Genomic DNA, 72089 nt, shown 5'->3' with positions numbered 1-72089 from the left:
AGGAATGACAACTCCTCTCGCTTTGTAAGTTGAATATTTTCTTTTCTATCAAATATCACTTGGGCATTACTTGGTTACACAATAATAACACTGTTGTGTTCTTCTGAAAAGGGTAAATTCATCAGAATCCACTTCCTCCCAACTGGCAAACTGTCCAGTGCTGATATTGAAACATGTAAGTATAAGATTCACATACAAAATTAAACAAGTGACATTATTAGTAGGCTAGATATTTATTATGACCAAACCTCATAGATCTGCTGGAGAAGTCCAGAGTGAGCTTCCAGCTTCCAGATGAGAGAGGCTACCACATCTTCTACCAGATGATGACCAACCACAAGCCTGAGCTGATTGGTGAGCTGAATAACTGATTAACCGATAACTGATATAACTCATCTTAATTGTCAACAACAATGGTCCATAATCATTTGACGGAAGCAGATTCAGTCTAACTTATTTGATGTGTTTCCACACCAGAAATGACTCTCATCACCAGCAACCCCTATGACTTCCCCATGTGCAGTCAGGGTCATATCACTGTGGCCAGCATTGATGACAAAGCGGAGTTGGATGCCACTGATGTGAGTGATGTGTAGTAATCTACCTACAGATGTTCCAACTTATTATATTATTTTGTATGTTTAAATGTTAATTTAAGAATAATTACATTAGGCTACATTATGCACTTTCTCAAATTGCCATAAGATGGTAAATGACTTAGAATTAACCTGACCCGTCAGATGGTTTGTTACACAGAAGAACCATCTGGGAAGTAAAGTTAGCATGAATTTTCTAGATGAAAAGCAAGTCAATACATTGCATTAAAGCAAAACAGCAATGATCGCTTATCCACTTATCCAAAACATTTTAATTAAAAAACCTAGTTGGCCTGAAGGAAGCACTATGGAGCTCAAATTTAGAAGGCCTTCAATTCAACACCAAAATTCTAATTACAGAGAAACGTAGCTGACATATCCAGCTTTCCTTGCTCTACAAGTGTGCCTTTAACCCACTAGTCCACAATAAAGCTCTTGGTCACTTGTCTGCATGTGGCTGACATTCTTATATATTTTTTCTTTTACTTATTTCAACTTATTTTCATACAGGATGCTATTAATGTTCTGGGCTTCACTGGTGAAGAGAAAAATTATATCTGGAAGCTGACTGGTGCTGTGCTTCACCATGGCAACTTGAAGTTCAAGCAGAAGCAGCGTGAGGAGCAGGCTGAGCCTGATGGCACAGAGGGTGAGTATTAAAACATAGGTTCACTATTTTTCAAACCAGCCCTTATGTTGCTTCCCATCATTTATAATCATGCATCGCAAAATCTCACTGATAGATTTAGTGTTGAGAAACATATCCCTCCACTGCAGCTTCTCTGTGGACTTAATTCAGTCTCAGTCTAATAGGGAGGTGTAGTGGTTACGTCATTTTCGTTTTTTCCTGTTAATGTATTTCCCCATTGCCCATTTCTAAAACGGTTCGTTTAAAACAAATAAAGCATGGACATTGGCATGGTGTACCTTTCTGTGCGTATTCATCCACAATCTATAGCTCAACATGAAAATATTCGCAATTAATCGTAAAGGTAGCAAAATAACAACGTTTATGTTTTCGTTCGCTGGGAAACTACACTGCTATTTGGCGCTGCTGACTGATGTCACCACAGCGTAGACGCCTGGCTTTAGTCGCAGACCTAGGATCAGATTTCCCGTACATTCCATAAGCTTAACAATTCGTACAATGGGAAAATAACTGACCCTGAATCTGTGGCTAGTATCTCTCTGGTGATCATAACCATTTATCAGATGAAGCCAACCACCATTTCTAAAAGTAACAACCACGTTATCATTATTTGTATTCACTGCATATTAAATCACTGTAAATACTAATGTAAATCATTGTTTCGTTGTACATATTGTGTATAGTCTATAACGTTATTGTTTTTACGGCGGGCTCTACATGCCCCAATTTAAAATGGTTATCCACTCTTTGTATACTTTTGTCCTCACAAACAAAGTATTCTGCCAGGGAACTTATAGACACGACAGTAGTAGGCCTAGTTATAAGGTTTTTGAGCTTGTAACGTTCACGCTAGTTAGCTATCGTGGTATCAGACGGCCGTGACGTGTAGCTAGCTAGCTTGCTAGCCGGCATGATGTGTGCAGTCAGTGCACAGGTCTGAGAAGAGGACCTGCACATTTTACTCTGTCCCGAAATGCCTCTACATGCCCCGATTTAAAATGGTTAACGACAGTAGACATTGCTAACGTCTAGTACGTTTAGCGAGGTAACGTTAACGTTAGCTAGCTAGCTAGCTTGGTATCAGCTGGCCGTGACGTGGATTAGGCGACAGCACTGAACAGGCTGCCTAGTGAACAACAGGCTGCCTACTGGTAAATGTAGTTCTTTTTTTATGACAAATTAAAAACCTTATAACTACCTTTATTTTAACCAAAAATGCTTAAACAATAATGTTATGTATACTGCCCTTTTCAGCCGTTGAGCACCTGCCCCTCTAAAGTCCTGTGCACGTCCCTGATGCTATCTATTTGCTATGCTAGTGTACCTCTATGGCAGTACACTGTCTCTTTACTATGCTAGTGAAACTCTATGGCATTATGCTGTCTCTTTGCTATGTTAGTGTAACTCTATGACATTATTTTGTCTCTTTGCTATGCTAGTGTGACTCTATGTCTATGGCATTATGCTGTCTCTTTGCTATGCTAGTGTAACTATATGGCATTATGCTGTCTCTTTGCTATGCTAGTGTGACACTATGGCATGAATCGTGAATCCAATATTCCTGGATATTTCTCCTGAATGCGTTTTATACACATTTTCAGAGGCTGACAAAATCGCCTACCTTTTGGGCCTGAACTCTGCTGACATGCTGAAGGGTCTGTGCTACCCCAAAGTGAAGGTCGGAAACGAGTATGTCACCAAGGGACAGACTGTGCCTCAGGTGAGCAAGATACATTACATCCTTCCCCTTCTATGTATTTCACACACAGGTCACAGCAATTATGTTGCTTCACATTTTCCTGTATACACTATTTCCAAAGTACAATTTTGGAGAGTGTGTGCAAGTGGCAGACTGACAGCATTGGAGTGCTAATGTATGTAGATACATGCATTTTAATTCAATCAAATACATTTTTTCAGGTCTATAACTCTGTTATGGCCCTGGCCAAGTCCATCTATGAGAGGATGTTCTTGTGGATGGTCATCCGTATCAACCAGCAGCTGGACACCAAGATGCCAAGATCGTCTTACATTGGTGTGCTGGACATTGCTGGGTTTGAGATCTTTGATGTAAGTATGCAATTATAGCAATCTATAGACTGCCTAATTTCATGGAACGACATTTCCTCAAGTAATGTAGGAGATTAGGCTAATATATATTTCCCCCAACTGACAGTACAACAGCATGGAGCAGCTTTGCATCAACTTCACCAATGAGAAACTGCAACAGTTCTTCAACCACACCATGTTTGTCCTGGAGCAAGAGGAGTACAAGAAGGAGGGCATTGTCTGGGAGTTCATTGACTTCGGCATGGACTTGGCTGCCTGCATTGAGCTCATTGAGAAGGTACACCATAACGTTGTGACTTATTGAAATATTCCTTAGAATGCCACAAGGTGTGTCTAAATGATCTGTATATCTCTTTTCCACTTTTATAAAGCCCATGGGCATCTTCTCCATCCTTGAAGAGGAGTGCATGTTCCCCAAGGCTTCTGACTCTAGCTTCAAGAACAAGCTGTTTGACCAACATCTTGGCAAGAACATAGCATTTGAGAAACCAAAACCAAAAAAGGGCAAGCCTGAGGCCCACTTCTCCATGGTCCACTATGCTGGAACTGTGGATTACAACGTCACTGGATGGCTGGAAAAGAACAAGGATCCACTGAACGATTCGGTGATGCAGCTTTACCAGAAGTCTTCCGTTAAACTGCTGCCTGTACTGTATCCTGCTGCAGTGGAAGGTATGTCATTATGAGAAATATACTTTTAAGTGTGATTATTAAGATTTGTACTTTGGTCTAAGAGACAATTATCTCAACTTCTAAGTATCCTCTGTGTCATACTAATTGTATTTTCAATGCTATCAATTAAATTACATTGTCCAACAAAAATGTCCAGCATAATTCCATTTAGATAATAATGTTGAATCTATAAACTGATGATGTATTATCAAATTATTAGAGACTGGTGGTGCAAAGAAGGGAGGCAAGAAGAAGGGTGGCTCCATGCAGACCGTGTCCTCCCAGTTCAGGGTAAGATCTAACAACAACACTTGTTGACTTTTTGGAATTAAATACAAATAATTGCTTTTCATGAATAATATTTGGTTTTGATATGTATCTACAGGAGAACTTGGGCAAGCTGATGACCAACTTGAGGGCCACCCATCCTCACTTTGTGCGTTGCCTGATTCCCAATGAGTCAAAGACTCCAGGTACACTAACAGTTAACATGATGTCTTATTATGATGTGCTTTAGTGATTTAGTGTAGTGGAGTGGTAATGAGTCATTACATTGTCGTAATAATCATGAAAAAAATCTTCTCTGTAGGTCTGATGCAGAACTTCCTGGTTATCCACCAGCTGAGGTGTAATGGTGTACTGGAGGGTATCAGAATCTGCAGAAAGGGATTCCCTAGCAGAATTATCTATGCTGACTTCAAGCAGAGGTATCCATTAACTCTCAACTAATTTTGAAACTTACAACTACCTAAGTGCTGAACATGACCATGAACTCTTTCACAAAAGGTACAAAATACTGAATGCCAGTGCCTGCCCTGAAGGTCAGTTCATGGACAACAAGAAGGCCTCTGAGAAGCTGCTTGGTTCAATTGATGTGGAACATGAAGATTACAAGTTTGGGCACACCAAGGTAAAGAAAATACTAAATGTTGATTGACTTAATTGAATATGATGGTCTGAGAGAAGTCTCAATACTGACTGTATGGAGGGTGTCCAGTATAACCTAATAACCAGATAATTACATATAATTTATTTTCTTAACATACCAAACAAGTCGTTGTATTTACCTGCTGAATCCATTTAGACTAAGACATTTCTGAGTCGGGTACTGCCCTAGTAAATGGACTGCAATTATACTGGAGAATTTACCCCCTTGATTCATTTGGGTTGGTGTGAACACTGGAATCGAACTTGGGTGCAAACAACCACATCCTGGTGCACCTGTTTGAGATGGTCTCAGTCTGCTTCCAAGGAAACCCTGGAGTGGTTTGTTTGATGTGTGAAAGCAATCTGAAAAATATACCTGAAAACTGAACATTTAATAAGCTGATTGGACAGTTTTCCATTTATTTCCAAATATACTGTACACTTTTTCATCATCTAATCACAATGCTATTATTTCCACTGTGAGGTCAAAATAGCCACATAATGTTGTGATACTAAACAAACCTTGCATGCATCATTCATATCACAGTATGTATAAGTAATCACCAAACAAAAAAAATTGTCATAGGAAAGAAACAGTTGTGATTGACAAAATGGCAAAATGGCTGTATTTATATAGCGCTTTTATCAAAAGCGCTTTACAATTTGTTCCTCACATTTTACCCATTCACTCACACATTCACACAACATGCACGGTGCCAACCTGCTCATCGGGAGCAATTATAGGGTTAAGCGTCTATAGCTCAAGGACACTTCGACACCCTGGCCTGGGAGGAGTGGGAATTGAACCGGGAACCTCCAAAAGACTGCTCTACCTCCTGAACCACTGTCGCCCCCACGACAATGTATGAGGTGCCGATTGGGAAACAAGTCTGTCAAATACAAGACACCACCTATCCAGTTATCCTGCGCGACCCAGTTGGTCCACGCGCGCCGCCTAGTTGGTGCGCCGATTGGGACAAAAGCCTGTCGATTACAAGACACCACCTATCCAGTTGGACCGTGCGCAATACCCAGTTTTGGTCTGCCAGAGAGGACCAAATGGCCCGCGAGAGAGGCCCAGATGGGTCCGCGCAAGGCCAGATTAAGAATTCAGAGGCCTCTGGGCCAGACTCTTGTGGAGGCCCCCCCACACACACACACGTGCACGCACACACAGTGGCGTTTTTATAAAACATTGGTGGGGAGGGCGGCTACGTGGTGCAGTGGGCAAGGCGCTGGGTTCGCCTGTTCGAGCCCAGCGCTCCACATTGCTTTCAGTTTAGCTGGTCGTCCGTACTAATACACATTGGCAGTATTAGGGGGTGGGAAACTGATGGGTGGGGATCGGGCATTGTGGACAGCGACTCCTACAGGTCAGTTGGTGCGCCTGCGCAGTAGAATCAGGAAGAAATGGGGGCGATGCCCCTCCAAAGCGCAGACCCCTGACGCTGAAAGATCGCGCCGCGCAGGTGAAAAAGATGCGACTGCTGTTACCTCGAGTATCGGAGGGGACTCGTGCTATGTATGACTTAGTCCACATTGCAGCCGGCTTGTGGGAGGCAAGAAACAGCGTTCGAGACAGGGGAGGGTTGAATTGGATGATACGAAATTGGGATGGGAGAAAAATTGAAAATGGGAGAAAAAGTGGATCAAAAAAAATTTAAAACATTGGTGGGGCAGCCACTAACCAAGGCTACATACCAGGCAAACTACAGTAATCAAAATGACAGTAATCGTTGTTCACAAATTTCGCACCACATATCAGGCATAGGCTACAGGTAAGCCTGCATTGTTAGTCGTGAAAGCAAATTAATCTGTCCACGCTGAATTAAACCCTCTATTTTCCTCAGACTTTCCTTTTTTTGGATTTATCCATGGTTAGCTTACTGGGGGGGTCGGAAACTCAAGATTAGTCACTTGCAGACGGCCGGGAGAGGCACGGGGTGTGACGTACTGTATATTATAGTTGATGAAATATTTTTGTTGACTAAATATTTTAGTTGATGAAATATTTTTTCATTTCAGTGTCACAGTATGACATCGATCTTCAAAATAATAATAATAATAATAATAATAAAAAAAAAAAGATTTAAACAAAAAACAAACAAAAAATGTGGAGGCCCCTCGTCACTAGAGGCCCACGGGCCGCGGCCCAAACGGCCCGATCGTTAATCCGGCCCTGGGTCCGCGGGCCACCCAGCGGACCAAAACTGGGCCAAAACGTATTTAAAAGAATAAAGTGGTGTACTCCTGAATTTCCCCAAGGGGGCCAATAAAGGAATATCTTATCTTATCTTATCTTATCTTATCCTTCACTTCCACAATCAGATCAGTCAGCATTTGCGCATGTTATATGATTCTTTCCCACCTTCCCACACAGACAGAATGTCGGGAATGGCTAGAAGAATAGAAGTTGATAGAATTCTTAACAACGGACAAAAGGCACTAGAGAACACTTAAATTCACACCCTTTAATTAATGAAGCAAACTATAATAATTTATAATAATAATAATAATAATAATAATAATAATAATAATAATAATAATAATAATAATAATAATAATAATAATAATAATACACTGTGTTTGTATAGCACCTTTCATACAAGAATTGCAGCTCAAAGTGCTTCACAGCAGTACAAAAAGACAGGCATAAAATGAGCACAACATTGGCAGATCAAGAGCAATGCATAAAGTGCAGACATAAAGCATAAAATAGATAGCAGTAAAATAGACAAAGTCAAGGTAAGACATAGAACATTAAATCACATCGTTTTTCATATTAGGATCTAAGATCTAGGGTTAATTCGCCGAACGTTGAGCGCCAGGACCCCCGAAAACCAGAGTATAGTCGGGTTTTCATCGTTGTTTCTTTTATTCGATATTTCCATTCATAAAGACATGCCGGCAGCCTGTGTTATCACTGGGGATGGGTCTGGGATCTCAAAAGTCCAATACCGCCGCCTAACACCTTGCGGCCGCTATTGCACTCCATTTGAAACGATGTGGCTTGGTGTCTGTCATTTTGGAAATTACACCAGACCACCCTGAAACTACACTCATATTCACGACGGTATAAAGCGGAAATGTATGGATGGACAAATTATCTGTTTTTTGCATCTTGACCGGAAGAAACTCAATGACAATCGACTATATTATTAGATCCATAGCTATAATATATAATATAGCTTTAGGCCTGCAAACACAGCCACGTTATCCCCATGTTAAAAGGCGCTGGCCTTTCAACAGTAACAGTAAACAGCGCCATCTGGCGCTGAAAGTGTTAATATGCGTCTTTGTTTACGGTTTGATTATCACTGATACAAAGTAAAATAGTGCAGTGCAATAAAATAGTTAGTAAAATAGAATAAAATAATGCAATAGTGCATTGCAATAAAATAGTTATCATCGTATTTTTTCGGGAGGCCGGTAAGGAGTGCATTACAGTAGTCGAGTCGGCTTGAGATAAAGGCATGGATCTGGTTTTCAGCGTCCTTTTGATTTATAAATGGCCGTACTTTAGCTATGTTTCTAAGGTGGAAGAATTATGTTTTTGTCAACTTGTTGATTGTGATTTAAAGCTTAGGTCTGAGTCTACACCAAGACTTAACTCACTCAAATACAGTTAGCAGCTGGATAGACTACAGATGGAAATTAGCTTCTGCTAAATCTGGTGCAAACATATTTTCATGTAACAATGATTAATTGTAAAAAAAAATTTAAAAATGTATTTTTATTTTTATTTTTTTAATATATTCTGGGCTTTTCAGAAAACATTTGGGGCTTTAGCCCAAGTTGCCACCCCCTAGCCCCGCCCTGAAGTGGCTGGGTGGCGTAGCGGAGATTGCGCTCATCACCAATGCAAGAGACTCCGGTCTCGAATCCCGATGTCAGCATTGCCTGCGGCTTGGTCCAGTCGTCATACTATCTCAATTGACAGAGTTAGAGGGTGGAAGTCGATGGGTGGGGATTTGGACGTTGTGGACAGCGACTCCTACAGGTCGGTTGGGTGACGCCTGTACAGCAGAGACAGGAAGTAGCGGGGGCAGCGTGAGCCTCCCACGCGTTACTCCTCGCCACTGAGAGTCCTCGCTGTTCAGGTGAAAAGATGCGACAGCTGCCTCCTTGTGTACCGGAGGGGACACGTGATGCAATACTTCTATCCTCACTACAGCCGACCAGTGGGAGGCATAGTCTAGCAACGTTCAAGACAGGGGAGGGGAGAATTGGTCATACGAAATTCGGATGGGAGAAAAATAGAAAAATAAAGAGAAAAAGTGGATAAAAAAAAAAGAAAAGAGGGTGAAGAAGGCTGGGAAAGATCAATTGGAAAACAAAGTAGCTCAGAACTGTGCATGATCTGTGCAAACCAAATTAAGTCATTAGCACTCAAAATGATGTCCAATGTTTGTTTTTTAATTGGCAATATGAATATGAAACAAAAGCAAAATAATACAAGCTGCCAAAAGAATAAAAATGTCACTTTTAATTCGGACAATTTCAAACAAACATATGTGTGATTCAAAATGATTTTGACATTGTTGGAGATTAATATGAAGTGAATGGTATCTAGTAGGTAGGGAAATTAATCACATGATAACTGTTTCAGTGATAATGTCATCTATGATAAATCCATGCCTGAGTTTTATTTAAAAAAAGTGCTGGCATTATCCCATAAAATAAAAACCAACAAAGTCATATAAGAATATGTCATTCATCTTATTCAGGTGTTCTTCAAAGCTGGTCTGCTGGGTGTCCTTGAGGAGATGAGAGATGAGAAGCTGGCTAGTCTGGTCAAAATGACTCAGTCTCTTTGCCGTGGTTTCCTCATGAGGAGGGAGTTTGTGAAGATGATGGCGAGAAGGCATGTTGAAAACAGCCACATTCTAAATACATTGTTATGTTAAAAAACATGCTCAAATGAATTTTGAATTGAACAACAACTCTTTTTTCACAGGGAAGCTATTTATTCCATCCAATACAACATCCGCTCATTCATGAATGTCAAAACCTGGCCATGGATGAAGGTTTACTACAAGATCAAGCCTCTTCTACAGACTGCTGAGACTGAGAAGGAGCTGGCTAACATGAAGGAGAACTATGAGAAGATGAAGATAGACCTGGCCGCTGCTCTGGCTAAGAAGAAGGAGCTGGAGATGAAGATGGTGTCTATTCTCCAAGAGAAGAATGATCTGTCGCTGCTAGCGGCATCTGTAAGTAGACTTCATCTGTCTAGAAACTGTTGATATATGTAAATGATAAACTGTCTCTCTGTTTTTGTCATATAGAGAATAATATTATCATTATTATTGTGCCCTAGGAATCAGATAATCTGTCAGATGCTGAGGAGAGATGTGAGGGACTTATCAAGAGTAAGATCCAGCTTGAGGCCAAACTCAAAGAGACAACTGAGAGACTGGAAGATGAGGAGGAAATGAATGGTGAGCTGACTGCCAAGAAGAGGAAACTGGAGGATGAATGCTCTGAGCTCAAGAAGGACATTGATGACCTGGAGCTCACCTTGGCCAAAGTGGAGAAGGAGAAACATGCCACTGAGAACAAGGTTCATAAGTATTTTCTCTGGCTAAATTATCAAACGATAACAAGATGATCATTCATTTATGATAACATGATTTGTATTCCTTATTCAGGTGAAGAACCTGTCTGAGGAGATGGCCGCTCAGGATGAGAGCGTTGCTAAGCTGACAAAGGAGAAGAAAGCCCTCCAAGAGGCACATCAGCAGACTCTTGATGACCTGCAGGCAGAGGAAGACAAAGTCAACACTCTGACCAAGGCCAAGACCAAGCTTGAGCAGCAAGTGGATGATGTGAGTTATGAGTTCTATAAAAATGTTGAAGAAAACAAACAGGCAATTTTAGATGAGCTGTGACCAATTTGTCATCAGGAAATTTTACATTTACAGTTTATTGCTGCCTGGGAATGCTTTAACCTGAACACGAGATCCATTATCTTTATGCAATTATGTAATTGGCAGACCAGTGTTGTAGACTAATGATACATGTAGCTGGATATATGTACAAAGTCCCATGTCGAATGGACTCTGCAGTGTACAATTTATTGCTTTTCAACATTGAACATTAGCGCCACCATCTGGGTTATTGGTGTGATATTTAGAGTGAGAAATTGCCACATCAAAATCTTTGTGGCAAATTTAATGTCTCTATTATATGATTTTTGTGAATATCACCATCATGTGACTGATTCACACAAACCTTTGGACATCTCTTTACTATCATGGAGCAAGCATGTGTGTCAAGTGTGGTGTCACTTCCTGTTTACAGTGCCTTTTTCCAAATTCGATTAGGAGTAGCCATCATACAGAAAGACCTAGAAACTTTCAGGAATACACATTTCAAGAAGCTGTGCTCTTGATGCCACACAGCAAGCGTTGTGAGAATCAGGTGAATAGTCAGGCTTGGAGGAGTGGTGGAAAGATTCTAAATGGCAGAAAATGCAATATGGCAGACATGGGTCATCCTACTGGTGAAGTTGTAGAAAAGGGATAGCTTGGATGAGCACAAAGTCTAGTGTCAATCAGATTTACGGTGTTTATCTTTGAATGTTTGGCAACGATCTGATCAACTGGCATGAAATGTGATGTGTTGTGTTGACACACCAATATCTATCATTATGTTTTGGCAAACTATTTATTAACATTTTGGGATGGTTCAACCGACAAACGTATACTGGTATACTAATCCTATTGTTGACCAATTCCTAAACTTAAATTCACAGCTTGAAGGTTCTTTGGAGCAAGAGAAGAAGCTCCGCATGGACCTTGAGAGAACCAAGAGGAAGCTTGAAGGTGACCTGAAACTGGCTCAAGAATCCGTCATGGATCTGGAGAATGACAAGCAGCAGTCTGACGAGAAGATCAAGAAGTAATATAGATTGGGTTTCACTTATATACTGTACTGTATATTTTCTCATGCATGACATAATATACTGTGTGAAGATGAGGTAACTATACTGTTTTTTCTTATGAATCTTATAGGAAGGACTTTGAAACTTCCCAGCTGCTTAGCAAGATTGAGGATGAGCAGTCCCTGGGTGCTCAGCTTCAGAAGAAGATCAAGGAGCTGCAGGTGAGAACGATTATACTTTACCTCTTTCGTACAACATATTCGCCAAACATTCGCCAAACATTAGATTCTGATTGGCTGAGAGTATGGCATTTATTCATTGAATCCACCAAAGTAGTGCCAATAAGTAGTTTCGGTTCTAAATCAATTCCGAAAAATTTACAACACAACTGATTACTATTGATTTTCAATTGTAATTTACGTTACCCTTGCAATGACACTCAGTAGCGAGAGAGAGCCACAATCTGAGGCTATAGCCAAGATACAAGATTTATTATTGCCAGTGTTAGTACTAATCATTTTGTTATGATGTGGCAGCTATGTCCCAGCCCAAAACCACCAAGGCAAATGTGTAGTTGTTTGCTGGAACATTAACAGTAAATAATGATTCCATTGCATAGTAATCTAATGTTTGTGAATAATTGTGTTCCATGCATTAGTTAGATCTTCAGGTATTGCCAGGAAAACAGAGATATCACTAGCTAAATGATTTTATTTTCAAAAGTTAAAAAGTCCATATTTTCCACGTTTTGTGGACATTTTATTATTTGATCGTAAGCGGTTGTATGAAAGATTTACTTGGGCCCAGGAGTTACAATTTAAATGCCCTTTGTGCAGAGTGTAATGTGTGACACCTCTGTGTTGTGACATTAAAGAGTGCTACACCTGGCTGCTCCTTCATTTTCCTTCAATGAACCTATTGTCAAACTTATGAATTGCAATCACTCATCATATGAATTTTAAATCATTTAAAGGCCCGTATAGAAGAGCTGGAGGAGGAGATTGAGGCTGAACGTGCTGCTCGTGCCAAGGTTGAGAAGCAGAGAGCTGACCTCTCCAGGGAACTGGAGGAGATCAGTGAGAGGCTTGAGGAGGCTGGTGGAGCCACTGCTTCTCAGATTGAGATGAACAAGAAGCGCGAGGCTGAGTTCCAGAAGCTGCGTCGTGACCTTGAGGAGTCCACCCTGCAGCATGAAGCCACCGCATCTGCTCTCCGCAAGAAGCAGGCTGACAGTGTTGCAGAGCTGGGAGAGCAGATCGACAACCTCCAGCGTGTCAAGCAGAAGCTGGAGAAGGAGAAGAGTGAATACAAGATGGAGATCGATGACCTCTCCAGCAACATGGAAGCTGTTGCTAAGGCCAAGGTATACTAATCTACACAGTACATATACATTCATGTGTAGAACACATGTCTGAAAAAATTACACAACCCATTCAATGTGATTAACAGGGAAACCTTGAGAAGATGAGTCGCACCCTTGAGGACCAACTTAGTGAACTGAAGGCCAAAAGTGACGAGAATGTGCGCCAGATAAATGATATCGGCGGTCAGAGAGCAAGACTCCTGACTGAGAATGGTGAGTTTTTTTTTTTTTTTTTACTCTAGCATTTTCTTTTTTTACTCTAACGTATCTAAAATAAATCAAATTTCAAAAACAGGTGAGTTTGGTCGTCAGCTTGAGGAGAAAGAAGCCCTTGTCTCCCAGCTGACCAGAGGCAAGCAAGCCTTCACTCAGCAGATTGATGAGCTGAAGAGGCAGGTTGAGGAGGAGGTTAAGGTGAGCAGAATCTTCTCAAAAAGGTATGACAGATCTTTTTCTTTGAATTATTATTGTCTCTAATTAAATTGTACTTATTTCAATAACCTTTTTAGGCTAAGAATGCCCTTGCCCATGGTGTTCAATCAGCCCGCCATGACTGTGACCTTCTGAGGGAGCAGTTTGAGGAGGAGCAGGAGGCCAAGGCTGAGCTGCAGCGTGGCATGTCCAAGGCCAACAGTGAGGTGGCCCAGTGGAGGGCCAAGTATGAAACTGATGCTGTCCAGCGCACAGAGGAACTTGAGGACGCAAAGTAAGTCAATGTTGTTATTTTTTACTGTACATCTCAACAAACATATAGTTAATTACATTTCATAACATTGTTACATTTAATAATTGTTCACCAGGAAAAAGCTGGCCCAGCGCCTTCAAGAGGCTGAGGAGCAGATTGAGGCTGTGAACTCCAAGTGTGCCTCTCTGGAGAAGACCAAACAGAGACTCCAGGGTGAGGTGGAGGACCTCATGATCGATGTGGAGAGGGCCAATGCTCTGGCTGCCAACCTTGACAAGAAGCAGAGGAACTTTGACAAGGTACATTGATATTCATGACTTTAACTAAGGACATGTAGTGAGAATTTTTGCCTCCAAATACTAGGTTACATTTTTCTAAATGACTTTGCAGGTCCTGGCTGAGTGGAAGCAGAAGTTCGAGGAGGGCCAGGCAGAGCTGGAGGGAGCTCAGAAAGAGGCTCGTTCTCTCAGCACTGAGGTGTTCAAGATCAAGAACTCCTATGAGGAGGCCCTGGATCAGCTGGAGACACTGAAGCGCGAGAACAAGAACCTGCAGCGTGAGTCCGTTAAGAAAAAGAACTGTTACTTAATACCATGATAGATGTAGATGAACACACTAGCTAGGAAAGCTGCAATGTAGTGTTTCTAATCCCTGTTTTGTGGCATCTACAGAGGAGATATCAGACCTGACTGAACAGATTGGTGAGACTGGAAAGAACATCCATGAGCTGGAGAAGGCCAAGAAGACAGTGGAAACTGAGAAATCAGAGATGCAGACAGCCCTTGAGGAAGCTGAGGTAAATATTATCTTAGCTATCTCTACATTATAATGTTATTTTGTTTGTACATTTTGTTTTTACAGTTAATCAAATAATGTATATATATATATATATTTCCATTAGATTCGAAAGTGAACCAGGACTATATATTGGATGTATATTTTTAGGGAACTCTGGAACATGAAGAGTCCAAGATTCTGCGTGTCCAGCTGGAGCTCAACCAGATTAAGGGTGAGGTTGACAGGAAGCTGGCAGAGAAGGATGAGGAGATGGAGCAGATCAAGAGGAACAGCCAGAGGGTGATTGACTCCATGCAGGGCACTCTGGACTCTGAGGTCAGGAGCAGGAATGATGCCCTGAGAATCAAGAAGAAGATGGAGGGAGACCTGAATGAGATGGAGATCCAGCTGAGTCATGCCAACCGCCAGGCTGCTGAGGCCCAGAAGTCACTGAGGAATGTTCAGGGACAACTCAAGGTACTGGATGAGGAACCTTTGTATTACGCTGTCACAGTATAGTCCTCTATATGCTAATTAATCAGTGATCCAAAATATGAAAGGTTTATATGTATGTCATTATATTCTTAACTCATTGACTGCGGCTGCCACACTGTTTTTCCATCTTTACTCCCTGGCGCTTTGTTATTGACCATTTTCACAATGTTTGCGGACCCATCGTATATTCTATATTATAGCTATGGAGACAATAGTATGGATCATTTGACAGACACTATTTATACTCCAACAGGGACAAAACTTTTTATTTCTACATACCTTCGTTTGTGCACTATACCACGCAAAAAATCACCCCGTTTCACAATAATCCAGGCTGGTTTTCTAGATTGTGAGATATAGTGTTTTGTGCGGCGTATGTGCAAATCTCGCGGCTGCTCGCCTGAAACCTATATTATTGCCACATCAAAGGTAAACACAACCATGTTTCTTCACAAAGCCATCGGGGGTGTGGGGGGGGGGGGGGGGGGTGTCCGACGCTGCGATCATTACAAAAGCATGTTTTATGATGGGTTCGGTAAAATAGACGTTACCTTTGTCAGTCTCCACTCTTACTCCAAGTGTCTTGAATCACAACAGGATCGATACATATAACGTTAGGTGGTCCTCATCCGTTGTCTTCTTCTAGTCTGCTTGGGCCAGACTATACCACTGAGCCAAATAGGTTTCCTCTATAGTTTGACTATAGTATTTTTATGATTTACCAGAAGTGCTGAGTCCAACATAGTCTGGTGGAAATGCACCTTATCACCCATAATCATCATCCATATAATCTGTTTTGTTTTAGAAAAAAAAAGAAAAGGAACTAAAAACGAGATATCTCATTTTTGGTGCTCAACCGCTGGCTCTCAGAAACAAGATATCTCGTGATTGGCACTCAATGAGTTAATTGCTGTTTACATTTATTTTTGTATTACTGTTGATGTCCCCCACTTGCATGAGATATTGTAAATTAAGCTCCAATTCCACGTCTGTCTGAAGCTGAAAGCATGTATGGCATACCCTTAATTGTAGCCACATTCTGACCTTTTGTGATAATTTCAGTCACCTATGTCTTTTAACATTAGGATGCCCAACTGCACCTTGATGATGCGCTCAGAGCACAGGAAGACCTGAAGGAGCAGGCTTCCATGATTGACCGTAGAAATGGACTCATGGTGGCTGAGATCGAGGAGCTGAGAGCTGGTCTGGAGCAGACAGAAAGAGGCCGCAAAGTGGCTGAGCAGGAACTGGTGGACGCCAGTGAGCGTGTTGGACTGCTGCACTCTCAGGTAAACAAACAACATTATCTGATCATTTGTTTTTAGGCATGTGTTTCTTTGGGTTATGTGTGAGCCATCCTTGAAACTCTTATCTGTATAATGTTTTCCTTTTAGAACACCAGCCTTCTGAACACCAAGAAGAAGATTGAGACTGACCTGGTCCAAGTCCAGGGTGAAGTAGATGACAGTGTTCAGGAAGCCAGGAATGCAGAGGAGAAGGCCAAGAAGGCCATCACTGATGTGGGTTTACATTTCATATGAGTTTCTTTATGGCCAAGAAGGCCATCACTGATTTGATTTGAAATCTTTATTTCGAACATCTAAATAAATACAAACAATATAAAATCAAAACAAATAATTGATCTAAAAAAATTAAATAAAAACATAAACAAAAGCAAAACATAACTCAATTTACATGTTCGAAAACATGAAACATGAAACTGATGTGGGTTTACATTTCATATGATAGTTTCTTTATGGCCAAGAAGGTAATCACTGATGATTTGGTTTCTTCATGTCATTTCAGTCAACAATGTAACATTTTCTCATGACATTTCTAGTGAATACAAATTATTTATCTTAGGCTGCCATGATGGCTGAGGAGCTGAAGAAGGAGCAGGACACCAGCTCTCACCTGGAGAGGATGAAGAAGAACCTGGAGGTCACAGTCAAGGACCTGCAGCACCGCCTGGATGAGGCTGAGAATCTGGCCATGAAGGGGGGCAAGAAGCAGCTCCAGAAACTGGAGTCCAGAGTAAGATAAAATAATAGCCACATGTCAAGATATATATTGTTGAACTAATGTAGTCATCTGTACAATTACAGAGAAACGTGGAATCTTAATATTTTATCCAATTCTGAAGGTGCGTGAGCTGGAAGGAGAGGTTGAGGCTGAGCAGAGACGTGGAGTAGATGCTGTTAAAGGTGTCCGCAAATACGAGAGGAGAGTGAAGGAACTCACCTACCAGGTATGTCATGTTCACATTCATGACAACTTGGTCATCATTAGTGTTTCTTTTGACTGAAGGAAAATATTGAACGATTGCTAACTCATTTAGCTGATTCATTTTAATTCCTTGCTTCCATTAGACTGAGGAGGACAAGAAGAATGTTGCCAGGCTGCAGGATCTGGTCGACAAGCTGCAGCTCAAGGTTAAGACCTACAAGAGGACGGCTGAGGAAGCGGTACGTTGTTTTAAGTCAAAATGCTCTACTTGTCTTTCTTCATGCTTTTCATTCTACTCTTAGTATTCCTAAGTAATACTGATCTATGAAACGTCCACAGGAGGAGCAGGCCAATGGTCACCTGTCCAAGTGCAGGAAGGTTCAGAATGAGCTGGAGGAGGCTGAGGAGCGTGCTGACATTGCTGAGTCCCAGGTCAACAAGCTGAGAGCTAAGACCCGTGACTCTGGCAAGGTAAATGTGAATATGTTATCTGTGAACATTCATACAGTGGATTTTAAGTATGATAAGACTCAAAACCTTCCATTGGATATTGTCTCAATATCTTTATCTTTTACAGGGAAAAGAAGCTGCTGAATAAGCCTCCAATCTGGACAATTGAAAACATGTTATATATTGTACAGTAATATGACAACATTATCTACTGTATTTCAATAAATGTTGCTTCAAAATCATTTTGTTTATCCTTTGTTTCATTACCATGTCCAACCAGTGTTAATTTCGTCAGCTATTTAAAAATTTTGTTTTAGTCTTAGTCATGTGTCAAATGCTCTTTTTCGTTTTCATCATATTTAGTCACCTTCATTTATTTTTCGTTTAGTCAGTTTTAGTCTGAGCATTTTAGTCTTCGTTTAGTCTTGATTTGTCTTTTTTGTTTAGTGTCGCCACTCAGTTACAGCCTCATAAATTGGTGTGAGCAAAAAAAGCTAACGTTAGTACTAGCTGGTTAGACTTATGTAAGCTTTTTAATGTGTTATATTGTGGTGGATCAACATAATCTACAGTAGCGACCCGTCATGCAGTACTGTAGGGAAGAAAGAGGAGAGAACAGGATCGATACATATAACGTTAGGTGGCCCTCATCCATTGTCTTCTTCTTCTAGTCTGCTCGGGCCAGACTATAGCACAGAGCCGAATAGGTTTCCTCTATAGTTTGACTATAGTATTTTTATGATTTACCAGAAGTGCTGAGTCCAACATAGTCTGGTGGAAACGCAACTTATCACCCATAATCATCATCCATATAATCCATTTTGTCTTCTTCATAATATCTAGCTAGTTCGATCTAGGCGATCGCCATTGTCGAACGTTAGATTGCTGTAGTTTGCTCAGTGCTGCCATGCCACTGCTGGGAGTGCCCTAGTGATCCCTAGTGATTTGGTTGTGCTCAGCCCATGCAGTTCATAAGGTAGGCGATACGGCCACCTATCTGGATTCAATCGTCATTGCAGGTCCCAGCCACACTCACAAAGGCCGATGCGAGTGTTTAGAATAAGAAAATAGAACAAAAGGAAAAAGGAACTAAAAACGAGATATCAAATTTTTGGCGCTCAACCGCTAGCTCTCAGAAACAAGATATCTCGTGATTGGCGCTCAATGAGTTAATTGCTGTTTACATTTATTTTTGTATTACTGTTGATGTCCCCCACTTGCATGAGATATTGTAAATTAAGCTCCAATTCCACGGCTGCCTGAAGCTGAAAAGCATGTATGGCATACCCTTATTTGTAGCCACATTCTGACCTTTTGTGATCATTTCAGTCACCTATGTATTTTAACATTAGGATGCCCAACTGCACCTAGATGTACCTAAAATCCTGAGAGTTCTTAATGATCTCATTTTAGCTGCCGATTCTGGAAATCCCGCCATTCTCGTGCTTTTAGACCTCACAGCCGCCTTAGACACTATAGACGACACTGGAAAAATATGTTGGCATCACAGGCGTCGCCCTAAGCTGGTTCAAGTCCTACCTGACTGGCCGGAGCTTCTCAGTCCAGCTTGGAGAATTCTTCTGTTCAGCGGCCCCTCTTACCTGTGGTGCCCCAGGGCGGGGTCGATACTGGGCCCCATCCTTTTTTTATTATATATGTTGCCAATCCTTGTGAAGCACAACATGTCCTTCCACTGCTTTGCCGACGATGTGCAGATCTATTTACCCCTACAAGCAAAAGGCACGGTTACATTACAGCCACTGTTAGATTGCCTGGCTGACATAAAAATATGGATGAGTGCATATTTTCTCAACTTAAATGAGCGCAAAACAGATCATTTTATTTAGTAATGATTCGGTTGACCCTACTGCCAATGCCCTAGGCCCTATGGGCTCAAATATCCGCTCCTCTGTCAGAAACCTTGGAGTAATCTCAGAAATTTTTAATTTGACAAACAGGTTAGCTCGGTGGTTAAAACCAGCCTTTTCCACCTCAGACTCCTGGCCAAGACCAAACCATACCTCTCTCAGAAGGATCTGGAGAGGGTGATCCATGCCTTTATTTGGACCCGGCTGGATTACTGCAATGCGTTGTATGTTGGCATTGACCAGTTGCTGCTCTGTCGCCTGCAACTGGTACAAAATGTGGCTGCCCATCTTCTTTCTGGTACCAGGAAACGTGACAACATCATCACCGGTTCTGGCTTCACTCCACTGGCTGTTTCCGTATAGATTTTAAACTTTTACTATGACTGTTTTTAAAGCACTACACGGGCTGGCTCCACTGTACTTAGCTGAGCTCCTGCATCACCACACCCCATCCAGAGCCCTAAGGTCTGCTGACCAGGTGCTGCTGGAGGTGCCTAGGACCAGGCTCAAAACTAGGGGAGATCGAGCCTTCACTGCTGCTGCCCCCCGGCTCTGGAACAGCCTCCCCCCACATAAGATCTGCCCAGAGCCTAGAGGTTTTTAAATCACTGCTCAAAACACACCTCTTTTGGGGCGCCCGAGTGGCGAACCACAAAATGCGCTGCGTCGCAACACGGCCAACCCGGGTTCGATTCCCGGACCCAGCTTTCTTTGCCGAATGTCTTCGCCTGCTCTGTCTCCCATTCCTCCTCTCTCTCTCTCTACCGGACTGTCCGGTAGTAAAAACCCAATAAAAAAAATCTACAAAAACATAACTTGTCCGAAAGGACAAGTAACATTTAAAACACACCTCTTTTCCCTGGCTTTTGACCAGAGTTAACCTGCCACTTATGACGTCCACGGTTACTCTGGACATGTTATCCAATTTTCCTGTCTCTTTCTATATTGCACTTTGCCCTTGCTTTCTTAAATGTACTGTACTAGCCACTAGCCAATAGCCATGAAGTGCGTTGAGAAGCTAGTAAAGGGCTACATCTGCTCCTCCCTCCCCATCAACATGGACCCCCTGCAATTTGCATACCGCCCCAACAGGTCCACGGAGGACGCCATAGCCCATGTGCTGCACACAGCAGCATCACACCTGGACAAGAGGCAGGGGAACTATGTGAGAATGCTATTCATCGACTACAGCTCGGCATTCAATACCATAGTCCCCTCCATACTCATAGCCAAGCTCAGGGACCTGGGCTTGAACTATGACCTCTGCCAGTGGGTCTTGGACTTCCTGACTGGCAGACCCCAGGTGGTGAGAGCAGGCAACTGCACCTCCTCATCCATCACCCTCAACATAGGGGCCCCCCAGGGCTGTGTTCTGAGTCCCCTCCTCTACTCCCTGTACACACACGACTGTGTGGCTCAGCGGAGTAGCAATACAATCATCAAATTTGCTGACGACACAGTGGTGGTGGGCCTGATCTCTGCCAACGACGAGAGGGCCTACCTGGAAGAGGTCAAGGTCCTGGCGGGATGGTGCCAGGAAAACAGCCTCTCCCTGAACGTCAGCAAAACAAAGGAGATGATTGTGGACTTCAGGAGGTCGGGGGTCAAGGACTACAGCCCCCTCAGCATCGACGGGGCACCGGTTGAGAGAGTCAACAGCTTTAAGTACCTCGGAGCCTACATATCCGAGGACCTGACATGGACCACACACATTGACAGTGTTGTGAAGAAGGCACGACAACGCCTCTACTTCCTCAGGCGCCTAAGGAAGTTCCAAGTCAGTCAGAAGATCCTTAAGAACTTCTACTCATGTACAATAGAGAGCATCTTGACCGGCAACATCACCTCCTGGTTTGGGAATAGCACTGCACAAGACCGAAGCAGACTACAAAGAGTGACACGTTCAGCCGAACGCACAATTGGAGGGGGGCTCCCCATCTTCTGACTGACTTGGAACTTCCTTAGGCGCCTGAGGAAGTAGAGGCGTTGTCGTGCCTTCTTCACAACACTGTCAATGTGTGTGGTCCATGTCAAGTCCTCGGATATGTAGGCTCCGAGGTACTTAAAGCTGTTGACTCTCTCAACCGCTCCTGCTCTTGCCTATTACAACACGTACCTGTTACCCCGCGCTGCACTAGTAGTGCACCGGCTCTCGTCTATCGTACATCCCTGTACCTGTTGTCCCGTGCTGCACAAGGAGTGCTCCTGCTCTCGCCTATTACAACACGTACACAGGAAAATTCGCAGAGTCAAATTTACTCAAATGGAGTAAAATTTACTCCCAAAAAGACAGTATTGGCTCCGACTCCAAATAGAGTGAAAATGACTCTTGTCACAGAGTTAAATCTTCAGAGTTATTTCTACTCCATTTAGTGTTAACATTTAACTCTACAAAATACCAATTTACTCCATTTAGCATAAAGTAAAAACAACTCTAACATCATTTCACTCAACACAGAGTTGTATTTACTCCGTAGAGTTGTGATCCCATCAGTAATTGCCTCAATATAGAGTTATAATTCCCTCAATATGGAGTGTTTTTTTAATCTATAGAGTTATTTTTCACTCAATATAGAGATATTTTAAGTTATATTTCACTCAATATAGAGTGGTATTTTAATCAATATAGAGTTATATTTTCACTCAATAGAGTTATATTTCACTCAATATAGAGATATTTTAAGTTATATTTCACTCAATATAGAGATACTTAAAGTTATATTTCACTCAATATAGAGTGGTATTTTAATCAATATAGAGTTGTAATTCCCTCAATATGGAGTTGTAGTTCACTCAATATAGAATAGATTTCACTCGATATAGAATATCATATTTCACTCAATATAGAGTGGTATTTTAATCAATATAGAGTTGTAATTCCCTCAATATGGAGTTGTAGTTCACTCAATATAGAATAGATTTCACTCAATATAGAATATCATATTTCACTCAATATAGAATTAATAATAATTTACTCTGGAATAATACAAATAAACGGGGGCAAAGCAGAAATCAGTATTTAACAATGCACTTTTATTTGCAACATGCAGGCATATCCTTTGGGATGCAAACAGTTTTACAACAGCGTGTGAGAATCATGACTTCAAGGGGCGATCGATAGAAAAAAAAAGGTCATTAATAAAATAAGATTAATCAATAAGCTTGTGCAATCTTTGTCTTCAGTTGCCAAGAAATTTGAAATTCCTAGTACCTTGGACTTAAAGGTCTATGATGACTTAAAACACTGAAGTCGACAAGGAGGCGTTTCAGTTAAAGAAACCAGACATGGGTGTGTTGGAGATTTGTTCACCCCAAGTTGCTTATTAACATGGAGCCTAGCCTCATCCAAAATGTCACACAGGTACTGTATATGTTTGTACTTTGAAATGATCTTTGTTTCTATACGCCCAATGTAATGTAACATAGTAAAAAAAAAAAAAAAAAACGTCTGAGGAAGAACTTGCTTGGTGTGGATCCTTCCTAATCTTTTTACATTACACTTGTCACAAACATTCCTCTCTTGCTAATCACACTTGGTATATGTCTACGTGATTGTTAGATTCAGTGAGCCCCTCTGCAAACAACTCCATTATATACAAAAATCACCATGACTTCAAGGCTTCATGGGGAGAGTAATCGATAGAAAAAAGGTCATAAATAAAAGACAATTACATTTTGGCCTCTGTAAAGTGACAGCAGCATCTGCACCCTTTTAAAAAGAGATAGCTCACCCAAAAAAAGAAATCTACCATCTACACACCCCATGAATCCTTGAATTCATGGAGATTTGTTTGTTTGTCGCATTCCTGAGCCAATAATTCAAGCCAGTCATCAAATTATTGGCTCAGGAATGCAACAAAAAGAAATCACCATGACTTCAATTAAGGCTTCATGGGGAGAGTAATCGATCAATTACATTTTGGCCTCTGTAAAGTGACAGCAGCATCTGTACACCCTTTTAAAAAGGGATAGCTCACCCAAAAAAAGAAATCCACCAATTACACACCCCATGAATCCTTGAATTCATGGAGATTTGTTTGTTTGTCGCATTCCTGAGCCAATAATTCAAGCCAGTCATCAAATTATTGGCTCAGGAATGCAACAAAAAGAAATCACCATGACTTCAATTAAGGCTTCATGGGGAGAGTAATCGATCAATTACATTTTGGCCTCTATATAAAGTGACAGCAGCATCTGTTCACCCCAAAGAAATAAAAGAAAACTAATAGTGTTCATCCCCAGTGCAATAGTTCAAGAGCTTAGTGATTTTCTCTTTTCCTTTTTTAAATCACAGGAAACAGTATGGAACAATAAATGAGCTTGAATCGTCATCACTGTATGACATCTGTATATCGAATGCTTTGTAAAACAAAAGCTCTTTGACATCAACTACATGAGGTCCATCTGTAGTACACACAACTTTAAATGCATAAAAATGGTCATCCAGAGACACGGTTTGTAGTGCAAATGTAAACAACAGTAACCTCTCATCTTTAAGAACAACACGGTGGATTTTGTGAAAAACTGGAACCTCACTAAGAACTTTAAGACAAACAACTAAACCTGGACGATACATATTTCCATGGTGTTTGGCCCATCTAACATTTAACACCTTGGTGTCACTTGGTACCTGAAGAGTCTCCGCTATCTCACAGCCTCTGTCCATCACATTTAATGCTACCATTTTACTTGGACCAAGCACCAGTCTGTTGGGATCAAATGTCTGCCAATTGTATGCTACTTGACTTTGGTGTTTCTTTGCCAACGTTTTAGTTATATTTTTGAAGCTTTTTAGTTGTTTTTTAAAGAAATTATGCTTCGCTTCATAGCGCATGCACCAGACATGCAAAAGTGGTCCAATTTTACGAATACATGTAGGATAGTGCACCATAAAATGATGCTTTGGTAGTAGCCTCCTGTTGGGAAACAAATGCTTGAATAACCCGTGGTGCTCTGCAATCAAGTGTTTTAAATAAATAGTAATGCCAGTTGATAACCTGGGAGAAAATACAATATCTGCTATTTGAAGCAACAGCAGAAGCAAATACCAGTGTTGATCATTTGGACAAACCAAGTCTCCAAAGATAAGTGGTAGATTGCGAAGTAAACACCAAGATTGGATTGCATTTAACCCCAAGTCATTTGAGGTCTCTACTAACTTCAATGCAGGTGGCTTGTTGTTTTGTTCCAGGTAACCATAGTTAAAGCTCTTAATTCTCAAGTATATTTCCTTTGATGTTGTGTAGTTTTTAATCAAGTGTAGTATTAGCAGTTTCATTTCATATTGTGCCACGCCCTCCAAGATATCATGCATAATATCGACAGAGAAATTGTCACATGTATTGAAGTACTGCAAGGAATTTAGAATGCAAGAACGTTTAACTCCCATCACATAGGGAAGACCAATAGTAGTCTCCATTGTGTGGCAGTGTTCTGCATGAAGTGCTCGAGTTCGCATAACTATCTTGGGTGAATCTTCTTTGAATTCCGTCTGAAAGTCCTCTTTCTCAGCAAGACAAAAGCGGCAACAATATCTGGCACTGAATGATTCTACGAAACCAAACAAACCGTGAATACCAAGGTTGTCACCTGTAACTTGGACAATAGTTCCATACACTGGCTGATCATACAATGGGACCTTAATTCCATCCTTCTCCAGTATTTTAATATCTTCCACAAGTGGAGCAAGTATTTTAGAAAAGCCATGTGTTTTAATGTCTTGGGCATGGAATAAAGCGACCAAATGAATATTAAGCAGAATTGAGTTGTACTTTGGAGAAAAATTACGCAAGGTGAAATAGATTGCTCCTAATTTATGTATTCCCTTTTTACTCCCCAACGGATTCGCGCATTCAAAATCATCATAGAAAAGCTGCACCTGAATTGCATGCTTCTGTTTTGAAAATAGAGGATGACTCTTGAAAAACTCTCCATCACACAAGTCATTAAGAAGATCTTCTCTTAAACTGGAATCACTCTGCATCATCTCTTCTATATTAGGGTGTTTGTAAATAAAGTCTAATGTTTTCAAAATTGGGATATAAACACATTTATCAGTAACAACAGCCTGATCATAAGTTCCAGTAGTCCGATTGCGCAGGGTATCAAATCTTGTACCAAGGACATATTCAACTGGGTCTACCCTTCCCCACTTCTCTGTAAAATATTGCCTTCTCTTAGTTTCAGAATTTAAGATACAAAAGGGATTTTCAATTTCTTCAAAACACTGATCAATTTTACACTCAACCTCACTTTTGATAGGTTCCTGTAAAGATAGACACTGCTTCACATATTGTTTTGCTTGATTATGGATATCATCAACAATCACTTCCATTGAAGTTACCAAAGAGTTGATTATTGTTTCACCTACACCTGCCACTTTAAGTTCAGCTACTGTTGCAGCACAGCTGTCTACAAGACTATTATTAAGAAGGACTGGAAGGACTGGGTCAGAAGGGGCACTGCCTGATGGAAAGTCATCAACATAACTTTCAGCTAAATGTTCAGCTGTAGAGCGGCCTTCACCAGGATCATCACATGGTTGATGACGTGCTTTAAGATGCTTTCGAAACCCAGAAAAAGTGCAAAAGACATGTAAACAACCAGGCTGACCACATTTAAGACGAAGTGTCCTTCCTGAACAAAGTCCGTGGATCATCCTTAAGTGCCTCATCAGTGAATTGGCATTTGCCTGAGAGTTTTTGCAAATGAAACACAACATCTTATCAAAAAACACTGGAGCATCAGAGGCCTCAAGATAAAATATCTTCTCAGTATCAAAAGTCTGTGCAGCATCAGAGGCCTCAAGATAAAATATCTTCTCAGTATCGAAAGTCTGTGCAGCATCAGAGGCCTCAAGATAAAATATCTTCTCAGTATCAAAAGTCTGTGCAGCATCAGAGGCCCGAGATAAAATATCCTCTCAGTATAAAAAAGAAATCAGTGCAGCATCCGAGCCCTCATCTCTTTAACCCTGGGGTTGACATTAGTGGTAGCAGCATCGATCTTGTAAATGGCGGTTTGCAAGAAGTTGTACATATTGGCCAGATCCCGGTTGTATGAGGTACCAAAGACAAAATGAGCTTTGAAAAGCTCATCAAAAGAGGCAAGAGAGTCTGGTGACTTACAAGGGATTGCATGTTTGTCAATCACAATGAAGTACTTGTGAATCACACTCCTCTGGGTCCCCACAGCAAGCAGATAGGGTTGAAGGCTCTCCGTGATGCTGTCCAAATGCCCCTGGATACTGGTCCCAGTCTGTGACAAGAGAACTTCATTAGTCTTGCTATTAAAATTAGTCACGGTTTGCAAACCGTGGTCTTTGCATGATTTCAATCATGCAGGTCAATATCAGGGACAGAACTAGGGATGCACGATAATTATCAGGCCGATATCAGCAATTATGACGTCATCCCGATAAAAGTATTGATAGCTCTGATAATAAAAAAAAAATATATTTTTTTTTTACTTTTTTCTTTTCATGTCAACATTGACACGCACTATATATGCTTATTTAGGATTTGACTTGATTCAACAACAAAGCAGTCGGGGCAAAGGCAAGCCAAAAACGGTTGAAAATGTGGTTATTTGAAGTTTGGATTTTTTTCTTCTCACAACTGAGGTAGGTAGATTACATTTTTAGAGACTAAAGTACCGAAAAAGGTACCGTTGGGTACCGGTATCGATTCACAGGTACCGGTACCGTATCGGTTCAAATGTGAACAGCATCCCTACTGACAAAGCACAATACCTGTTGGTTTTTAGTTGTTCAGGGAAACACATTGTTAATGACATTGACGGATTGTGAATTTTGTGATCGACTCAAATTATATTTATTTGGAAAAATAAATAGTCACTTTATTTGAAGAGTCAAAACTGTTCTCTTGGCTTTGTTTTGTTCATATAGTAACGCTCATGTCATGATAAATCTGGTTAGGTCAAAACTACAGGAATATACATAAAAAAATTAATAATTATAGTACAATAAATATATATATCGGTTATTGGTATCGACCTTGAGGAGCAGAGATTGGTATCGATATCGGGGTCAACAAATCAATATCGTGCACCCCTAGACAGAACAGTGATCCTTCTTATACTTTAATTCAACTGTAACTAGGGATGCTCGATATTGGCTTTTTTACCGATATACCGATATTGTCCAACTCTTAATTTCCAATACCGATATCAACCGATACCGATATATGCAGGGTTTCCCCCCCAAAAAACTGAATAATTTCAGGTAATTAACATTACATATGTCTTGTTGTGGAATTAACATAACATTATGCATACTTTTGACAATAAATAAAATCAGAATTTGTTCTTACTTGCCTGGGTAAATAAAGGTTGGTTATAGAAATGTAAAAAACAATAATTAATTTTTTTTTTACCGATATTTTCCTATATCACATTTGAATGCCAATATCGGCCGATAATATAGGCAACTGTAACCTTACCTTTATGAACTTCACAAGGGAGTCAATGGCTTCTCTGGCTGAAAGCTTTCCCGGTCTCTTGTTGCGTCCCTGAGGTGATGGTGGCAGGAGGTGGACAAGGAGCAAGAGGGAGGACATTTCACTGTCCCATGCTAAAAATACAAAAAATTAAATAAAAAAAATCAGAAATACATTTGACTAAAAGCTGTGTTTCCATTTGTTTAAAAAACAATTCACCCTTCCATTATTATATTCCTTTAATTCAAGCATACCATTGTTCAGTTCTATTGTGTCTGTTGTGGATTCAGCATTCTGAAGCAGGTCTTGAAGGTCGCCGGTCTGGGTGAGGCCATGGCTTTGTTCAAGGACTTTCTGCCTGCAGAAAGTAGGCCACTTCTCCAGGAACTTTGCAGAGATGTCATCACCAAACATCAGACTGAAATCCTGCTCAATCTGCAGACAAGATGGAATAAAACATGGTTGAAATTTTTTTGTCATACATTGTTAAATAGTAGGGCTGACCCCTATTAATCGATTAGTCGACTAATCGGTCGAAAGGGGCCGTAGTCGACTGGCCAACCTCTTAGTCGAATATAATATTATAAAAAAAAATATATATATATATATATATATATTATAATTTTTTTCAAAAGAAAAGAGGCATAGAAGCGTGGCTAACGCTAATGGCAGGCATACCAGAGGCTAACTGCCTACGAAAACAGGCACAGAGGCACTGAAAGAGGATTTCATCAGTGGACCAATTGTATGCTTTTGCAGAGGACAAGAAGCCTTCAGTTGACTCCTTCAGACATTAAGCACCCCCCACAGCCCAAATGGAATGATAAAAAAAAAAATATATATATATACTTTTTTTTTTTTTTTTTTTTTTTTTTAACAATCCTAGTCGACCATCCAAATCCTTAGTCAGGGACAGCCCTATTAAATAGGTTCACCCTATGACCAGGGATGTGATCTAAATTGTTTAAAAAGGTAATTTTTTATTTCAGTTAGACTTTAATGCACGCCACATACCATTCCTGTGATGTCTAGGAATCGTGGAAAGGTGGTGAATATTTCAGAGGACTTGATTGGGTCATGCATCATTTCTTGGCGATGGGTGAAGGTCTGTTTCATCTTCTCCTTGATGATTGCTTCATCAGTTGTATGCTTCATCAGTGCACTGGCCTCACGAAACTGGGTGTCTGTGGTTAGCTGGTTTTCCTCAGAGAAGGGGGCTCTGTCGCCAGAACTTGGACCACCTGTAACAGTGTAGAAACCACACATACTGCTGCAATACTTTCCAGTGATATGCATTTACTATAATGATCCATCTTCACAGTTGCTAGATAAACAGTGGACTGGGACAATCAAAATTACATACCGATCAGTGGCTGAACATTACGGCTCTTCTTTTGTCCCTCTGATGCTATCTTTTGAAGTGATTTCACCCTCCATGCCAGAAACCCACTCCCATCTACTGGATTGTAATACTGCTCCTAAAACACAAGAAGTAAAGAGAAAAAAAAAGTGTTATTTGGTTTAAATGGGCATGTGTAAATGTGTTTATTTCTCTCCTTAAAACTTAACACATGCCCTTCTCTGAAGAATTGCTAAAATCAAGGTCAACAGGTAGGACATCTGTGGTTCTGAAATTGTTGAGGTTAGGAGAAATGGTCAGCATACAGAAATGTTAACAAATATTTAGTTGAAATCGTACTCCGCACAGCCCTTTTAAGCAATTCCAGAGAAGTGAGGAGTAAAGGGGTTGGTGTTTTATGTACCATGCATGTGATTGGATAATGTTATGCATAATGTTGTGTTAATTCCACGACAAGAGATATGTAGCCTAATGTTAATTACCTGAAATTATTCCTTTTGGGGGGGGGGGGGGGGGGGGAGAAACCCTGCATATATCGGTATCGGTTGATATCGGTATTGGAAATTAAAGAGTTGGACAATATCGGTATATCGGATATCGAAAAAAAAAAGCCAATATCGAACATCCCTAGAAATTATATAACAAGAATGACCTATAAACATAATAATTGTTAGACTAGAAGTCTTTATTTGTCATGCAGTTTTAACACACACGCAAGATGGGCGACCCACAGGAACACACATGCACTGAGTCGCCGATGAAATGTCTCTCTGCACTTTTCCCTGATGTACTTACATATCCCAAATTGCCCTGGGGATCGGCCAGGTATGGGAATAAGGCAGTGATGCCCTTTGCGTAGTCTTCTTTAACACGCCTTGAAGGACTCGTCCTACAGTGCACACATACACAAGTATGAGATCCAAACAAAAGTATTGCTGTGCCAATGCCTTCTGCACAATCTATGTAAAGCGCTTTGGATAACCATTTATCATTTTCCAATTCTGCAAAAAGGAGGATCTTAGTAAAAACCAAAAATGTGTATTGGGTGCGTAATGTTTAGATGACAACATAATTACCCATGCTCTTTTGCCATGTGCGCAACCAATATCTTCACCATGTCGCGTCTTCTGGTATCCGTTAGGGTTTTTGTCCGAGCATAATCGGCAATGATCCTCTCTCCTCCAGCTGTGTCCCTCAGAATCTTTTCAGTCATCTAAGCGGGAGTAAAAAGGGGGGGGGGGGGGGGGGGGGACACACATGGATAGACAGTCATTTGGTGGCCAAGTATATTTAACCCTTTCACTGCCACACTACAGAAGGTTAACCCTTTACTATCACACTACTGACAGTTACCGTCGGTAGTGTGATAGTAAAGGGTTAACCGTCTGTAGTGCGGCAGTGAAAGGGTTAACCTGCTGTTGTGCGGCAGTGAAAGGGTTAAGGTGACAAATGTAAACCATGACCCCCCCCCCCCAAATGACTGTCTATCCATGTGTGTGTGTGTCCCCCCCCCCCCATTTTCTCCCCAATTGTACTTGGCCATCCCCAATGCCCATGCTACCCCTTTATCAGAGTCACCATCTCCATTTCAAACAGTCATATGCAAAGCTTACCAGAGTGATACGAGTCAGGTCAGCACCGTTTCTTGGAGCAGGACTAGACTGCAAAATGATGGTGTCATCAGACTCCCCCTCATTGTCTGCACCAGAGCTGAGAACGGAGCTTTGGCTGGAGTTGCTTGCAGAGGTCCTCACTGAATCTAACAATCATGTAGACATATAAGTGTGATTAGATAGGAATGTTTGTGACAAGTGTAATGTAAAAAGGCCACATTAGATTAGGAAGGATCCACACGTTACATTGGGCATATATACAAAGATCATTTCAAAGTACAAAAATATACAGTACCTGTGTGACATTTTAGGTTAGCCAGGACACGTGTAGCCTTTTTACAACGCATCCGCGTTTCCGGCGCTCTGATTGGCCAGGTCATGTGACATGTGCGCCCAATAGCGTGTTTGCCCATTTCCGCGTCGAACAGCCTGCAAACTACCTGGCGTTCTATCGCCATGCTCTAAGACAAACTCTAACCTTAACCAACTTCGAAGAGTGCCCTTAACCAGTGTAGAAACTTGCCGTCCCACGATTGCCGCTCATGTCACATGACCTGGCCAATCAGAGCGAAAAAAACGGGAACCCGGAAACGTTGTAAAAAGGCTTCAAGCAGCCAGGACTGTATGGATGAGGCTATAAGGCTCCATGTTAGCAACTCACCTTCAGGATTTGAGTCTTGGGGTGAACAAATCTCCAACACACCCAGGTCTGGTTTTTTTAGAAGAAATTGAAACGCCTCGTCGTCGACTTCAGTGTTTGAGTCATCATAGACCTTTAAGTCCAAGGTACTAGGAATTTCAAATTTCTTGGCAACTATAGACAAAACAAGATTGCACAAGCTTATTGATAAATCTGTTGTGCAATTTATTTAATTTGTATTAATTAAAATGTCATAAAATGGGATATTAAAATAGCCACTGAAAATGTGATCATATGAGGAAGATTGACAGCCTTAATTGACATACTTAACACCGGTTCCTGACAGGCAGCGAGCGTGCGAACTGGAGACAAAATCGTGCGCGACACTGTCCTGATATGAGGCGGCGCGTGTCCGGGTGTGTCTGTGTGTGTGTTACCTGGAAGCACACGGGGGCAAAGCAGCCTGCGATTCTTGACCAATAAAAAGTGTTTAGGGGCGTGACTCGGCCGCGTAATCGCTCAACTAGAGACACAGCGAGCGAATATTTGAGGGGGGAACGACATCGCCGCTCAGTTTGCTGTCGCTCGCGGCAGGTCAGGATAGTCTGATTGAAACGAATACATTTTAATCATTTTCGCAATCACGCTCGCTCGCGTCACTGCCTGTCAGGAAGGGGTGTAAGACATTGATTGGTTCACTCTATCCTAAATAAAATGGATTGTGCTTTGTACTGTAGGCCTACAGCTTAAATTAACATGCAGGGAAAGCCTAAACTGATACCCAGTATGTTGTTGCATAGGGCAGTGGTTCTCAAACATTTCATGTCAAGGACCCCCCAAATTGACAATTAGCCCACAGACCCCCATTTGAAAAGATGTGCCATGGACCCCCATAAGACAATATTTGTACGGCTCTAGCAGTGATTCTCAACCATTTTAATTCCAAGGGCACCCATTTAATGGCATTTGTATCTTTGGGACCCCAATTTATATTGTAAAATCAATGTTAATTTAACTCTTGACGGTGTACAATGGACGTTGGGGTCCATTTGTACACAGTCAGAGTTACAGACCAATAAGGGTCCATTTGGTTCCTAACTATCAAGGCGGACGCCATTTTGAGAACCAACGGCGTTGTTTCACTCACCACACTCCAAAAAAGTTGTGAAGGTCAATTGGCCCTCAAAACAGATGAATTTCTGCCGGTCAACGTGTTTAACACGTACAGCCTGCATCTGATGGCAAATAAATAATAACAGTTACTAAGATGATACATATAGGGCACAACAACTCATGCATTATGAGGAGTGTTACAATTAGAAAATATTACAAAAGCACCATACAGTAAATTTCGCTGAGTACATTTTACTCAAACTGAGTAAAACTTTACTCACGTCTTGGGCTCAAATTGACTCAGTTTGAGTAAAATTTACTCTGTGAAATTTACTGTGAGGCTATCTAGTTCCACAAGTTTCCATTATATTATACATGGAGGCAGAATACACATACTTAACATTACGGTGATGGAGCGTCTCACAAATCTTTGTGCACGTGCACCCATTAACGAGCGACAGTGAAAAGTGTCTGGGCGGAAACAAGCGCTAACAGTTTGGTTCCGCATTAAGACTAGAGTCAATCCACAATCTAGAGGCGAATTGTTGGGCATTCATTCAAATTAGTCAACCCAGTACAATGGTTCAAATAAACACTTGTTGAACCGAACAGTGCGTCAAATTAACTTGTTATGTCCATTTACCGCTAGTAAAACAGTCAACCTACAGCACATCGCGGCAAATTTACGTGACTCTATTTAGAGTAAAACACACGTTGTCTCTGCCACCGTTTCAGCAAAATCCGCCAACATGTAACATATAATTGTTCCATCTCCTGTACTATGTCTACTTGTCTTGTATGTTCTTAATACGTCAGTTTTTGTATGGATATAGTTATATCACTACTTTTAACAACAGCCTACAGGCATGGTCTACAGGTATGGTCTCAGGCCTATACAGGTGGAAATTAGCTTCTGGCTATACACTAGCTCATATACATTTTACATGAAAACCGACATGTTGATTAATGTGCACTGTCCCTGATAGCAATACTGTTGATAATTGAATACTTGTCCATAAAACTGTAAAACGTTTATTTAATAGCGTGCGTGCAAACGTATAGCAGCTAACATGCGAACATCGTGATAGATGGCTCTGTGGCTTAGCTGTAATGTTGCAAATTAGTTACACACATTGCTGTTTAATAAATTAACAAATAACAATAATAATCTTACCTGGTATTTGGCATCCAACTTTCCAAGGAAAATATCGCTGTATTGCGCTCTTGCTGCACACCTGAGCTTGAAGCGACGGACTTGCCGAGAGAGAAAGATGGCGTCCTCACATTTGGAAATTATATTGATAGTAGGCGTGACCAATGCTGTATTACTCCAATAGAAACTCTTCTGGAACTTTACTCTCACTCTATTGGCCACAGGCAATGATTATGCCCCAAATGGAGTAAATATGACTACTTGAGAGGAAAATAATAACTCCGTAATAATTACTCTGGGAAAATGACTCCCCAGTTTTTCGTGTGTATATATCTGTATGTCATGCATGTCTTAAGTTAAATGTCATGATTAGATTGGTTTAGAATGATTCGATTAGATTCTTATATCTGTATGTTGTGTGTCATGAATTGAAAATGGGGGACCCTGATGTAAACAAGACGAAAGTATTTCTCTGATCTGCATCCCCTTAACAATTGTGTGTATTGAGCCGTACTGTATTGTACCCATTCTGCAATCTGTTAATTAAAATGTTCAATCAATCAGTATGTAACAGGGTGGATTATCCCTGTGTGGTATAATATGTCCTCATGTAAATATGTTCCCCTTACCTGTGCCCCCCCCCCCTCTCTGTGGAATCACCCCCCTCCCCTGTGTCCCCAAACCTGTACCCCCTCCCCCCCATCTGACCTATCAAATGGGACCACACACCCCCCTTGTTGAACTATAAAGGGCTCCTCCCGACCACAACCGGGGTCTTTTACCTGGGTAATTTCAGCTGACCACCTGGGGGGAAACCCTCAGCCATTCTCTCTATGTATTCTATCTGTTTGGTTAATAAACCTTGTTATTATCCAAGCCTCGGTTGACTGAGCACATTCTTCATCAGGATATCTACAAATATCCCACAATTGGCGTCTACGAACTTGTGACGGACTTTTTGCGTCCTCCCGGCATGCTGTATCGTTTCATCTATACAGAGAAAAGTGAGTATATAGACTGGTCGACCAAAAATGTATGGAAGGAATTAAAACCTTCCCGCTTTTCTCTGTGCCAGGTGAATATTACAGAATGTTGTCAAATATTGAGATCATGGCTGAGTAAGAATAATGTGCATTAATATATCTGATCTGTATTGAGAATCGTTACCAGGGCGCGCGTGCACCTGGGTCCTTATCAGGCGGTTCTGAAAGGATGGGTTATATGTGCTAGTCCCAAAAGTTTAGGCACAAAGGTTGAAGTGCTATTCCAGGTCGAGTCGGAGCCGACCAAAAGCTAAGGCACACAGTACAGGTTGTTGGTTTGCTAACCCAAGTCTAATTCAGACTAAAAATATAGGCAACAAAAGAAGATACGTGAGCTTATTATGATGTGATATCCTTGAAAACGCTACTCTGTTAAAAACGTTCTGTGATTCCTTTGCAAAGAGGCGGGAAGTAGGACCGAGAAGCTGATGGAATCATAATTAGAAATTACCAGAGTAGCGTCATAATATTCATTGTTTCAACCTCAAACTAAGCTCACAATCTCTTCCATTCCTGAAAACGATGTATTTTGGATTAAATTAACCAATTGATCAATACAGATAGCGGGAAGATGATCACGCGATGTCCTAGTTAGTACATGATTACGCGATGTCCCGGGAGTACGTAAATGTACATTAAACGGGACATCAGTCGCGGAAAGTACATTAAACAGGACGTTAGTCGCGGGTTAAGAGGCCGAGAGTATGATTAAAAGGTATATATAATCTAATATATCGCTGGTAAATTTCGAAGTCAGGTTCGGTCGTTATGATTTTAATAACGATGTGTAGTTATATATCAAGGGTATAAATGCCTTGTCGCAACAGATGTTGGCCGACTAAACGTACAGCGATCCAATACAGTCAGATATACACACACGTTAACTTATATGTATTAATGTTTGTTTGTCTGTTTAAGTCTCGTTTGTATGTGCACAAGTATTATAGGACCCGTCGCGTTGCTTTATTGAGTCAAGAACCGGCTGCGGATAGCGTGACGAGCATTGAGAGACGAGTTACCGTTATACAAAAAATAACATTGAAGTGCAGTTCACGGGAACAAACTAGGATAGTAATTTCCGGAACCGGCCCACGGGAACAACCATTTGGGGAAGTATAGTTTTATCGTTTCAGTTTGTTTACGTTTCACATATGCACAGGCGCGTTCATTCGGTAACAAAACGCTGGTATAGGAATTCCAGGCTATTGAGAGCTCGTTGGAAAAATACTGTATGAATTGCAAAGCGTTATTTCCGAGGCGAATGAGAACGCACGAACGTTGCATGGAGCGATGACGTCACGCTATGCGCGCCGTGAAGCTATGATTTTATATTAAACTATCCATAGGCAAACGTAAAGTTTAATATGCCCAAGGCCGAAGGTATATGAAATCCACGTGTAGTATATGTTTTATTTGTATATGTATGTGCGCGCTGCCATTGGAAAATGTTGAGTTGCGGTGGCGAGATGCAGAAGAGTGTTTCCAGGATTGCATTATCCCAGACCACCGGAGAAACGAACCGAACATTGCAGCTTTCCCCGGTGAGTATGAAAATCATACATATAGATGCTTTGATTGATTGATTGAAAACTTTATTAACAGATTGCAGAATGGGTACAATACTGTACAGCTCAATACACACAATTGTTAAGGGGATGCAGACCAGAGGAAGACTTTTGTCTTGTTTACATCAGGGTCCCCCATTTTCAATTCATCAGATAGTCAGTACTGCTACTCCTTAAACTATACATTTATGACATACCAGATTTGCAAATTCAGTACTGTTTGTGATAAAAAAGGAGTCAAGAAAAGGGAGTCATTTGACGTAGAAACTGTACATACACAACTATCATCTCAGTTACAGTAAATTACAACTATCTCAGATCACTTGAGTGTTTATGTGCTTTAATTTACATATTATAAGTCACATAAAGCTAATTACAATGTCTGTTTCAGAATTATAATACATCTGTGGGCGTACCGGTCATACTGACCATGGGAGCTAAACAAACACTTCCGGTTCCCAGTATATGGCAGTACAGGAATTGTCCACATAAACAGCGTTAGATTAGACTTTATAAGCTTTCAATGTTGAAAAATTTGGGCACAAACAACATAAATCATGTTTAAAAGTAAGATGTTTAGGTTATATTCACTTGAGTTAATGTGTTTATCTAAAGAACCAATGAAAGATAACTAGCCCTTTCCATTGTAAGACATTTTAAACATGATTCAAAATGTGTGGGTCCACATTCATATGATGCTTGTGTACATATGCGATATGATTGATAAATGATAACACTATCATTACATCCTAGGACGGGATGGATGAGAAATAGCTGATGTTTTGTTAAGCTCACAGACAATCAAGGAGAACCCACTCAGATGGTCTTAGAAAAGAGTGGAAAATTAACATGTGTTTGTATTTACAGATCTGGCTCTGGGTCAAGATGCAGAATGGGTGTAAACACATTGTATCACAAAAGTTGAAACTCCAGTGATTTGCATCTGAACACAGACAAGACACAAAGTGAGACCAGCTACAATCATTTAAATTGAGACCCCAAAGTAATCTACATTTGAACACTCAAACCAGCTGAGGACGATGTGGAGTGAAAGACAATGCAAATAGCCAGTCTGACCACACCTATAGAGACTCAACTTAGTATCTCCACTTAGTATAGTAGGAAGTATCGCTTTAGATGCAGATTTACACTTGGGAGACAAAGCAATGCAAATGCCTACACTCGTGACCACAGACTTGATGAACTCACCTCGCGGTGGATGGCAACAGAGAACCACTTAATTAACATGAATTAGACACCGGTGATGAATTTGCAGTTATGAAAATCTACCTAACTCCCATACTAACAATAACTAACCAGTCGTTTTCATCATCTCTTTTCAAGAGGCACATGAATTAGAGAAGTGCCCGAGATGAAAGATTAATGATGAAAACAACTACTTACAATCCCCTCCTTCTATTCTCTGTTTATAACCAATAACATGCATGACTATTCCTTAGACTATTCTTTTAACAACTAATACATTTCCATGACTGCAAAATATCAACCACAAAATTGAAACACAATTATCTAAATGTACAAGGTATACACGTACATTGATCATTTAGCTGACACTGTATGACAGGACATCAAAAAGAGCACAACTCTATCAGCTGAGTAACAATGGTCATCAAAGTGTTGAGTGCTACAGTGTAGGTTAGTTTATTAGGACAAATGCATGACATTAAGGTTAGTTAGGGTTAGATGACAAAACGAATGATTGTTTTTCATGCAAAATTAACTGGCTGTCTAGATTTTATGTTTTTTTCCCCCTATGCCATGATGAGCCACACTGAGATGTGAAGAACGCCAGAGAAGTCATGGCGAGGTAAGTATCCTGAGGCACACCCAACGCATCCTGAGGTAAGATCAACTTCAATTTAACATCACAGACTATTTTATCTAATTCAAGACTTTGGCCATTCATTTACAATTTTATTTAAAGCCTAATGCTGTAAGATCTAGGTAGATCTAGTTAGATACAAGATCTGATAAGATTGTAGTGAATGTGACCTTCTTGACACAAGGAATCACTGCTAATGCAATTGGCTTGCATTTCCTATTTTCAATTAAGTGATTTTATTTACAATAAATTGAATTAACCCTAAATGATTTTCCTCTGTAGCAGAAAGGCGTTGAAGGGGAAGAGGAAGAGGACATGTAACGTATGGTGAACCATTGATAGTATATGCACTAGAATTACATACAGAAGCGATGCATAAGACGTTTTATCTCCTCATTTATAGAGAAGAAATGGAGAAAATTGCCTGATTCTAAGTAAAGACCAACAAAACTGAGGCAATCACAGATGAAAGTGACACTCAAACTCAGGTTAAATACAACTGGATCCTAAGTAATTTCATCAAGAATCATCATAAAATGTGCAAATATATAATTATATATATTTGTGAACAGTTTCCCATAATCAATCATGTTAGTTTTATTAACCACCAGGTTAACGGTTGTTAAAATGTTTTTGTACACATTAGCCTTATGTGTAAATCCTATTCCTAATAATTATGCACACAATTTTGTTTTTTCACCCTGTGCACTCTGACCACACAGACAGTGCATGTATTTAATTGGTTTATTACGATGCCTGTATGCACAACGATCACATTAGCTCCCCAGAGTCACGACATGAACGACTGAAGGTATGCCAAGATATTTGCACAGCGATAGCTTCAAATGATTATGTTAATGGTTGTTTGATATCAGAGATGAGGACCACTCATTGATATAGGTATTTTGAGCGATTAATAAAAGAAAAGGGTGACATCTATTCCCACATCTCTGATATCAAAATAACACAGACCGCAGTCCAGTCGATCATGTCATGAATCATGTATATAAATAATACTAGTTTAAATTATTAGGCCAACCAACAGAACACATTGGCCAACATTTTAATTATTTTCAATTTTTTTCATTATCTGATAACCGATGGATTACATCGGTCCCCACTTTTACCTGTTCCAAACAATCCTGGTATATTATACATTAATCTCACCCACATTATAAGAAAGAAAAGTGAGTATTGTGGTATAATATGTCCTCATGTAAATATGTTCCCCTTACCTGTGCCCCCCCCCCTCTCTGTGGAATCACCCCCCTCCCCTGTGTCCCCAAACCTGTACCCCCTCCCCCCCATCTGACCTATCAAATGGGACCACACACCCCCCTTGTTGAACTATAAAGGGCTCCTCCCGACCACAACCGGGGTCTTTTACCTGGGTCACTTCAGCTGACTACCTGGGGAGAGCCCCTCAGCCATTCTCTCTATGTAATTCTATCTGTGTGGTTAATAAACCCTTGTTATTATCCAAGCCTCGGTTGACTGAGCACATTCTTCATCAGGATATCTACAAATATCCCACACCTGCTTCGTGGGAACTGTGGTACACGGTCAATAGGTAGCGAGACACAGTAGAACTCTGGCTAGCTGCACCTCCGGCTTTGGGGTCAGGAGCGTCAACTGGAGGCTGGCAGTGGGGTGTGTGAGGCCCAGGATTTACAAACCTGGTCTGGTACTCTGGTCTTCCTCCCTCTCTCTTGGGCAGTCAGCAGTACTCCCCAACACGCCCTCACTCTCCCCGATTGTCCCCTAGCACCCCCCCACACCTAATGACCGAATGGTAAATAAATAACTTGGTTCCCCCCGCAAGCAGTACCCTCCCTCTGTAACACCAGAAACCTTACAATGGGAAAAGGGAAGGTTGACCAGGAAGGGGTTAATAACAGATATATTACCCACATCAAGGATTAGAATCAGACTCAAGAAAAGACACACACACAGTGCTCCCGTTCCGTATGAGTGTTATTGTAACGTGGCCTAGTTACAACATAGCTACGTCTGGTGATTATTGCACCATGGGTATCAACACACAATGATTACACTGGCATAAATCAATTATATAATTACACCTAGGCACCAAGTGCTCTCACGGTACCCGGACTAAGTGCTGCCCACGTCTGGGCTGGACACAGTATCCACCTTCCCTAAGGGATTACATATACTGCTCCAGGTCGGTAATATGGGGAAGGAAGGGGGGAACATAAGGGAGGAAAGAGAATTGTTCACCGAATGGGAAATATTAGGAAACACACATTTTATCACGCTCAAAGAAAAGGAACGAAAACAAAAGAGTGGGCCCACAAAATACCATTAAGTCCTATCTTAATGCCGGCATATATTGTTTGGGGTACCCCTATGGAATGGTAGTAGCAACGTTACTTTCGCCCGCAGGCTGCACCACACTGTGTACTGTATAATAAATCGGGAGCATCAATGCTCATTTGTACTCATCCGAAATGGCCGCCTCGCCACTCCACTGTTGTCCGGGAGGCAAGATGGCGTCGAACGCTCTCGGCGAGGATGTTAGCAGGCGGAGCTGGGCAGAGAGGCAGCGCCGGCTGAGAGCGTGTGCTGAGCGATGACGACCCCTGCTGGATGGGAGGAACTCCCGTAAGCTGCAGGCAGCCTGGTGCAGGTCTGATTGAAGTCAGCCAGAGCAGGCTGAATGCAGGCAGCCGGGTGCAGGTCTGGTCGAAGTCAGCCGGAGCAGACTGGTTGTTGGCCCACGCTCGTCCTGGTGCGCGCACTCTATACCGCACACAGTAACTACTATAACTCGATGGTTAAGGACTTGGATACTCGGTTAACCGCACGTTACTTATACCGCACACAGTAACTATTATAACCCGATTGCTAGTGCCTGACTCTGCACTAATTGTTCATATACTATCGCTGGTACTGCTAGGATATCGTGTCCACTAGCCAGTACTTGTTATCACCCGTTGCTATCTCACGGGGCCCTCTGGCATAACTTCAGCAACAGGGCTCTCCAGAGCCCCCGTTAGCTGCGACTGCTCGTTGTCCAAGTTCACTGCCGAAGAGAGCGTCTTCCGTTTGTCTCCTCCATATATCACCTCCCAACTCTCTCCGCCACTCTCTGCCTGCTACCGCCCCCTGCTGGTCCCGCCTGCCAGTCACAAGGGGAAACGCATTGTAGAATATGATCCAGTACTGTCATTTATAATCCATATTCCAGTGCTCTTCGGAAGGGGACGCTTGTGTCATTGTTCGTGTGAATATCAATGATGTCTTTGTGTACAAAGGGAATATAAAACACCAGTCAGCAGTCTCGAATAATATACAATATTTTCAGACTGCTACAAGTATATATTTGTTATTTATTTTTGGTATAGTGCTTAACAAGCATCATTTAATGTTGCCCAGTTGTGGCCTGTTGAGGGGCAATACATATCAAAAGTTCCAAAACATCTATTGTATTTGTATGATCCACTAATATATAAACATAGTAATTATAATATCTACATACATGGCATTTGATTGGAGGCTAGTCTCACTTTGTCCCACAGCAACATTAAAATAGTTTAGATTTGTGTATGTTGTTTATGTAAAAAATATATATATATTGAAAGTAACGCAATAGTTACTTTCTGAAGTAACTAGTTACTTTTATAATTTGTAACTGAGTAAGTAATTTAGTTACTTTTTGGAAGAAGTAACTAGTAACTGTAACTAGTTACTTTTTAAAAGTAACTTGCCCAACACTGTTGATAATACTGAAACCCTGCCTCAATCATTCATCCCCAGACCTTTCTAATATCCTCAAACGGTAATACCCCATCTTCCCCGGCTATATCACCTATACATGTATCCCCTTTTTAACCCAGTCCTCCCATATGACTGATTTCTTTCAATTTCGTGCGAATTGATTGATTGATTGATTAATTGCAAAACATTTATAAATTTATTTTCTTTCTATAGAAGCAGCTGGGAGGTGCGCTGTTTTAAGTGAGCGTGGACTATTGAATTGATTGATTGATTGATTGATTGATTGCTAATTTTATTACTGTACGCCTTGTTTCCAACTGGTTAAGTTTAGGCACTCTTTCGAAGTTGGTTAAGGTTAGAGTTTGTCTTTAGAGCAGGGCGATAGACCACCAGCCCTGATTCCAAACTCTAACCTTAACCAACTTCGAAAGAGGGCCTAAACTTAACCAGTTGGAAACAAGGCGGACAGTAATAAAATTAGCAATCAATCAATCAATCAATCAATCAATCAATTCAATAACCCACACTCACTTAAAACAGCGCACCTCCCAGCTGCTTCTATAGAAAGTAGGTAAAAAAAAAAAAAAAAAAACTCTTATAGGGCAGAGAACCCCCCCCCCCTATATAGGGCAAAGACAACTTTTTTTCCCCTATAGGGCAAAGAAAACTTTTTTTTATTTGTTTGACCTACTTTCTATAGAAGCATCTAAGAATGAAGTTCTATAGAAAGTAGGTTAAAAACTAAAGAAAAGTTGGATGTGTTAGTTTGCTGGATGTCTAGTTGAAAGACAGTTGGATGTCTTAGTTTGTTGGATGTCTAGGTGAAAGACAGTTGGATGTCTTAGTTTGTTGGATGCCTAGTTGAAAGACAGTTGGATGTCTTAGTTTGCTGGATGTCTTAGTTGAGAGACAGTTGGGTGTGTTAGTTTGTTGGATGTCCTACTGAGAACAGTTGGATGCACTTCCGAGCTGCTTCCACATGGAGGCAACTTCTCTTTTTCTGGCGGATGGTTTTTTCAATACATTTTTAATTAATGTGTGTTTATTGTATAGCAATAAGGTTGGATGAATGTGCCAGTTGTATAAAAGCCATTACACCACGCGCAGTCATGGGTTGTGAGGACAATTAGACCATACCTAGGGGGGTCTAACGACCACCCCTAGGCATGGTCTAATTGTCACAACCCACTCCTGCGCATGATGTAATGCTTAATTATTGTCATTGAGCATCCTGATGGCCTGGGGATAGAAGCTCCTTCTGAGTCTCTCTGTACTGGCGATGAGACTCCGGTATCGCTTGCCTAAGGTGTCAGGATCAGCCCTAGCCTGGCACCACTCTCCCTCCGTTTCCCCAGGCTGGTCACAATGCCCCTCCGCTTCAGAAGGCTTGCCCTACACCTCCCTCTAGTGGAGTGTTCCCGGTACTCCCTGGACTCAATGTGTTATTATTCCCTATGTTAATCAATCTCCTGTTTACGTCAATGTTCAATGCGTGTATTGTATTTCTGTGTGTGTTACCCGCTCTGTTCCCCGGTCTGGTTTAGTGTTGTATTTGTATGTTTCATTGTTGTTCCTTAAATGTCATGTTATCTAGTGTTGTCATTGTTTGTCATCCAGGTGTGTCTTGTTAGTAATCAGTGTGATTAGTCTTCCTATATATTCTGTGCTGTCCTGTTACTCCCCTGTCGGTTTGTAAACGTTTCTTGTCTCACCCGTTGTTTTCATTATCTGCCAGCTTAGACTGTGGTACAATTATTATTTTGTTGTTGTAGTTTAAAGCCTTGTGAAGAACGAGTAAAGCTTATTTCCAAACTACACCCCGCTGTGTCCTGCCTCTCTCTCTCTCTCGTTCCTGTTATTGCGCCTGGGTCCACACCACCAACAACGAATCCTTACAGAACAAACCGACCCAAATTGGACCCAGCAAGCAGGACGAGGGAGACCTGGCACTACTTCTTCCACCGGCCTCACTTCCAGCACGAACGCCGCGGTCAGCGCCGCCTCCACCGCGGACATGGAGCCCCCAGGACGAGGCGCGGTTCTCAACGCCGCAGCCCCCGGAGGAGACGGGGCTCCCATCTCGACAGGTCCCCTTCGCCGCCGCCCTGGTGGGAGGACTATTACGCGGAGGCAACCCAGGGGATTCCGGCTCCTTGGGAGGACTACGCCGAGCCAGCCGCCGAACCAACCCGGGAGGAGGGTCCCTGTGTGGCCTACCACGCTGAGACCCAGGTGGAGCGTCCTGGCCCTGTCGCCTCCTCCGGGTCTGCTTCCACGTCGGATCAACCCCGGCGGCGACACGCTGCAGGGCGCTCGACTCTTCCGCCGGCTGAGTCGGGGTCTCTGGTCCTAGCCCCGGATCCTGGGTTGTTTCCGCCATCCCCCCGCTCCGGTCCCTTCTCCGGGCCTCTGTTCCTGTCCCCGGCTCCCCTCACCGGGCCCCTGTCTCCGTCTCCCGCCCCCCCTTGCCCCAGCCTGAGCCTGTTCCTGGTTTCTCCGAGGCTCTCCCGTGTTCTCCCACTACTTCCCTGGGTCCCGGCCCCCCGCCTTTCCCGTGGCTGCCTTCGTTGCGTCTGGAAGCCGTCCCTCGAGGGGGGGGTCCTGTCAGGATCAGCCCCAGCCTGGCACCACTCTCCCTCCGTTTCCCCAGGCTGGTCACAATGCCCCTCCGCCTCAGAAGGCTTGCCCTACACCTCCCTCTAGTGGAGTGTTCCCGGTACTCCCTGGACTCAATGTGTTATTATTCCCTATGTTAATCAATCTCCTGTTTACGTCAATGTTCAATGCTGTGAGGATTTTGGATTACCTCTGGATGCTGTTTGTTCCCCCCGTGTTGTACCTCGTCTGTTTTTCTTCAGGACGTCTATGGAAGTCGCCGCTGTTGCTTTTCTCTGTCTTCATTTGGAGCTGTGCCTCGTTGCCCGCTTTGCGCATTTGCGCCTTGGTGAGTTTTTGGAACGAACCTTTTGGATTCTCTGTTTTCTGTGTGTTTTGGTAACACTGAAGATTTGCCATTTTTGTTTTGTACTGGACTCAGCTAAACTTGTGTGTTGGTAACACTGAAGATTAAGTCACGTGTGATTGTACTGGACTCTGCTAAACTTGTGTGTTGGTAACACTGAAGATTAAGTCACGTGTGATTATACTGGACTCAGCTAAGGAGGACTGGACTGCCTTGTATTCCGTTGGCTGTTTTGTTGACAACTCTCTCTCTCTCCGTTCCTTCCCGAGTTGGAGCCTTGAGTAGCTGCAGAGCCGCAGAGGCAGTGGCGCAACGCCGCTTCACCCTCTCTACACCGGGACGATCTGCAGAGCCGCAGGCTGCTCCGCCCATAACATTCCCCACTTGTACCTTTTGTTGTTTCATCTATTCCCTGTTACTTTGGAAATAAATACGCCCTGGTTTTTGGCTAACTCTGAACTACCTGTCTGTGCCGTGCTGTTGGGGTTGCTGTCAAACCATAACATTTGCGTGTATTGTATTTCTGTGTGTGTTACCCGCTCTGTTCCCCGGTCTGGTTTAGTGTTGTATTTGTATGTTTCATTGTTGTTCCTTAAAAGTCATGTTATCTAGTGTTGTCATTGTTTGTCATCCAGGTGTGTCTTGTTAGTAATCAGTGTGATTAGTCTTCCTATATATTCTGTGCTGTCCTGTTACTCCCCTGTCGGTTTGTAAACGTTTCTTGTCTCACCCGTTGTTTTCATTATCTGCCAGCTTAGGCTGTGGTACAATTATTATTTTGTTGTTGTAGTTTAAAGCCTTGTGAAGAACGAGTAAAGCTTATTTCCAAACTACACCCCGCTGTGTCCTGCCTCTCTCTCTCTCGTTCCTGTTATTGCACCTGGGTCCACACCACCAACAACGAGTCCTTACATAAGGGTTATGTGCAGGTGTACAAGCAAATATATATAGGGTTGTATGTAACTATATCTAATTACAATCTAATTACAATCCTGGGTGTGTGTCTATCAGGGTAAATGGCTGGGCTAGTGTAATGGTCTGGTAGCACTTCATGCCTACCAGGGGCGGGCCAGTGGCAAATAGGTGTCACAGCCTTTTTTGTGCTCACATGACCTTCTCTACAATTACAGTGAAAAGCTTGGTTAGAATAGAATAGAATATTAATTGTTATTGAACAGTATACAACGAAATTTCAGGGGAGCTCCCACAGACCGTAGTACATATATACATACATGAACACATAACACATATAACACTGTACATAACAGAATATTTTAAATAATAAAGTGCATAATGGGTGGTAATCAGAGATTATCAAGTGCAGTGGTAAGTGCATGGTGCACGTGAGGGGACAGTCAATGAGTATTTAACAGTCTGACTGCTTGGGGGAAAAAGCTGTTCTTAAATCTTGTACTCTTGGCATGTATGGACCGGTATCTCCTCCCTGAGGGAAGGAGCTGAAAGAGGTGATGTGCTGGGTGAGACTGGTCCTTGATGATACATTTGGAGCGGTGGAGGCAGCGGGAGGTGAAGACGGAGGTGATGTTTGGTAGAGGAGTCCCGACGATCCTTCCTGCCGCCTTCACCACCCTCTGTAGAGCCTCTTGCTCTGCCTTTGTGCAGCTGGAGAACCACACAGACACACCGTTCTGTATGAGCCCCCTGAGAATGTGCTTCATACAGTAAAAAAAAAAAAAAAAAAAAAAGTACACACACAAGTACAAAACACTATAACACTAATACTACCCATGAGGTCCTGGGTTCAATTCAAACCTGTGCCACTTATGTCTAATTGTTGGATGTCTAATTATCTAGCTGGTTTATAATATAAATGTTGTATAGCAGTCCCAAGATAATTTGAAATGGTTTTCATATCTAGAAGTGTACTGCTTTTAACTCTACACTACCCAGACTCCCCTTAAAAGGCAAGTCTTCATGGTTGGCTTGGCTGAGAGTCTGTGAATAGGAAAAGTTAAACTAAATCAAGTACACACATTCCCCACTTGATTAAAAACAAGCTGTAAACACTAGTTCTCTGAGTCCTCCATATATAGAATTCTACAAAAATGATTTACTACCAAAGTATGAAATGAAAAGTAAAAGCACATGTTCACTTTGTCTCCAGGAATGTTTGCTATTCTTGATTTGAAGTGAATCATTTTAATTAATGACCCAACCCTGTGTTTATTATGAAAACTTCTTATTTAAAATTGAATCAATGCAGGTGTTTGATAAATATAGTGGAGAGAGAACTGTGTTATTTTCTTATTTTCTTATAGCAGAATAATATTTTCCCTAATGTGTAATTACTCTGGTAAAGTACCGAAATAATCTACAGAAGTATAAAGATTACGTACTTTATCACTTTTCAAGGATAAATCTACCGAATTAAGTCAGCCATTTAAACACGGAAGGTCGGACAAAGACGGTTGTAATAATATTGTAAATCATCCAAAAGCAGTAGGGCTTCATGCACTAATTGTGGTTATGCAAACAGACATATTCTGTTTACTATATTTTAACTCAATACATAACTAAACAAGCTTGGGTTTTACTATTTTGAAATACTAACATCATTAATGAATATGACATGAAACTAATCACAAAATAAAACAAGCTGATGAAATCAAATATAGTAATGGAAATCTTCCCAGATTATAAATACATGCAACATTACACCCACTGAGAATAAGTTACACCCGCAGTAATATATTTAATGACTGATCATTGCCCAGAAGTCCACTCCTGTTATGGTTGCAATGTTGTTAGCACCCTGGGTTTATTAATAGAGTTGTATATGTCAATGTGATTAAGATGCTATATTATATGTTATTATATATTAGGATATATTATATCTTAATATGTGAAACAATTATTGAACCTTTATTATGAAAACACACGTTATCTTGTTGATTGTAATATTTTGTAATTGTATTAACTATTAATGCAGCATTAAATCCACTGAATGCAAAAATTAAACATGTTGTATATGAATAAATGAAAATGAAATACACAAAAAATAATCAATATGGTATAAAGGCACATGATCTAGCACCACAGTAGTGGGTGATGATAAAAAAAGCAAATATAAATCAAAAACCATTTGACCTTTTTGAGGAGATGCCCACATTTAGTTTTTGCTTGGCTTGCAGAGTCAGCTCTATATAAGACAGCTGAGAGAGAGATGGAGGTAGTGGAGTGGAGTTCTGTTCCAGCTGGGGGTAAGTGACACAGATGCTTCAGCTGCCATTCACAGTGAAGGAATTGCATGGGAGATGTTTCAGTGCTATTCATGTTGACTGATGAAATTAATTTCATCACAATATTTGTCTTCGTTTTAAATGTATAAGGGCATTTTCCAGTATAATGTTTTCCAGTACAAATTACTATGTGACATAACATATTTGTATGTCTTTAACTTTTAATAAAATTGTCATGGTGCTATTTCATTCAAAATGGTCTATATTATTAAAAAATTTTAAATACTATGCAAGGAACACATTTTTAACAAACTAAACTAAACATAATTAACTAGAACAAGCAGTATTTTGTATGTATGTACACAGTAAATATATTATGTAGGGGAGAACGGGGGACGTTATCACACTTTTTACTCTAGTGTGAATTGCTCATAATCAAAAGATCTTTCAATAGTTATTCCTACATTAAATTGAAGCTTAAGATGTTGGCTTGAAATGTGTATCCCTCTCATTTTCCAACGTATTGTAACAAAGAGTTAATCACCTATCAAAGACACTGACACATTGTGACAACTAACCCCATCATGGGGATGGTTGTCACACACTATGGGGTTGGTTGTCACCATGTGTTTTAAAACTTTTAATGGGAAAATCTTAAAAAGAAGACAAGATTTAGATTTCAGATAATGATTGAAGAAGTGCTTCTTTAGTCGACGGCGAAAGATTGAACGGGTTTCGGCTGTCCTAACTGGGGTGGGTAGTTCATTCCACCATTGTGGGGCAAGGACTGAGAATAGACAAGAAGGCAGAACTAAATTTAAAAGTTTAATTGACAAGTTGACAAATACATAACTTAATGCATTTTAATGAACATAAACAGGAAACACATCTTTAGGCCATCCTATATAACAAAATAAGAACACAATAAATCGGCCTAACAATAATAGCCTACACAACATGTGACAACCAACCCCAAATCAAATGTGACGACCAACCCCAACTGGAATGTCTTGATAGCATCAAGGCTAACAGCCATCTAACAACTAGTTAGCTAGCTAACAACAATCTAAACTATGGCTATCCCATCACACCTTTTAGACCGACTGTGGGGGGTAAGTGCGCAGCGACCAGGAAGGGGATTGGGAATTGGCATAACGACTAACATTGGGATGGGAGAAAATCGGAGGAAAAAGGAGGGGGGGAAAGATTTAAAAAAAAAAAAAAAAAAAAAAAAATGGACATGAAAAACACAAAAATTTCTCTCACCTCAAATTCAGCTGTTTCACTCCAAATATGACAATGTAGGTGAACTCTGACCCCAATTCTGGACATTTAAATACCAAAGTATGGAAGACAGGATCCTCTGGTGGTGAAATATAATGAATGTGACAACGTACCCGTGTGAATGACGGTATTGTAAAAATGTATACCTTTGACGGTATACCTTCATATTTGGTATACCTCCCATCCTTCAAATAATTGTTCTTTGGGGAAATAATGTGTCCATAATTGGGGATGTGTCCATAATTCAGTGTGATCAAATTTTAATTAATATACTGGGGGAAAAAACATATAACTCAAGTAATAACGGAATAACATTAATACATGATTATTCTCTCAAGCAGGGTTCTACATTGTGAAAAGTTCTTCTGTGATCGGGTAGCAACAAGGTAAGAAACATCCTACAACCTGCCATTATTTCTCCAATAGTCTTCTGCAATCTGTACCCCAGTGGTGGTTCAAAGTGAATTTAGTTTTGTTTCCACTTCCATAAGTTGGTCCTAGTGTAGGTTGTGAACTTAAAAATTGTCTTTCAGTAATATGCTACAATAGAAAACAAGACTAACATTTATTTTTGTTATATGGGAGATGTGGCTGATATACCAATACACTGCATGCAATATAGTTATCTCTTGTGCCAAAAAACTGGCGTCATGATAGACATCCAATCTACTGCAACCGTTTAGTCGGTTCAAACTCAAATGAACAAGGACACAAAGTATCAAAGATGCAAAGAATGGTGACATTAATAGGTATACTTCAATGTATTCATGAATGAGTGGTCTATCAGGTCTAAATATATATATACACATAAGATAGGAGAAAACATGGTATCTTTTTGTCAGTCAAATATAAAAGCAGCATGTTTGTTAGTTTTAATCTTAATGTACTAATTATGTTTTTGTCTGTTGACAGGAAGCCGCCACCATGAGTACAGACGCGGAGATGGCCATTTATGGCAAGGCCGCCATGTACCTCCGTAAGCCAGAGGCTGAGAGGCTTGCAGCTCAGACCTCACCCTTTGATGCTAAGGCCGCTGCTTACGTGGCTGATAAGGAGGAGCTGTACCTCAAATGTACCATCCTGAAGAGAGATGGTGCCAAAGTCACTGTCAAAGTGCATGACACTCAGGAGGTAAATTAGGCTGAAGTGTTTCATACAGAATTCAAAGCAATACAACTTGCAGATGACTCGGTAAACTGAAAATGGTGTTTCTGTATTTCAGGAGAAAACCGTTAAGGAAGATGATGTTCACCCTATGAACCCTCCCAAGTATGACAAAATTGAGGACATGGCCATGATGACCCATCTCAATGAAGCCTCTGTGTTGTATAACCTCAAAGAGCGTTATGCCGCATGGATGATCTACGTAAGATATTCTCAAATATGAGTAAAAGGTGCAATATTAATTAATGACCCTTAAGATAACTTACTGTAAATGTTCCTGAATGTCTATTCCCCTTCAGACCTACTCTGGGCTGTTCTGTGCCACTGTGAACCCCTACAAGTGGCTCCCAGTGTACGATGCGGATGTTGTAAATGCCTACAGAGGCAAGAAGCGTATGGAGGCCCCACCCCACATCTTCTCTGTCTCTGACAACGCCTTTCAGTTCATGCTTACTGGTATGTCCTGGTCATGAAAATCCTATGAATTATTATTTTTGGTTTGGTTAAACAGATAATAAATATGTATTTTCTTTACCTTTCACAGATAGGGAGAACCAGTCTGTTCTTATCACGTAGGTTTCTCATCTATTGTTCATCAAAAATATCAATATAATCAAAATGATTGAAATTAGTTTGTGAGTTTCTCTTAATTCAATTATCTATACACAGTGGAGAATCTGGTGCCGGAAAGACTGTGAACACCAAGCGTGTCATCCAGTACTTTGCCACAATCGCAGTGGCTCCTGGTGGAGAGAAGAAGAAAGAATCAAAGATCGAGGTAAAATACTGAGAGAATATACTGAAAATGGAAACCACAGACATTTGAACAAAGAGTGGACATTTACTGATATGATTGTTAAAATGTGAAATGTAATTATAGGGGTCACTGGAGGATCAGATCATTGCAGCCAATCCCTTGCTGGAGAGTTATGGTAACGCAAAGACCGTGAGGAATGACAACTCCTCTCGCTTTGTAAGTTGAATATTTTCTTTTCTATCAAATATCACTTGGGCATTACTTGGTTACACAATAATAACACTGTTGTGTTCTTCTGAAAAGGGTAAATTCATCAGAATCCACTTCCTCCCAACTGGCAAACTGTCCAGTGCTGATATTGAAACATGTAAGTATAAGATTCACATACAAAATTAAACAAGTGACATTATTAGTAGGCTAGATATTTATTATGACCAAACCTCATAGATCTGCTGGAGAAGTCCAGAGTGAGCTTCCAGCTTCCAGATGAGAGAGGCTACCACATCTTCTACCAGATGATGACCAACCACAAGCCTGAGCTGATTGGTGAGCTGAATAACTGATTAACTCATCTTAATTGTCAACAACAATGGTCCATAATCATTTGACGGAAGCAGATCCAGTCTAACTTATTTGATGTGTTTCCACACCAGAAATGACTCTCATCACCAGCAACCCCTATGACTTCCCCATGTGCAGTCAGGGTCATATCACTGTGGCCAGCATTGATGACAAAGCGGAGTTGGATGCCACTGATGTGAGTGATGTGTAGTAATCTACCTACAGATGTTCCAACTTATTATATTATTTTGTATGTTTAAATGTTAATTTAAGAATAATTACATTAGGCTACATATCGCTGCTGTCGGGACAAAACCTCATAACTCCCATTTTTTTTATATATATTTTTTTTATATAAATCAACTCCGTAGATCATCCTCCATATGTGTGTGGGTTTTACAAAGTTTAAACAATGGGAAAGCATTAAACCGATCATCTGTCTAAACCTCCTAACTCTATTCACCCTCAAATCTGTGTTTGTTTTTTTCATCTGCTGAAAAGTTGGGTTTTTGGAGTTATGAGGTTTTGTCCCGACAGCAGCGATATGCACTTTCTCAAATTGCCATAAGATGGTAAATGACTTAGAATTAACCTGACCCGTCAGATGGTTTGTTACACAGAAGAACCATCTGGGAAGCAAAGTTAGCATGCATTTTCAAGATGAAAAGCAAGTCAATACATTGCATTAAAGCAAAACAGCAATGATCGCTTATCCACTTATCCAAAACATTTTAATTAAAAAACCTAGTTGGCCTGAAGGAAGCACTATGGAGCTCAAATTTAGAAGGCCTTCAATTCAACACCAAAATTCTAATTACAGAGAAACGTAGCTGACATATCCAGCTTTCCTTGCTCTACAAGTGTGCCTTTAACCCACTAGTCCACAATAAAGCTCTTGGTCACTTGTCTGCATGTGGCTGACATTCTTATATATTTTTTCTTTTACTTATTTCAACTTATTTTCATACAGGATGCTATTAATGTTCTGGGCTTCACTGGTGAAGAGAAGAATTATATCTGGAAGCTGACTGGTGCTGTGCTTCACCATGGCAACTTGAAGTTCAAGCAGAAGCAGCGTGAGGAGCAGGCTGAGCCTGATGGCACAGAGGGTGAGTATTAAAACATAGGTTCACTATTTTTCAAACCAGCCCTTATGTTGCTTCCCATCATTTATAATCATGCATCGTAAAATCTCACTGATAGATTTAGTGTTGAGAAACATATCCCTCCACTACAGCTTCTCTGTGGACTTAATTCAGTCTCAGTCTAATAGGGAGGTGTAGTGGTTACGTCATTTTCGATTTTTCCTGTTAATGTATTTCCCCATTTCCCATTTCTAAAACGGTTCGTTTAAAACAAATAAAGCATGGACATTGGCATGGTGTACCTTTCTGTGCGTATTCATCCACAATCTATAGCTCAACATGGAAATATTCGCAATTAATCGTAAATGTAGCAAAATAACAACGTTTATGTTTTCGTTCGCTGGGAAACTACACTGCTATTTGGCGCTGCTGACTGACGTCACCACAGCGTAGACGCCTGGCTTTAGTTGCAGACCTAGGATCAGATTTCCCTTACATTCCATAAGCTTAACAATTCGTACAATGGGAAAATAACTGACCCTGAATCTGTGGCTAGTATCTCTCTGGTGATCATAACCATTTATCAGATGAAGCCAACCACCATTTCTAAAAGCAACAACCACGTTATCATTATTTGTATTCACTGCATATTAAATCACTGTAAATACTAATGTAAATCATTGTTTCGTATTGTGTATAGTCTATAACGTTATTGTTTTTACGGCGGGCTCTACATGCCCCAATTTAAAATGGTTATCTCCTCTTTGTATACTTTTGTCCTCACAAACAAAGTATTCTGCCAGGGAACTTATAGACACGACAGTAGTAGGCCTAGTTATAAGGTTTTTGAGCTTGTAACGTTCACGCTAGTTAGCTATTGTGGTATCAGACGGCCGTGACGTGTAGCTAGCTAGCTTGCTAGCCGGCATGATGTGTGCAGTCAGTGCACAGGTCTGAGAAGAGGACCTGCACATTTTACTCTGTCCCGAAATGCCTCTGTACATGCCCCGATTTAAAATGGTTAACGACAGTAGACATTGCTAACGTCTAGTACGTTTAGCGAGGTAACGTTAACGTTAGCTAGCTCTAGGGTGGTATCAGCTGGCCGTGACGTGGATTAGGCGACAGCACTGAACAGGCTGCCTAGTGAACAACAGGCTGCCTACTGGTAAATGTAGTTCTTTTTTTTACGACAAATTAAAAACCTTATAACTACCTTTATTTCAACCAAAAATGCTTAAACAATAATGTTATGTATACTGCCCTTTTCAGCCGTTGAGCACCTGCCCCTCTAAAGTCCTGTGCACATCCCTGATGCTATCTATTTGCTATGCTAGTGTACCTCTATGGCAGTACACTGTCTCTTTACTATGCTAGTGAAACTATATGGCATTATGCTGTCTCTTTGCTATGTTAGTGTAACTATATGACATTATTTTGTCTCTTTGCTATGCTAGTGTGACTCTATGTCTATGGCATTATGCTGTCTCTTTGCTATGCTAGTGTAACTCTATGGCATTATGCTGTCTCTTTGCTATGCTAGTGTGACACTATGGCATGAATCGTGAATCCAATATTCCTGGATATTTCTCCTGAATGCGTTTTATACACATTTTCAGAGGCTGACAAAATCGCCTACCTTTTGGGCCTGAACTCTGCTGACATGCTGAAGGGTCTGTGCTACCCCAAAGTGAAGGTCGGAAACGAGTATGTCACCAAGGGACAGACTGTGCCTCAGGTGAGCAAGATACATTACATCCTTCCCCTTCTATGTATTTCACACACAGGTCACAGCAATTATGTTGCTTCACATTTTCCTGTATACACTATTTCCAAAGTAACATTTTGGAGAGTGTGTGCAAGTGGCAGACTGACAGCATTGGAGTGCTAATGTATGTAGATCAAATACATATTTTCAGGTCTATAACTCTGTTATGGCCCTGGCCAAGTCCATCTATGAGAGGATGTTCTTGTGGATGGTCATCCGTATCAACCAGCAGCTGGACACCAAGATGCCAAGATCGTCTTACATTGGTGTGCTGGACATTGCTGGGTTTGAGATCTTTGATGTAAGTATGCAATTATAGCAATCTATAGACTGCCTAATTTCATGGAACGACATTTCCTCAAGTAATGTAGGAGATTAGGCTAATATATATTTCCCCCAACTGACAGTACAACAGCATGGAGCAGCTTTGCATCAACTTCACCAATGAGAAACTGCAACAGTTCTTCAACCACACCATGTTTGTCCTGGAGCAAGAGGAGTACAAGAAGGAGGGCATTGTCTGGGAGTTCATTGACTTCGGCATGGACTTGGCTGCCTGCATTGAGCTCATTGAGAAGGTACACCATAACGTTGTGACTTATTGAAATATTCCTTAGAATGCCACAAGGTGTGTCTAAATGATCTGTATATCTCTTTTCCACTTTTATAAAGCCCATGGGCATCTTCTCCATCCTTGAAGAGGAGTGCATGTTCCCCAAGGCTTCTGACTCTAGCTTCAAGAACAAGCTGTTTGACCAACATCTTGGCAAGAACATAGCATTTGAGAAACCAAAACCAAAAAAGGGCAAGCCTGAGGCCCACTTCTCCATGGTCCACTATGCTGGAACTGTGGATTACAACGTCACTGGATGGCTGGAAAAGAACAAGGATCCACTGAACGATTCGGTGATGCAGCTTTACCAGAAGTCTTCCGTTAAACTGCTGCCTGTACTGTATCCTGCTGCAGTGGAAGGTACGTCATTATGAGAAATATACTTTTAAGTGTGATTATTAAGATTTGTACTTTGGTCTAAGAGACAATTATCTCAACTTCTAAGTATCCTCTGTGTCATACTAATTGTATTTTCAATGCTATCAATTAAATTACATTGTCCAACAAAAATGTCCAGCATAATTCCATTTAGATAATAATGTTGAATCTATAAACTGATGATGTATTATCAAATTATTAGAGACTGGTGGTGCAAAGAAGGGAGGCAAGAAGAAGGGTGGCTCCATGCAGACCGTGTCCTCCCAGTTCAGGGTAAGATCTAACAACAACACTTGTTGACTTTTTGGAATTAAATACAAATAATTGCTTTTCATGAATAATATTTGGTTTTGATATGTATCTACAGGAGAACTTGGGCAAGCTGATGACCAACTTGAGGGCCACCCATCCTCACTTTGTGCGTTGCCTGATTCCCAATGAGTCAAAGACTCCAGGTACACTAACAGTTAACATGATGTCTTATTATGATGTGCTTTAGTGATTTAGTGTAGTGGAGTGGTAATGAGTCATTACATTGTCGTAATAATCGTGAAAAAATCTTCTCTGTAGGTCTGATGCAGAACTTCCTGGTTATCCACCAGCTCAGGTGTAATGGTGTACTGGAGGGTATCAGAATCTGCAGAAAGGGATTCCCTAGCAGAATTATCTATGCTGACTTCAAGCAGAGGTATCCATTAACGCTCAACAAATTTTGAAACTTACAACTACCTAAGTGCTGAACATGACCATGAACTCTTTCACAAAAGGTACAAAATACTGAATGCCAGTGCCTGCCCTGAAGGTCAGTTCATGGACAACAAGAAGGCCTCTGAGAAGCTGCTTGGTTCAATTGATGTGGAACATGAAGATTACAAGTTTGGGCACACCAAGGTAAAGAAAATACTAAATGTTGATTGACTTAATTGAATGTGATGGTCTGAGAGAAGTCTCAATACTGACTGTATGGAGGGTGTCCAGTATAACCTAATAACCAGATAATTACATATAATTTATTTTCTTAACATACCAAACAAGTCGTTGTATTTACCTGCTGAATCCATTTAGACTAAGACATTTCTGAGTCGGGTACTGCCCTAGTAAATGGACTGCAATTATACTGGAGAATTTACCCCCTTGATTCATTTGGGTTGGTGTGAACACTGGAATCGAACTTGGGTGCAAACAACCACATCCTGGTCCACCTGTTTGAGGTGGGTCTCAGTCTGCTTCCAAGGAAACCCTGGAGTGGTTTGTTTGATGTGTGAAAGCAATCTGAAAAATATACCTGAAAACTGAACATTTACTAAGCTGATTGGACAGTTTTCCATTTATTTCCAAATATACTGTACACTTTTTCATCATCTAATCACAATGCTATTATTTCCACTGTGTGGTCAAAATAGCCACATAATGTTGTGATACTAAACAAACCTTGCATGCATCATTCATATCACAGTATGTATAAGTAATCACCAAACAAAAAAAATTGTCATAGGAAAGAAACAGTTGTGATTGACAAAATGGCAAAATGGCTGTATTTATATAGCGCTTTTATCAAAAGCGCTTTACAATTTGTTCCTCACATTTTACCCATTCACTCACACATTCACACACTGATGGCGGAGGCAACCATGCACGGTGCCAACCTGCTCATCGGGAGCAATTATAGGGTTAAGCGTCTATAGCTCAAGGACACTTCGACACCCTGGCCTGGGAGGAGTGGGAATTGAACCGGGAACCTCCAAAAGACTGCTCTACCTCCTGAACCACTGTCGCCCCCACGACAATGTATGAGGTGTCGAATACAAGACACCACCTATCCAGTTATCCTGCGCGACCCAGTTGGTCCATGCGCGCCGCCTAGTTGGTGCGCCGATTGGGACAAAAGCCTGTCGAATACAAGACACCGCCTATCCAGTTGGACCGTGCGCGATACCCAGTTTTGGTCTGCCAGAGAGGACCAAATGGCCCGCGAGAGAGGCCCAGATGGGTCCGCGCAAGGCCAGATTAAGAATTCAGAGGCCTCTGGGCCAGACTCTTGTGGAGGCCCCCCCACACACACACACGTGCACGCACACACAGTGGCGTTTTTATAAAACATTGGTGGGGAGGGCGGCTACGTGGTGCAGTGGGCAAGGCGCTCACCACGAATACTGGAGACGCTGGGTTCGCCTGTTTGAACCCAGCGCTCCACATTGCTTTCAGTTTAGCTGGTCGTCCGTACTAATACACATTGGCAGTATTAGGGGGTGGGAAACTGATGGGTGGGGATCGGGCATTGTGGACAGCGACTCCTACAGGTCAGTTGGTGCGCCTGCGCAGTAGAATCAGGAAGCAATGGGGGCGGTGCCCCTCCAAAGCGCAGACCCCTGACTAGGGGTGGGACGATACATCGATCCAGATCGATACATCGATGTAATTATCAACGATCGAATCGGATCGATGCGATGTAATAAGATCGATTCATATCGATACTCTTATTTTGAAAATCCTGTGGCGAGTCTCATAACTGATTGTGTTAAATGGGCATATGATATCATCTCATATCGATCGCAGGCACCTGAATCTAATCGTATCGTATTGTATCGTGAGAGACTTTGTGATATCGGCAAATATCGTATCGTTGTCCAAAGAATCGATATCGTATCGTATCATGATGAAACTGGTGATTCCCACCCCTACCCCTGACGCTGAAAGATCGCGCCGCGCAGGTGAAAAAGATGCGACTGCTGTTACCTCGAGTATCGGAGGGGACTCGTGCTATGTATGACTTAGTCCACATTGCAGCCGGCTTGTGGGAGGCAAGAAACAGCGTTAGAGACAGGGGAGGGTTGAATTGGATGATACGAAATTGGGATGGGAGAAAAATTGAAAATGGGAGAAAAAGTGGATCAAAAAAAATTTAAAACATTGGTGGGGCAGCCACTAACCAAGGCTACATACCAGGCAAACTACAGTAATCAAAATGACAGTAATCGTTGTTCACAAATTTCGCACCACATATAAGGTAAGCCTGCATTGTTAGTCGTGAAAGCAAATTAATCTGTCCACACTGAATTAAACCCTCTATTTTCCTCAGACTTTCCTTTTTTTGGATTTATCCATGGTTAGCTTACTGGGGGGTCGGAAACTCAAGATTAGTCACTTGCAGACGGCAGGGAGAGGCACGGGGTGTGACGTACTGTATATTTTAGTTGATGAAATATTTTAGTTGACTAAATATTTTAGTTGATGAAATATTTTTTCATTTCAGTGTCACAGTATGACATCGATCTTCAAAATAATAATAATAATAATAATAATAATAATAAAAAAAAAAAAAGATTTAAACAAAAAACAAACAAAAAATGTGGAGGCCCCTCGTCACTAGAGGCCCACGGGCCGCGGCCCAAACGGCCCGATCGTTAATCCGGCCCTGGGTCCGCGGGCCACCCAGCGGACCAAAACTGGGCCAAAACGTATTTAAAAGAATAAAGTGGTGTACTCCTGAATTTCCCCAAGGGGGCCAATAAAGGAATATCTTATCTTATCTTATCTTATCTTATCTTATCTTATCTTATCTTATCCTTCACTTCCACAATCAGATCAGTCAGCATTTGCGCATGTTATATGATTCTTTCCCACCTTCCCACACAGACAGAATGTCGGGAATGGCTAGAAGAATAGAAGTTGATAGAATTCTTAACAACGGACAAAAGGCACTAGAGAACACTTAAATTCACACCCTTTAATTAATGAAGCAAACTATAATAATTAATAATAATAATAATAATAATAATAATAATAATAATAATAATAATAATAATAATAATAATAATAATAATAATAATAATAATAATAATAATACACTGTGTTTGTATAGCACCTTTCATACAAGAATTGCAGCTCAAAGTGCTTCACAGCAGTACAAAAAGACAGGCATAAAATGAGCACAACATTGGCAGATCAAGATGCATAATGCATAAAGTGCAGACATAAAGCATAAAATAGATAGCAGTAAAATAGACAAAGTCAAGGTAAGACATAGAACATTAAATCACATCGTTTTTCATATTAGGATCTAAGATCTAGGGTTAACTCGCCGAACGTTGAGCGCCAGGACCCCCGAAAACCAGAGTATAGTCGGGTTTTCATCGTTGTTTCTTTTATTCGATATTTCCATTCATAAAGACATGCCGGCAGCCTGTGTTATCACTGGGGATGGGTCTGGGATCTCAAAAGTCCAATACCGCCGCCTAACACCTTGCGGCCGCTATTGCACTCCATTTGAAACGATGTGGCTTGGTGTCCACCCTGAAACTACACTCATATTCACGACGGTATAAAGCGGAAATGTATGGATGGAAAAATTATCTGTTTTTTGCATCTTGACCGGAAGAAACTCAATGACAATCGACTATATTATTAGATCCATAACTATAATATATAATATAGCTTTAGGCCTGCAAACACAGCCACGTTATCCCCATGTTAAAAGGCGCTGGCCTTTCAACAGTAACAGTAAACAGCGCCATCTGGCGCTGAAAGTGTTAATATGCGTCTTTGTTTACGGTTTGATTATCACTGATACAAAGTAAAATAGTGCAGTGCAATAAAATAGTTAGTAAAATAGAATAAAATAATGCAATAGTGCATTGCAATAAAATAGTTATCATCGTATTTTGGATCTGGTTTTCAGTGTCCTTTTGATTTATAAATGGCCGTACTTTAGCTATGTTTCTAAGGTGGAAGAATTATGTTTTTGTCAACTTGTTGATTGTGATTTAAAGCTTAGGTCTGAGTCTACCATAACACCAAGACTTAACTCACTCAAATACAGTTAGCAGCTGGATAGACTACAGATGGAAATTAGCTTCTGCTAAATCTGGTGCAAACATATTTTCATGTAACAATGATTAATTGTAAAAAAAAATTTAAAAATGTATTTTTATTCTTATTTTTGTAATAGATTCTGGGCTTTTCAGAAAACATTCGGGGCTTTAGCCCAAGTAGCCACCCCCTAGCCCCGCCCTGAAGTGGCTGGGTGGCGTAGCGGAGATTGCGCTCATCACCAATGCAAGAGACTCCGGTCTCGAATCCCGATGTCAGCATTGCCTGCGGCTTGGGCCAGTCGTCATACTATCTCAATTGACAGAGTTAGAGGGTGGAAGTCGATGGGTGGGGATTTGGACGTTGTGGACAGCGACTCCTACAGGTCGGTTGGGTGACGCCTGTACAGCAGAGACAGGAAGTAGCGGGGGCAGCGTGAGCCTCCCACGCGTTACTCCTCGCCACTGAGAGTCCGCGCTGTTCAGGTGAAAAGATGCGACAGCTGCCTCCTCGTGTACCGGAGGGGACACGTGATGCAAGGCTTCTATCCTCACTACAGCCGACCAGTGGGAGGCATAGTCTAGCAACGTTCAAGACAGGGGAGGGGAGAATTGGTCATACGAAATTCGGATGGGAGAAAAATAGAAAAATAAGGAGAAAAAGTGGATAAAAAAAAAAGAAAAGAGGGTGAAGAAGGCTGGGAAAGATCAATTGGAAAACAAAGTAGCTCAGAACTGTGCATGATCTGTGCAAACCAAATTAAGTCATTAGCACTCAAAATGATGTCCAATGTTTGTTTTTTAATTGGCAATATGAATATGAAACAAAAGCAAAATAATACAAGCTGCCAAAAGAATAAAGATTTCACTTTTAATTCGGACAATTTCAAACAAACGTATGTGTGATTCAAAATGATTTTGACATTGTTGGAGATTAATATGAAGTGAATGGTATCTAGTAAGTAGGGAAATTAATCACATGATAACTGTTTCAGTGATAATGTCATCTATGATAAATCCATGCCTGAGTTTTATTTAAAAAAATGCTGGCATTATCCCATAAAATAAAAACCAACAAAGTCATATAAGAATATGTCATTCATCTTATTCAGGTGTTCTTCAAAGCTGGTCTGCTGGGTGTCCTTGAGGAGATGAGAGATGAGAAGCTGGCTAGTCTGGTCAAAATGACTCAGTCTCTTTGCCGTGGTTTCCTCATGAGGAGGGAGTTTGTGAAGATGATGGCGAGAAGGCATGTTGAAAACAGCCACATTCTAAATACATTGTTATGTTAAAAAACATGCTAAAATGAATTTTGAATTGAACAGCAACTCTTTTTTCACAGGGAAGCTATTTATTCCATCCAATACAACATCCGCTCATTCATGAATGTCAAAACCTGGCCATGGATGAAGGTTTACTACAAGATCAAGCCTCTTCTACAGACTGCTGAGACTGAGAAGGAGCTGGCTAACATGAAGGAGAACTATGAGAAGATGAAGATAGACCTGGCCACTGCTCTCGCTAAGAAGAAGGAGCTGGAGATGAAGATGGTGTCTATTCTCCAAGAGAAGAATGATCTGTCGCTGCTAGCGGCATCTGTAAGTAGACTTCATCTGTCTAGAAACTGTTGATATATGTAAATGATAAACTGTCTCTCTGTTTTTGTCATATAGAGAATAATATTATCATTATTATTGTGCCCTAGGAATCAGATAATCTGTCAGATGCTGAGGAGAGATGTGAGGGACTTATCAAGAGTAAGATCCAGCTTGAGGCCAAACTCAAAGAGACAACTGAGAGACTGGAAGATGAGGAGGAAATGAATGGTGAGCTGACTGCCAAGAAGAGGAAACTGGAGGATGAATGCTCTGAGCTCAAGAAGGACATTGATGACCTGGAGCTCACCTTGGCCAAAGTGGAGAAGGAGAAACATGCCACTGAGAACAAGGTTCATAAGTATTTTCTCTGGCTAAATTATCAAACGATAACAAGATGATCATTCATTTATGATAACATGATTTGTATTCCTTATTCAGGTGAAGAACCTGTCTGAGGAGATGGCCGCTCAGGATGAGAGCGTTGCTAAGCTGACAAAGGAGAAGAAAGCCCTCCAAGAGGCACATCAGCAGACTCTTGATGACCTGCAGGCAGAGGAAGACAAAGTCAACACTCTGAACAAGGCCAAGACCAAGCTTGAGCAGCAAGTGGATGATGTGAGTTATGAGTTCTATAAAAATGTTGAAGAAAACAAACAGGCAATTTTAGATGAGCTGTGACCAATTTGTCATCAGGACATTTTACATTTACAGTTTATTGCTGCCTGGGAATGCTTTAACCTGAACACGAGATCCATTATCTTTATGCAATTATGTAATTGGCGGACCAGTGTTGTAGACTAATGATACATGTAGCTGGATATATGTACAAAGTCCCATGTCGAATGGACTCTGCAGTGTACAATTTATTGCTTTTCAACGTTGAACATTAGCGCCACCATCTGGGTTATTGGTGTGATATTTAGAGTGAGAAATTGCCACATCAAAATCTTTGTGGCAAATTTAATGTCTCTATTATATGATTTTTGTGAATATCACCATCATGTGACTGATTCACACAAACCTTTGGACATCTCTTTACTATCATGGAGCAAGCATGTGTGTCAAGTGTGGTGTCACTTCCTGTTTACAGTGCCTTTTTCCAAATTCGATTAAGAGTAGCCATCATACAGAAAGACCTAGAAACTTTCAGGAATACACATTTCAAGAAGCTGTGCTCTTGATGCCACACAGCAAGCGTTGTGAGAATCAGGTGAATAGTCAGGCTTGGAGGAGTGGTGGAAAGATTCTAAATGGCAGAAAATGCAATATGGCAGACATGGGTCATCCTACTGGTGAAGTTGTAGAAAAGGGATAGCTTGGATGAGCACAAAGTCTAGTGTCAATCAGATTTACGGTGTTTATCTTTGAATGTTTGGCAACGATCTGATCAACTGGCATGAAATGTGATGTGTTGTGTTGACACACCAATATCTATCATTATGTTTTGGCAAACTATTTATTAACATTTTGGGATGGTTCAACCGACAAACGTAAACTGGTATACTAATCGTATTGTTGACCAATTCTTAAACTTAAATGCACAGCTTGAAGGTTCTTTGGAGCAAGAGAAGAAGCTCCGCATGGACCTTGAGAGAACCAAGAGGAAGCTTGAAGGTGACCTGAAACTGGCTCAAGAATCCGTCATGGATCTGGAGAATGACAAGCAGCAGTCTGACGAGAAGATCAAGAAGTAATATAGATTGGGTTTCACTTATATACTGTACTGTATATTTTCTCATGCATGACATAATATACTGTGTGAAGATGAGGTAACTATACTGTTTTTTCTTATGAATCTTATAGGAAGGACTTTGAAACTTCCCAGCTGCTTAGCAAGATTGAGGATGAGCAGTCCCTGGGTGCTCAGCTTCAGAAGAAGATCAAGGAGCTGCAGGTGAGTACGATTATACTTTACCTCTTTCGTACAACATATTCACCAAACATTCGCCAAACATTAGATTCTGATTGGCTGAGAGTATGGCATTTATTCATTGAATCCACCAAAGTAGTGCCAATAAGTAGTTTCGGTTCTAAATCAATTCCGAAAAATTTACAACACAACTGATTACTATTGATTTTCAATTGTAATTTACGTTACCCTTGCAATGACACTCAGTAGCGAGAGAGAGCCACAATCTGAGGCTATAGCCAAGATACAAGATTTATTATTGCCAGTGTTGGTACTAATCATTTTGTTATGATGTGGCAGCTATGTCCCAGCCCAAAACCACCAAGGCAAATGTGTAGTTGTTTGCTGGAACATTAACAGTAAATAATGATTCCATTGCATAGGAATCTAATGTTTGTGAATAATTGTGTTCCATGCATTAGTTAGATCTTCAGGTATTGCCAGGAAAACAGAGATATCACTAGCTAAATGATTTTATTTTCAAAAGTTAAAAAGTCCATATTTTCCACGTTTTTGTGGAAATTTTATTATTTGATCGTAAGCGGTTGTATGAAAAATGTACTTGGGCCCAGGAGTTACAATTTAAATGCCCTTTGTGCAGAGTGTAATGTGTGACACCTCTGTGTTGTGACATTAAAGAGTGCTACACCTGGCTGCTCCTTCATTTTCCTTCAATGCACCTATTGTCAAACTTATGAATTGCAATCACTCATCATATGAATTTTAAATCATTTAAAGGCCCGTATTGAAGAGCTGGAGGAGGAGATTGAGGCTGAACGTGCTGCTCGTGCCAAGGTTGAGAAGCAGAGAGCTGACCTCTCCAGGGAACTGGAGGAGATCAGTGAGAGGCTTGAGGAGGCTGGTGGAGCCACTGCTTCTCAGATTGAGATGAACAAGAAGCGCGAGGCTGAGTTCCAGAAGCTGCGTCGTGACCTTGAGGAGTCCACCCTGCAGCATGAAGCCACCGCATCTGCTCTCCGCAAGAAGCAGGCTGACAGTGTTGCAGAGCTGGGAGAGCAGATCGACAACCTCCAGCGTGTCAAGCAGAAGCTGGAGAAGGAGAAGAGTGAATACAAGATGGAGATCGATGACCTCTCCAGCAACATGGAAGCTGTTGCTAAGGCCAAGGTATACTAATCTACACAGTACATATACATTCATGTGTAGAACACATGTCTGAAAAAATTACATAACCCATTCAATGTGATTAACAGGGAAACCTTGAGAAGATGAGTCGCACCCTTGAGGACCAACTTAGTGAACTGAAGGCCAAAAGTGACGAGAATGTGCGCCAGATAAATGATATCGGCGGTCAGAGAGCAAGACTCCTGACTGAGAATGGTGAGTTTTTCTTTTTTTTTACTCTAGCATTTTCTTTTTTTACTCTAACGTATCTAAAATAAATCAAATTTCAAAAACAGGTGAGTTTGGTCGTCAGCTTGAGGAGAAAGAAGCCCTTGTCTCCCAGCTGACCAGAGGCAAGCAGGCCTTCACTCAGCAGATTGATGAGCTGAAGAGGCAGGTTGAGGAGGAGGTTAAGGTGAGCAGAATCTTCTCAAAAAGGTATGACAGATCTTTTTCTTTGAATTATTATTGTCTCTAATTAAATTGTACTTATTTCAATAACCTTTTTAGGCTAAGAATGCCCTTGCCCATGGTGTTCAATCAGCCCGCCATGACTGTGACCTTCTGAGGGAGCAGTTTGAGGAGGAGCAGGAGGCCAAGGCTGAGCTGCAGCGTGGCATGTCCAAGGCCAACAGTGAGGTGGCCCAGTGGAGGGCCAAGTATGAAACTGATGCTGTCCAGCGCACGGAGGAGCTTGAGGACGCAAAGTAAGTCAATGTTGTTATTTTTTACTGTACATCTCAACAAACATATAGTTAATTACATTTCATAACATTGTTACATTTAATAATTGTTCACCAGGAAAAAGCTGGCCCAGCGCCTTCAAGAGGCTGAGGAGCAGATTGAGGCTGTGAACTCCAAGTGTGCCTCTCTGGAGAAGACCAAACAGAGACTCCAGGGTGAGGTGGAGGACCTCATGATTGATGTGGAGAGGGCCAATGGTCTGGCTGCCAACCTTGACAAGAAGCAGAGGAACTTTGACAAGGTACATTGATATTCATGACTTTAACTAAGGACATGTAGTGAGAATTAGTGCCTCCAAATACTAGGTTACATTTCTCTAAATGACTTTGCAGGTCCTGGCTGAGTGGAAGCAGAAGTTCGAGGAGGGCCAGGCAGAGCTGGAGGGAGCTCAGAAAGAGGCTCGTTCTCTCAGCACTGAGGTGTTCAAGATCAAGAACTCCTATGAGGAGGCCCTGGATCAGCTGGAGACACTGAAGCGCGAGAACAAGAACCTGCAGCGTGAGTCCGTTAAGAAAAATAACTGTTACTTAATACCATGATAGATGTAGATGAACACACTAGCTAGGAAAGCTGCAATGTAGTGTTTCTAATCCCTGTTTTGTGGCATCTACAGAGGAGATATCAGACCTGACTGAACAGATTGGTGAGACTGGAAAGAACATCCATGAGCTGGAGAAGGCCAAGAAGACAGTAGAAACTGAGAAGTCAGAGATGCAGACAGCCCTTGAGGAAGCTGAGGTAAATATTATCTTAGCTATCGCTACATTATAATGTTATTTTGTTTGTAAATTTTGTTTTTACAGTTAATCAAATAATGTATATATATATATATATATATATATATATATATATATATATATATATATATATATATATATATATTTCCATTACATTCGAAAGTGAACCAGGACTATATATTGGATGTATATTTTTAGGGAACTCTGGAACATGAAGAGTCCAAGATTCTGCGTGTCCAGCTGGAGCTCAACCAGATTAAGGGTGAGGTTGACAGGAAGCTGGCAGAGAAGGATGAGGAGATGGAGCAGATCAAGAGGAACAGCCAGAGGGTGATTGACTCCATGCAGGGCACTCTGGACTCTGAGGTCAGGGGCAGGAATGATGCCCTGAGAATCAAGAAGAAGATGGAGGGAGACCTGAATGAGATGGAGATCCAGCTGAGTCATGCCAACCGCCAGGCTGCTGAGGCCCAGAAGTCACTGAGGAATGTTCAGGGACAGCTCAAGGTACTGCATGAGGAACCTTTGTATTACGCTGTCACAGTATAGACCTCTATATGCTAATTAATGAGTGATCCAAAATATGAAAGGTTTATGTATGTCATTATATTCTTAACTCATTGACTGCCACACTGTTTTTCCATCTTTACTCCCTGGCGCTTTGTTATTGACCATTTTCACAATGTTTGCGGACCCATCGTATATTCTATATTATAGCTATGGAGACAATAGTATGGATCATTTGACAGACACTATTTATACTCCAACAGGGACAAAACTGTTTATTTCTACATACCTTCGTTTGTGCGCTATACCATGCAAAAAATCACCCCGTTTCACAATAATCCAGGCTGGTTTTCTAGATTGTGAGATATGGTGTTTTGTGCGGCGTATGTGCAAATCTCGCGGCTGCTCGCCTGAAACCTATATTATTGCCACGTCAAAGGTAAACACGACCATGTTTCTTCACAAAGCCATCGGGGATGGGGGGGGTTCAGACGCTGCGATCATTACAAAAGCATGTTTTATGATGGGTTCGGTAAAATAGACGTTACCTTTGTCAGTCTCCACTCTTACTCCAAGTGTCTTGAATCACAACAGGATCGATACATATAACGTTAGGTGGTCCTCATCCGTTGTCTTCTTCTAGTCTGCTCGGGCCAGACTATACCACGGAGCCGAATAGGTTTCCTCTATAGTTTGACTATAGTATTTTTATGATTTACCAGAAGTGCTGAGTCCAACATAGTCTGGTGGAAATGCACCTTATCACCCATAATCATCATCCATATAATCTGTTTTGTCTTAGAAAAAAAAGAAAAGGAACTAAAAACGAGATATCTCATTTTTGGCGCTCAACCGCTGGCTCTCAGAAACAAGATATCTCGTGATTGGCGCTCAATGAGTTAATTGCTATTTACATTTATTTTTGTATTACTGTTGATGTCCCCCACTTGCATGAGATATTGTAAATTAAGCTCCAATTCCACGCTGCCTGAAGCTGAAAAGCATGTATGGCATACCCTTAATTGTAGCCACATTCTGACCTTTTGTGATAATTTCAGTTACCAGTATGTCTTTTAACATTAGGATGCCCAACTGCACCTTGATGATGCTCTCAGAGCACAGGAAGACCTGAAGGAGCAGGCTTCCATGATTGACCGTAGAAATGGACTCATGGTGGCTGAGATCGAGGAGCTGAGAGCTGGTCTGGAGCAGACAGAGAGAGGCCGCAAAGTGGCTGAGCAGGAACTGGTGGACGCCAGTGAGCGTGTTGGACTGCTGCACTCTCAGGTAAACAAACAACATTATCTGATCATTTGTTTTTAGGCATGTGTTTCTTTGGGTTATGTGTGAGCCATCCTTGAAACTCTTATCTGTATAATGTTTTTCTTTTAGAACACCAGCCTTCTGAACACCAAGAAGAAGATTGAGACTGACCTGGTCCAAGTCCAGGGTGAAGTAGATGACAGTGTTCAGGAAGCCAGGAATGCAGAGGAGAAGGCCAAGAAGGCCATCACTGATGTGGGTTTACATTTCATATGAGTTTCTTTATGGCCAAGAAGGCCATCACTGATTTGATTTGAAATCTTTATTTCGAACATCTAAATAAATACAAACAATATCAAATTAAAACAAATGATTGATCTCAAGAAATTAAATAAAAAAATAAATAAAAATTAAACAAAAGCAAAACATAACTCAATGTACATGTTCGAAAACATGAAACATGAAACTGATGTGGGTTTACATTTCATATGATAGTTTCTTTATGGCCAAGAAGGTAATCACTGATGATTTGGTTTCTTCATGTCATTTCAGTCAACAATGTAACATTTTCTCATGACATTTCTAGTGAATACAAATTATTTATCTTATAGGCTGCCATGATGGCTGAGGAGCTGAAGAAGGAGCAGGACACCAGCTCTCACCTGGAGAGGATGAAGAAGAACCTGGAAGTCACAGTCAAGGACCTGCAGCACCGCCTGGATGAGGCTGAGAATCTGGCCATGAAGGGGGGCAAGAAGCAGCTCCAGAAACTGGAGTCCAGGGTAAGATAAAATAATAGCCACATGTGAAGATATATATTGTTGAACTAATGTAGTCATCTGTACAATTACAGAGAAACGTGGATTCTTAATATTTTATCCAATTCTGAAGGTGCGTGAGCTGGAAGGAGAGGTTGAGGCTGAGCAGAGACGTGGAGTAGATGCTGTTAAAGGTGTCCGCAAATACGAGAGGAGAGTGAAGGAACTCACCTACCAGGTATGTCATGTTCACATTCATGACAACTTGGTCATCATTAGTGTTTCTTTTGACTGAAGGAAAATATTGAACGATTGCTAACTCATTTAGCTGATTCATTTTAATTCCTTGCTTCCATTAGACTGAGGAGGACAAGAAGAATGTTGCCAGGCTGCAGGATCTGGTCGACAAGCTGCAGCTCAAGGTTAAGACCTACAAGAGGACGGCTGAGGAAGCGGTACGTTGTTTTAAGTCAAAATGCTCTACTTGTCTTTCTTCATGCTTTTCATTCTACTCTTAGTATTCCTAAGTAATACTGATCTATGAAACTTCCACAGGAGGAGCAGGCCAATGGTCACCTGTCCAAGTGCAGGAAGGTTCAGAATGAGCTGGAGGAGGCTGAGGAGCGTGCTGACATTGCTGAGTCCCAGGTCAACAAGCTGAGAGCTAAGACCCGTGACTCTGGCAAGGTAAATGTGAATATGTTATCTGTGAACATTCATACAGTGGATTTTAAGTATGATAAGACTCAAAACCTTCCATTGGATATTGTCTCAATATCTTTATCTTTTACAGGGAAAAGAAGCTGCTGAATAAGCCTCCAATCTGGACAATTGAAAACATGTTATATATTGTACAGTAATATGACAACATTATCTACTGTATTTCAATAAATGTTGCTTCAAAATCATTTTGTTTATCCTTTGTTTCATTACCATGTCCAACCAGTGTTAATTTCGTCAGCTATTTAACATTTTTGTTTTAGTCTTAGTCATGTGTCAAATGCACTTTTTCGTTTTCATCATATTTAGTCACCTTCATTTATTTTTCGTTTAGTCCGTTTTAGTCTGAGCATTTTAGTCTTGATTTGTCTTTTTTGTTTAGTCTCGCCACTCAGTTACAGCCTCATAAATTGGAGTGAGCAAAAAAAGCTAACGTTAGTACTAGCTGGTTAGACTTATGTAAGCTTTTTAATGTGTTATATTGTGGTGGATCAACATAATCTATAGTAGCGATCCGTCATGCAGTACTGTAGGGAAGAAAGAGGAGAGAACAGGATCGATACATATAACGTTAGGTGGCCCTCATCCGTTGTCTTCTTCTTCTAGTCTGCTCGGGCCAGACTATACCACGGAGCCGAATAGGTTTCCTCTATAGTTTGACTATAGTATTTTTATGATTTACCAGAAGTGCTGAGTCCAACATAGTCTGGTGGAAACGCACCTTATCACCCATAATCATCATCCATATAATCCATTTTGTCTTCTTCATAATATCTAGCTAGTTCGATCTAGGCGATCGCCATTGTCGAACGTTAGATTGCTGTAGTTTGCTCAGTGCTGCCATGCCACTGCTGGGAGTGCCCTAGTGATCCCTAGTGATTTGGTTGTGCTCAGCCTGCAGTTCATAAGGTAGGCGATACGGCCACCTGTCTGGATTCAATCGTCATTGCAGGTCCCAGCCACACTCACAAAGGCCGATGCGAATGTTTAGAATAAGAAAATAGAACAAAAGGAAAAAGGAACTAAAAACGAGATATCTAATTTTTGGCGCTCAACCGCTGGCTCTCAGAAACAAGATATCTCATGATTGGCGCTCAATGAGTTAATTGCTGTTTACATTTATTTTTGTATTACTGTTGATGTCCCCCACTTGCATGAGATATTGTAAACTAAGCTCCAATTCCACGGCTGCCTGAAGCTGAAAAGCATGTATGGCATACCCTTATTTGTAGCCACATTCTGACCTTTTGTGATCATTTCAGTCACCTATGTCTTTTAACATTAGGATGCCCAACTGCACCTAGATGTACATAAAATCCATGAACATTTTCAGTCTGGCTTTAAACCGTGCCATAGCAACGAAACAGCGCTCCTGAGAGTTCTTAATGATCTCATTTTAGCTGCCGATTCTGGAAATCCCGCCATTCTCGTGCTTTTAGACCTCACAGCCGCCTTAGACACTATAGACCACACTGACCTACTGCCGCGGCTGGGAAAATATGTTGGCATCACAGGCGTCGCCCTAAGCTGGTTCAAGTCCTACCTGACTGGCCTAAGCTTCTCAGTCCAGCTTGGAGGATTCTTCTCTTCAGTGGCCCCTCTTACCTGTGGTGCCCCAGGGGTCGATACTGGGCCCCATCCTTTTTTTATTATATATGTTGCCCTTAGGCTCAATCATTGCGAAGCACAACATGTCCTTCCTGCAACTTGTTCCTGTTTGCGGACGACTCAGCCCTACTGGTCTCTGACAAGAACAAGTTACAGGTTGAAAAAACTCTCAGCTCGGAACTAGGCAAAATCTGCATATGGCTCGCTGATAACAACTATCATTACACATGGGCAAAACAGAGTCCATTCTCTTCGGTTCAAATAACAAACTCAGCAAGACCGACGGCTTCTCAGTTACAGTGGGTGACAATATTGTCACAAGGAAAGATGAAATTACCTACCTGGGTTCCAT

General features: G+C 41.2%; 2 protein-coding genes across 2 annotated transcripts in view; both read left to right on the top strand.

Annotated features, from left to right (window-relative positions):
- The window catches only part of LOC311223062 (myosin heavy chain, fast skeletal muscle-like), a gene marked incomplete at its 3' end in the record, with an annotated part of 21302 nt that extends 3358 nt beyond the window's left edge, over positions 1-17944 (top strand). The window contains exons 8-41 of the mRNA XM_084307763.1: positions 1-24; positions 112-175; positions 256-354; positions 478-581; positions 1107-1245; positions 2847-2965; positions 3166-3315; positions 3422-3592; positions 3687-3987; positions 4208-4278; positions 4373-4460; positions 4577-4694; positions 4774-4897; positions 9642-9778; positions 9872-10127; positions 10235-10477; positions 10566-10742; positions 11672-11817; positions 11931-12021; positions 12774-13163; positions 13250-13376; positions 13459-13577; positions 13673-13869; positions 13964-14147; positions 14239-14404; positions 14520-14644; positions 14794-15102; positions 16206-16409; positions 16515-16640; positions 16984-17154; positions 17264-17368; positions 17490-17585; positions 17686-17817; positions 17924-17944. The exon at positions 1-24 is cut by the window's left edge and continues 69 nt beyond it. Coding sequence (XP_084163889.1) covers positions 1-24; positions 112-175; positions 256-354; positions 478-581; positions 1107-1245; positions 2847-2965; positions 3166-3315; positions 3422-3592; positions 3687-3987; positions 4208-4278; positions 4373-4460; positions 4577-4694; positions 4774-4897; positions 9642-9778; positions 9872-10127; positions 10235-10477; positions 10566-10742; positions 11672-11817; positions 11931-12021; positions 12774-13163; positions 13250-13376; positions 13459-13577; positions 13673-13869; positions 13964-14147; positions 14239-14404; positions 14520-14644; positions 14794-15102; positions 16206-16409; positions 16515-16640; positions 16984-17154; positions 17264-17368; positions 17490-17585; positions 17686-17817; positions 17924-17944 — 5094 coding nt within the window. The remainder of the gene's footprint in view (positions 25-111; positions 176-255; positions 355-477; positions 582-1106; positions 1246-2846; positions 2966-3165; positions 3316-3421; positions 3593-3686; positions 3988-4207; positions 4279-4372; positions 4461-4576; positions 4695-4773; positions 4898-9641; positions 9779-9871; positions 10128-10234; positions 10478-10565; positions 10743-11671; positions 11818-11930; positions 12022-12773; positions 13164-13249; positions 13377-13458; positions 13578-13672; positions 13870-13963; positions 14148-14238; positions 14405-14519; positions 14645-14793; positions 15103-16205; positions 16410-16514; positions 16641-16983; positions 17155-17263; positions 17369-17489; positions 17586-17685; positions 17818-17923) is intronic.
- Positions 17945-48353: 30409 nt separating this feature from the next.
- Positions 48354-70223, top strand: LOC311223892 (myosin heavy chain, fast skeletal muscle-like; the record flags this gene model as incomplete). The annotated part of the gene is made up of 41 exons (XM_084308653.1): positions 48354-48371; positions 49976-50020; positions 50547-50765; positions 50857-51000; positions 51098-51254; positions 51343-51370; positions 51468-51576; positions 51679-51771; positions 51859-51922; positions 52003-52101; positions 52209-52312; positions 53087-53225; positions 54821-54939; positions 55121-55270; positions 55377-55547; positions 55642-55942; positions 56163-56233; positions 56328-56415; positions 56531-56648; positions 56728-56851; positions 61881-62017; positions 62111-62366; positions 62474-62716; positions 62805-62981; positions 63911-64056; positions 64170-64260; positions 65014-65403; positions 65490-65616; positions 65697-65815; positions 65911-66107; positions 66202-66385; positions 66477-66642; positions 66758-66882; positions 67080-67388; positions 68472-68675; positions 68781-68906; positions 69263-69433; positions 69543-69647; positions 69769-69864; positions 69965-70096; positions 70203-70223. The coding sequence occupies exons 3-41, from the start codon at positions 50559-50561 to the stop codon at positions 70221-70223; spliced, it is 5808 nt and encodes a 1935-aa protein (XP_084164779.1). The 5' UTR covers positions 48354-48371; positions 49976-50020; positions 50547-50558.
- Between the last annotated feature and the right edge of the window lie 1866 nt (positions 70224-72089).

This window comes from Notolepis coatsorum (genome assembly GCF_963971535.1).
Source record: "Notolepis coatsorum genome assembly, chromosome: 2".
In the NCBI taxonomy this organism is placed as follows: Eukaryota; Metazoa; Chordata; class Actinopteri; order Aulopiformes; family Paralepididae; genus Notolepis; species Notolepis coatsorum.
This window is presented reverse-complemented; position numbering and strand designations above follow the sequence as displayed.